The 52,827-nt window shown below is 44.9% G+C and overlaps 1 protein-coding gene across 1 annotated transcript; it reads right to left on the bottom strand.

The window, feature by feature from the left end:
• Nucleotides 1–16,925: 16,925 nt before the first annotated feature.
• Nucleotides 16,926–47,513, bottom strand: ACOT8 (acyl-CoA thioesterase 8). The gene is made up of 6 exons (XM_085619381.1): nt 47,213–47,513; nt 26,366–26,502; nt 22,344–22,569; nt 21,854–22,011; nt 18,769–18,960; nt 16,926–17,627 (listed from the first exon to the last, which is right to left on the bottom strand). The coding sequence occupies exons 1-6, from the start codon at nt 47,362–47,364 to the stop codon at nt 17,509–17,511; spliced, it is 984 nt and encodes a 327-aa protein (XP_085475507.1). The 5' UTR covers nt 47,365–47,513; the 3' UTR covers nt 16,926–17,508.
• Between the last annotated feature and the right edge of the window lie 5,314 nt (nt 47,514–52,827).

The following is a 52,827-nucleotide window of genomic DNA, read 5'->3' as shown; positions in this document are numbered from 1 at the left end:
TCACCCACAGTCAAGAGATCTGGGTTAAGTCCATCATTCTTTTTCTCACCATGCCACCCCAGTTTAGACCTGGCCATATGCAAATCATTCTTGACCCTGTGCCTCATGGGAACAGTCCAGCCCGAACTGCCAAACCAGGTCCTCCCTGGACCGGAAACAAGCATCCTAGGAACGGTTTCGAGGTTTCACCCCTCTTCAGCCATGATAGCTTGATTCCAGTGGCACAGTGAGCCCAGGACCCACGTCTGGGCATACCCGGCGCACTTAGGGCAAGGAAGTAAAAGACACACAATTGATGGACGGAATGCTCTCCATACCACTTGAATCAAGCTATCCTGTCTGAAGAAAGGTGAAACCCCGAAACCGGTCCTAGGATGCTTGTTTCCAGTCTAGAGGATCTGGCTTGGCAATTCGGGCTGGACTGTTCCCATGAGGCAGGGTCTAGAGTGATCTGCATATGGCCAGGTCTAAACTGGAATGGCATGATGAACAAAAAAACGATGGATTTAGGCCCAGATCTCTGTACCGGGTGAATGTATGACATTGTTCTGCATTCTGTCCATCAACTGTTGTTTTTGCATTTCTCCTTCAAGGACTATCTGGCTAGCATTGACAAGACATGCATATGTCCGCACACCCTGTATGGGATGCATCTGTGGCTAAGGTCACCTGTGGATCTGTAAATGGCCTGACCATCAACAGACTGCGACTGTTCTACCATTGTACATTTATATAACAGCACCTTTCTTACGGTAAAGAAGAGTATGATAAGGAGATGCGGGGGAATAATAAAAAATGCGAAGAGCCTTAATAATGATGTATAATTCTACAAAGAGCATGTCATGTTTGTTCAAATCAACGTACAAAGTTGGACAAGGTTGTTAAAAATAAATATGTTTTAAAAAACACACATTGTACATTTCAAAGGTAAGACTGGGACAGAAAATAGGCCCGGGCACCAAAATAAACCAAGCCCCCATTAGTGAATAAGAAAGATAAAAATGTGGACTTTTTTCCAAATTGAGGAACTTTTAAATTTATAAAGACACACTGTATTTTTGTTTTGAAAGGTATGGAAGACTACATGGATTTGAGATTGCTGCGGGCAATATTTGTTTTATTATCAAGGAAATCAATAGTGCAACCCGCCCAGCCGACCATACAACAGGCCAACAAATAGTTAAAAAACTGGCCCCTACACTGACCGGCCAGACCAGCCAGTCAGACACTGTCTCATTGCCCTATAAGCCAGTAGACCCTTTTCATTTGTGCTGAACCCTTGGAGTTACCCACACTAGCTCCTCCCATGACCCTCTTGTTTGTGACTTTTATGGTGAAAGCCACTCTAGCAATGGGCACATGTAAGGCATCGGTGATTTCATGAAACTATCACATCCAACAGTTGCATAACCTTCCTTACAGTCAGGAACTGATACATCTAGCAAAGGAGTAACATCTTCAGAAATACCGATCATCAAACTTCTGTAGAATAAGCTTTTGCTACCTTAAATGTTCGGGTTGCCCCCCAGGAATTCAGGTACTTTCTGTGATTGGAGGTGGAACTTTGCACCGCTGATCCTCTAGCCCAGACGGTGGAACAAATTAATAGCTTTTTGCATTTCTGTCTAGCTCAGCCAACCTTTCATGCAGATATGGGTTGCCACTGTAAATGATTCACTCCTCCAGACATTTTGTAAAGCCTCATGGAGTAGACTTTATCCGAAATAGGGAAAATGTAAATTTATAATGTTTGCTACTCATCACAAACCTCAGATACTGGCAATAAAACATGATGAATCAGAATGTGTATCCTTCAAAACAAGTGTTGTTCTGAAGACCTATGCCACATAATGGGAAATGCTTCTTGGAGAGCTCTCATCCTGAAAGGTAGAGTATGCGCCTAGTTATTTTCTGATGAGTTGTAGTGAACCATCCCTTTTTGGTATGAGAATGTATGCAGAACATACTTCTTTCTCCTATTCCGATATGGATTCCTCTTCTATGAACATTTGCTTGGCACAGTTGCCACTTTTCCCAGTAGCTGTGGTAAATGGGTGTTATACGTTCTATCCTCGGCAGGTGAGCAAGTGATACTTCCTTGAACTTGATAAAACAAAATCTGATTATCATGCTTCCGATAATCCACCAATCCACAAGAATTTCTTCCAAATGGTGGGGAAACCACTCCCATCTGCATACGACTATTGTTATATGGTTGGGGGAAAGAGAATGAAGTCATTGCTTAGAGGCAAATTAACCTTCTGCCTTAAAGACCTAAGAATCTTTAGTGCCAATAAAGGCACCCTATATTGAGGTTGCTACAAGTGATTTTATGTGTGGTGTTGGAAAGTCTGATAACTGTGGTAAAGGACATCTGATGGTTAATGGGCATGCCATTTGTCTCCTGAATTGCTTGTTGCAAAAACCCATACGTGTGTATGTGCAGGTCTATGAACTTCTAGAATTACTCAAGCACCTCATTTATCATTGGTACAAGAGTTCCACCTATATTTAAGAGGCTTACTTATCCCTCAAGTCCGAATCCTAACACCCTAGGCAATGCATGCATGTGTAATAACAGACTAGTATTCATTTTTTGGCATATGGTGCAAGCCGCATATACGGCACAGCATATAATAATGTTCTTAGCTAGGTTCCAACACTTCAGCTTCAAGACATCTGTTTCTGAATGCATGGAGTATCTGCAAGCAAGAAGATCCCCTGCTGTTCATAGCAGCTAAAACTTATGCAGGGTCTTTTGCTCCAGTTGAGGCCAAGGTCCTCAATCATCCTTCTTAACAAACTGGCCCTCCCAAGATCTCTAAGAGGAATAGGTCCGCACGGACTCAGCCATGGATGGTTTGACGACACCCTTAGAAGTTTGAACAAGAGTGTCATAAGCGGGAATGAAAATGGCAAGTCCAATACCATCCCGTTGATAAAGTAGCTTACAGAAAGTCCCTCCAGAATTACAAAACTGCAATTTTTAATGCGAAAGTTAATTACTTCACAGTCGAAATTCAGGCTTGTGTAAATGTTTCCAAAGAACTTTTTAAAACAGTAAGAAAGTTAAGTAGACAGCCTGAACATGTTTCTGTTGACATAAATCAAGACTTTTGCGATTCACTGGCGGTCTTTTTCTTGAATAAGGTTGAATAGTTTTTTAACTTCTTGGCTACTTGTCACCCTAGTGTGAGTCAACATCAAGATATAACTTCAACACCTCTTGTTGTAGTAAATCTTTCTTCAATCCCCCATTGGGGAGACTTGCATACTCGAGATGACCTCTCTAATTCCTCGGAAGCTACATTGCCTTCTGTTAGAAATGGGATTTCTGGTTGGCTAGGGCATGCACCCAAGCTAAGCAGAAACCACCACTCTAGTCAGGGCAAGGGAGTTACACGCTGAAGATAACCCCTGCTCACCGCCTTGGTAGCTTGGCATAGCAGTCAGGCTTATCCCAGAGGCAAGGTGTAAAGCATTTGCGCAACACACTTACGCAGCAGCGACACACTAGGCACACCACAGAAGAAACTCCACACAAGGTTATGTAAAAATAGCCTTTGTATTATCCATAAAACACCTTAGAACGTAATCACATATATACACTGTGACACAAGCCCACCAGTAGCATTTAATTTACTGGCCCCGGGTGTATGAGATACCACTTTACCATGGACAGATAGGTAAATTAAATACGCCAAACAGGTGTAGACCAATCTTACCAAGTTTACCATAGAGAGCACATGCAGTTTAACAATGGACAGCTGTGATAAAGTGACCAGAGTACTAAAACCACAAACACCAGGTCAGAAAAAATCCCAGGAGGAAGGCAAAAAGTTCTGGGATGACCATGCAAAAAGGGCCAAGTCCAACACCTTCTCACTCTTCCAAATCTTCGTCCAGTCTCAACGAGTTTAGCAGACTCGGTATAGGCCTTGCTTACGCAGACCAAGTCCGGTTCACCATTTGACCCTTGCACACCGAAAGTTCTTTATTCGGTATCAGGGACTGTTGCCAACTATCCTAAGGATAGTTGTTAATAGGATGTTCTGTGAGGGTTACTTTCCCAAGGAATGGAAAAGGGCCTCCATCCTCCCACTACGAAAGAAATCTAACATGGACGCAAAAGACCCAAATAAATACAGACCGATTTCTCGACTTCCCCTTCCATCTAAACAAGTAGAAAAGGCCATAAACTCAGAGCTATCCACATTCATCTCAAACAATAATCTATTAGATTCATCCCAATATGGCTTCAGAAGTCAATATAGTACAGAACCCGCCCTGATCACGGCAGCAGAAGAAATCAGGTTAACCATGGATAAGGGAGGGAGGGCTGCTCTAATCTTATTGGACCTATCCGTAGCCTTTGACACGGTTAACCACAATATCCTCATTGACCGTCTTGCAGCCTTAGGGATCGGAGATAGGGCCCTAAATCTCTTGTCCTCCTTTCTTTTAGATAGAGAGCAGTTTCTAGAAATTAATAGGTTTAGGGTTGAGGCGTTGTCTCTCCCAAGTGGAGTTCCGCAGGGTACGTCTTTGAGCCCTACGCTATTCAATATCTACGTGTCACCGTTAGCTAGGCTCAGTAAGACTTTCAGCTTCTCTGTGGTCTCTTATGCCGATTACACACTGATTGTGGTGTCACTGACGGGCGACCGGGATACTACAGCTCTCAGATTTCGGGATTTCATGTGTACAGTGAGGAATTGGATGTCAGAAAACTGTCTCAAGTTAAATACTGGGAAGATAGAGGTCCTTTTGTTCGGGAAACACAGGTTCTTTTGGTCACTAAGGTGGTGGCCTGCAGAGATGGGAGAACTCCCTTCACCAGTAGCAAAGGTAAACAAGCATTGGCATAGCCAATAGGTCTCGCTTCTGGGACCTTATAAGTATTTAGTTATGCAGCACAATATCCCTGGTGCAACAACATCAACTGTTGCATGGCTAAACACTTATAAGGTCCCAAAGGCTAGACCTATTGGCTATGCCAATGCTTGTGGTTTAAGTTGGCGGTATGCCAAATTCATGCACACATGAATGGTTCTAGGCTAGAGTGACTGGATTTTAAAAGCCAAAACCAGCGACATTTCGCAAAAATAGAAGAATGACTCGTTTCGTTTATTATAACTTTATTCGATTGTAAGTAAAAAACAATCATAAAAGTATAAAATAGCAAAACATTACAGTTCATTAAAAAGAGGAATAAAAAACATATCACATCATATGGGAAACACATTTATCATGGGTAAAAATAGAGCAAGATACCATTTATACGGTAATCCTATTTCTAATAAAAATCCCTTTCTTTAAGTACAATGTAATTGTTGCGACACAGAGGTAATTGTCCAACCGTTGAATATCATACATAGCCGGGCGTCATTGCCGATGCCCGATCTCTCTTAAAAAAGGTAATAATTGGACAATCCTCATTTGATGGTAGAATTTACAAAATAGAACGACATGCATTGTATTTTGGGGGGAACTTCCATCACAGGGACAGGGAGGTAATACATGAGACCAATTATTAACTGATGGGAAGCTAACCAATCTGTGAAACAGTCCCAACCTAAAACGGGTTAATATAAATCTATCGTAATTACCCAGGACATGGATCAAATAGGGTTGAATGTTAAAAGATGTTAAGATTAATTCATGATTTAAAACAGTGGGTTTTGTGATCTCAGCAGTAATTCTTAAGGATTCTAGAAAGAGCAAACCCTCTTTTTTAAGCTCTTTCCGTGAGATAGCAAGCATGGTTTGGGGTTTTAGGAAATAATCCAGTTTACCAATATCACTTAAGAATTTTTGTACGTAATTCAGCCACGGTATCCTCGAATGTCCGTCTAGTTTTAAAACATCTGCCAGTATGTCTCTGTTGAGTTTGGGTTCTTCTTTTGTCCATACCCTATACCAAAGTAATACCGGTTCCAGCTTGATAAGGTCAGATATAAAGGGGAGTCCCAATTCCGAGTGACAAATATAATTAGAGGAACTCCTGGGGACTGCGAGGATACATTTTAGGAAATAATTTTCAAGTATCTGGAGCTGGGAAGTATCAGCGAGGCCCCAGATCCCACTACCATACATTGCGGCAGAAACGCATTTGGCTTTATAGATCTGAATTAATTCAGTAGGTGGTCTGGTGCCTAATTTCCTCGTGAAGGATCTAAGGGCGGCAATTGCACGGTTCATTACCAATCTTTTAGCTGATATAGCCTCACCCCAAACATCCTTCCCGGTAAATAAAATACCCAAGTAGGAGAATTGCTTCGTATAAGATAACTGCTGACTCTCAATAAATATAGTGTTTTTAATTTTTGCACTTCTACCACAGCGCATTATGAAAGTTTTTGCTATATTAACTCGTAGGCCCAGATCTTTCATAAAAAGGGCAAAGTTCTCCACCACACGTTGTAGACCCACTTGAGTGCGAGACATTAGTGCGGCGTCATCCGCGTACATTAATAGCGGTATTGGACGACCGGCTGCGTATGGGGGGTCAAAACTTGGCCTTCTCCAATCCATTAATGGATAAATTAAAAAGGAGTGGTGCCAGAACCCAACCCTGCCTAACACCACTCCTGATTGGGATTTTGCCCGTGCATTCTCCCTTTCGTCCATAACGAACCCGAGCGGATGCATCACTATAAAAACATTTAAGAAAATAATTAATGTTTTCTTCAACCCCAATTTGATCCAGAAGTATCCATAGTTTAGAGTGAACCACACAGTCGAAAGCGGCTGAGAGGTCAACAAAAGCCACAAACAAATTCTCCCTCTTAGCCCTGGTATACTTCCCGGTCAACATTAAAAAATTAAGGCCCTGTTCCACAGTTCCCAGACCAGGACGAAATCCGTATTGTAGGTCGGATAAAATAGAGTTATTCTCAACCCATGAAAGTAGACGATCCAGGATGACACGTCCAACTATTTTGGTATAGGAGTCTAAAAGGGAAATGGGTCTATAACAATACGGGTCAAGTCTATCCCCCTTTTTATAAATTGGGACTATTATCGACTCCACCCAAGTGGGCAGTAAGTCCGTCCTACAGCAGGTGTTAAGCACCTGAACCAAAAGAGGGGCCCACAGAGACGGAAGAGTCTGGAACACATCTATAGGTACGCCATCAGGGCCAGGGGCCTTCCCACCCTTGCTCATAAGTATAGCCTTTTCAACCTCTTTTAAGCAAAACTGCATATTGCCTAGGAGAGGGCAATCCAGAGGTTTACAAGGAGAATAAAACAAGCCGTCTCCCTCGTACACTTTGGAAAAGTGATCAATCCATTTGTCCTCTGGGATGGCTATCTCAATAGAGAGGCGGACCTCTTCTCTAAGAAAGGGGTTTCTAATGATTTTCCAAAACCTTGCACAGTCATTAGTGACCGAAGCCTGGTACAGCGCTTCCCAGGATTCTTTCCTTAACTCGTCTTTTCTCTCTTTTAATGCTAGTTTATAGACTTTCCTAGCTCTACGAATATCTTCCGTGCACCTGGGGTGGATAGCTAGCGTTTTCTTTAAATGTGAATATGCTCTGGTGCAACTAGAGTTAAACCAGCCATCCCTCGGTGCTATATTGCTCTTGCATTTCCTCGTTAGGGAAGATTTAATTTCGTCACAGATTGTCGAAAAAGAAGCAAGGATATTATCTGGTATAGCATCCTCTGAGAGACAAGTCAGGAACTCCGGAGCACATTTATTTATTACAGAGGTTAATACTTTAGATTGGTCAACCTTATCCCATTTAAGTGTGTAGCCATTGGTACGACCAATGGTCAAATTTTCCCACAATATATCCCTGTCACTACTATTGGAAGCAGATCTCTTGGGAATAGAGATGGTTAGGCATAATGGAAAATGATCGCTTAACGCCATATCAGAGACGTTGAAATTAACAATCCTTTCCGCATTACGGATTGTAGTTAGTGCAAAGTCTATGGTCGAAGAGCAACCACGGCCATTAAAAGTTGGTGGGAGAGAGAAGGGGTTTGTACAAATTTCATTTAAGAAACCCAAATCAAATTGACCCAGAAATTCATTATAGTGTTCTCCTAAGTGGGAGTGATTAAAGTGTAAGGAGCTCACTCCATCTTCTCGCCCTATAATACATCTCTTATCAATCACCATGTTACACAGGGTACAATTAAAATCTCCCAGGAGAAGGATCATCGTGTTGTGTCCAAGAGATTTTTCTTGATGGGACACTGAATTAGGCAGTTTGTTAAGTATAGTAGAGGCCTCCTCCAGGGGAAAATTATTATAGAAATTGATCAGAGCGATCGGGGTAGCTGAGGTGAAAACCAATATCAAGAGTTGAAAGTAGGGATCTTTGACTGGCTCCAATACCTTTAATAAAAGCAGTTTGTTGGATACATAGGTTGTCAAACCTCCTTTAGCTCTGCCGTGTGCAGAGTTCACTGCTGAAGTATGGAACGTTATGAACCCTGTCCATGTTTCTTGGAAACAGATAAGTTCTTGCTGGTATATAAAATTTTGCCATAAGGGGTTGCCAATTTTGGATTTGATTCCAGCAATATTCCAAGAACAGATATTACATGTCGAAATATCAGTCGGGGGGCAAGTGATAGGAGCCAGGGAAGTATCTATCCTCAATGGTAATAAACCACTCACTCTTGTATCTTCAGTACACTCAGCCAGCATCGCATCCCCACCCAAAAAACCATCAATTCCAGAACACAGACTAGCTATGCTGGGTTCACCATTGGTAATAACTGATGGGTCAGGAGGCAACATAACGGTCATTGCAGGTAACCAGGTGCTAAATGGGGCATTAATTTGCTGTCAATAATTATTGTCCAATCCACTGAGGGTGTCAAATCGATTAGAAATTGGGACTGCAAATCTCCCTCCCTCTAATTGCCCCCGGGTAGGGAGTAAAGGACAAAAACCTCGCATCCTTTCCTGCCGGGGGGACGAATAAAAATAAGCAAGTGGGACAATGTTTACGTGATCTGTGAGGAGTTGGCCGGAAAAACATCTCTCAAGAATATCATTAACCAGAGGAGGTGACCGGAATGAAAGTATCACGCAGTCCCCTCTCAATGATTTGGGAGATGAACCAATCCATGCAACTCTTCTGGCCATCTTAAAATTGGAGAACAAGGCACCGTTTGACCCAAATTTGACTGATAAGAAATATAAGGATTTATTTCTCAAGGTTGACCAATGTTCGCGAACATTAGGGAGAAGGTAAGGGACATTAGCTAGCACCACAGTGTATGGTAAGGCCTCCGGAGGCAAATTTATAGTAGGTAACCTAGGTGTAGAAATAGCCTCCCTAACATCAGCAGCTGCCCCTATAACAAATGGGAGATTGTTTGGAGGAATTGAAGAAGGCCCTGGTATCTCTAGACCCATCATGTCGGGATTTTCCAGTCTGGCGGATGTCTGCTGTACACAAATTACGACCAGTTGAGGTACTGTATTAGGGTTACCTTTCGCCATGGGTAACGTATTGTGTGGTACAGGATCGTTTACCCGCATGGGATGTGGTGCCGCCTTAATTAATCCTTGCATATGGGTGACCCTAGCTTCAATATTTAATAATTTCGCCATAATGGGTTCCACAAGGGTCATTAGTAATTTCTCCATTTTCCCCCAGAAACCCTCCCCCCGTTAGCAGGTCACTTATACTAGTAATAGGGGGAGTAACTAATGTATTGTTAATGACCTTTTTCCAATAGGTTTACTGGTAGTGTTACGTGGTTTGTGGGGTCCCTTTCCCTTTGTGTTAGTCAAGAGTGTCCCTTCCTTGGTGCAATGGTTTTGTTTCCTCTTCGCATTTTGCCCTCTAGTTGTCATACGTAGTGGGTCATTGTTAGTGGTCTGTTCGGATCCAGAAATTACGATTGGGCTTACAGGTAATGCTACTCCCACCTCAACTATAGGATTCTCATGTAAAGAATGTTCAGAGAGTTGGTCACTAGGGAAAATAACAGGGGACAAGGATAACCTAGGTTCCGCAGGTATGTGATCTAATTGTGCCAGCGGAAGGGAAATTGAATTATCCCCGGGTATTTGCGAAAAACGAACTTCATGAAGTCCAATAAAGGATTGAACTATTAATGACTCCTGTAAATTAGATGTAAAAAGCGATACATTATTGGCAGAAAGAGGGGGAAGCGTACCCGCTGGGAGAGAGAGACGCCTCTCAGTACTTGCGATGGCTGATGAAACCACCCGAATAGTTTTTTTCAGCATCCGGTCGATGGCTGTCAAACTGGGAAGAGGGGTGTTAACAGTGTTTAGGGGTTGCGGAACATTATGTACAAGAACAGACCTATGCTTGCCCATAATTTATAACAGCGATGCGATCATTAACACACAGGAACAAACAATAACGCCAGTACAGATCAAGCCCGGGAGTCACTTACTACAAGGAGTAATCACAAATGTTTCAAATGTCCGGCCCAGCGGAGTGGCCCTGCCCTGCCACGGCCTGGCCCGGACGGCCCGCCCTTTGCCCGGGCTTAGCCCGCGCGTGAGCCCGCGACGCGGGGTTTGGAGCTGAATTTAGAGCGCCTCCGGGCGCTGGAGGGGTGACACTGCTTCCGGGGTTGAGAATCCGGGGAGCCTGAGTAATGTAGTCCACTCTCGCCCTCCCTCCTCACTGCGGCCACGAAGGTCTCAAACGCGGCGGCGGGAGGGAGGAGACCGCAGGAGCAGCAACGATGGCGGCACACAGGGAAGACCTCACGGTGAGAACGGGTTCCAGCGGGGGCAGTTAGGGAGCCAAAGAAGTCACACCCGCTCCACCGGGTGTGGAGCTGAATTTAGAGCGCCTCCGGGCGCTGGAGGGGTGACACTGCTTCCGGGATTGAGAATCCGGGGAGCCTGGGTAATGTAGTCCACTCTCGCCCTCCCTCCTCACTGCGGCCACGAAGGTCTCAAAAGCGGCGGCAGGAGGGAGGAGACAGCAGGAGCAGCAACGATGGCGGCACACAGGGAAGACCTCACGGTGAGAACGGGTTCCAGCGGGGGCAGTTAGGGAGCCAAAGAAGTCATTCATCCCAATATGGCTTCAGAAGTCAATATAGTACAGAACCCGCCCTGATCACGGCAGCAGAAGAAATCAGGTTAACCATGGATAAAGGAGGGAGGGCTGCTCTAATCTTATTGGACCTATCCGTAGCCTTTGACATGGTTAACCACAATATCCTCATTGACCGTCTTGCAGCCTTAGGGATCGGAGATAGGGCCCTAAATCTCTTGTCCTCCTTTCTTTTAGATAGAGAGCAGTTTCTAGAAATTAATAGGTTTAGGGTTGAGGCATTGTCTCTCCCAAGTGGAGTTCCGCAGGGTACGTCTTTGAGCCCTACGCTATTCAATATCTACGAGTCACCGTTAGCTAGGCTCAGTAAGACTTTCAGCTTCTCTGTGGTCTCTTATGCCGATTACACACAGATTGTGGTGTCACTGACGGGCGACCGGGATACTACAGCTCTCAGATTTCGGGATTGCATGTGTACAGTGAGGAATTGGATGTCAGATAACTGTCTCAAGTTAAATACTGGGAAGATAGAGGTCCTTTTGTTCGGGAAACACAGGTTCTTTTGGTCACTAAGGTGGTGGCCTGCAGAGATGGGAGAACTCCCTTCACCAGTAGCAAAGGTAAACAAGCATTGGCATAGCCAATAGGTCTCGCTTCTGGGACCTTATAAGTATTTAGTTATGCAGCACAATATCCCTGGTGCAACAACATCAACTGTTGCATGGCTAAACACTTATAAGGTCCCAAAGGCTAGACCTATTGGCTATGGCAATGCTTGTGGTTTAAGTTGGCGGTATGCCAAATTTATGCACACATGAATGGTTCTAGGCTAGAGTGACTGGATTTTAAAAGCCAAAACCAGCGACATTTCGCAAAAATAGAAGAATGACTCGATTCAACAGTATCTGAGGGACACAGAATGATAGCGCTGATCCAATATAGAAACACAGGCCAAGCACTAAGGAAATAACTAACAGGTCCGTTTTTAAACCCAGTATCGTTGTTATTTAACTTGGTTTTTAATAAGAGCTGCTACTGAGTCCTGCTCTGCAACACATGAAATCGTGCCTCCAATCTTTTCAGTCGACCCTCACTGAAAACCGGGATCTAAGCCAAAATTGCCTAAATCTGCCAGGTCAGCTGGTGGAAAACCGGGACTGTGTCGGCATATCAGGGACAGGTGCTTTGTACGAAGTAGGCATGTGTAAGTAGTAATTAATGGCAGACAAAGTTCCATATGAAAAAAAGTTTACGGTGCTGCCACTAGATGGCGAGATTGCTCACTCGTCGGGAAAGGAAAAGAGCAAAGACACAGACGTAAAAGAACTTTCCAGACAGGCATCAGGTTGCCAACACGGTGTCTTCCCACTGAAAACCGGGATCTGAGCCAAAATGACCTAAATCTGCCGGGTCAGCTGGTGGAAAACCGGGACTGTGTCGGCATATCCAGGACGTCTGGTCACCCTATTCTAGGTGCTTCATACGAAGTAGGCATGTGTAAGTAGTAATTAATGGCAGGGAAAGTTCCATATGAAACAAGCATTGGCATAGCCAATAGGTCTCGCTTTTGGGGCTTATAAATATTTAGTTATGCAGCACAATATCCTTGGTGCAACAACATCAACTGTTGCATGGCTAAACACTTATAAGGTCCCAAAGGCGAGACCTATTGTCTATGCCAATGCTTGTTTTACTTGATTTTATATTGTGATTTTTTTCCTTTCAGCTTTGTTTTAATTTATCTTTAAAAAATGTCTCCCATGGACAAGCAGAGCCATCCAAAGCGTAATAAGATAGCTGTAAAATATTTATGAGCTTTGCTTTAATTAAAAACATCACTGCTTCGAAGGAAGACACTTATGTTCCTGGTTTCCGACATTTTGGTACTCGATTAAATGGTTAAAAAAAACAATGCTTCGGTCTCTGAAATTTGACATAAAAAGAGCTGGCACCTGCACTACAGGTGCAGTACAAAGTTGGGGCGTGGAGGGATTTTTTTAACGTCTTCGTTCAAACTAATTCCTTTGAGAAACCCCTTCATTTTCTGCAAACTGTTAAACGTGCATTTTTATGTTAACATAGTATTAAACAACACTCGGGCTCGTTGTCACAAGGCTGCGTAGCTAGGGCAAGAACCCCCTGTTCATCTAAGCTCTGTGATGAGAATTGATTTGTTCGGCTTATGAAAGACCCAACATAAAATGACACTAGCTATTTTAACCATTACACTCGGTTATATTTGTATCCTATTCTGATTTAAGACTCACCATCAGCTTGTATAAAATAGGCTATGTACGATTAATGCAGCTCTAATGATGTTATTGACACCAAGCAGATATGCTATAAATTGTGAGTATGAATACACTTTCGTAACAGTGGTCTTGTTTTCATTATAACAACCCTATTTAAAACAAGCAACAGAGCAGGAGGTGCGGCCGCAACTATGAAAGATTTATCGTGGCGGCCGGGACGAGGGTAGCAAAAAACGGAACAGGATCTGCGGCAATTATGAAAGAAGCACGGCACCGGAAACAAGCTCAACAAAGTAGTGTTTACTGAAGCCGTTATGGCACTTGTCACGTGACAATGTGTGAGGCAGTTCAAAATAAACATGGCAGGAGGGGTGACAGAAGCGGATGGCAAAATAATCAATGAGCTTCAAAAGTAACTGCAGACACAAAAGAACATGGAAGGGGGGAGGGGCGGTGAGTGCTAAAGCAACACAGGGAAGGCTGGCATATGGTGAGCACTTTTGCGGGCGCTTTGATGTTCTCAGTGGCCGCGCGGCTCACTAAGAACATAAAAGCGCCCGCGAAATGTACACGCAGGCTGCCAAATGGTGCGCGCGCCCGGCGCACATGCACTGTAGTTGGGGGCCTGAAAAGCACTCGTTTGCACTTCCAAATCCCCGTTTTCTATAGCTCTCGCCAGAGCAGCGCTAAAGCGCTGGCTCAGGCGAGACCTAAAAAAGTTTACGGTGCTGCCACTAGATGGCGAGATTGCTCACTCGTCGAGAATGGAAAAGAGCAAGGACACAGACGTAAAAGAACTTTCCAGACAGGCTTCAGGTTGCAAAAACGGTGTCTTCCTTAAAGATAACAAAGAACAGCAATTGTTTCTTGGAGTAGCGTTTGCTATACATGTACTTCCTCATCCTCTGCTCCACTCACCCGTTGGAGGAGTCATCTAACTATATTTAATGCTGTTTGGCGCATCGTGTGAGCCTACAGTGCTGTATTCACCACGTCTTCAAAGTGAAACTTCCTGTCCTAATATCAACAATCCTTGAATAGAATATCAAATGCAACTTATGTTCTTAAATACCAATGACCGTAACTGTCAGAAGGCTGGCATCCCGTGGAAAGTGTACTGTAATTAAGATATCGGCATTAAAAATCAGAACAAGCATTGGCCGCTGGGCCGTGAAAGTGACGCGGCCGCGAAAGTGAAAGTGATCGCGATGCACTTAATGACCCATGACGGAGGAAAGACAGATGGCGGCTGCACACGTGCACGTGCGTGTAACCACAACCTTGAGGCCAGCAAAAGCCTGTGGTAGCACTTTCAAAACCCACTTACTAAATGTCTCGCAGAGTAGCGCATGCGCTGACTCAGGCAAGACCTAAAAATCTAGGAGTCTTTTTTGACGACAAACTCTCTTTTGAAGGTCAAATTAATTCCATAACCTCCTCTTGCTTTCTAACCTTAAAGATCCTCCAGAAAATCTTACCTTTCATCCCTTTAGAGCTTTGAAAAGCTGTCATCTCCGCCATAATCCTATCGAAATTTGACTATTGTAGTACTTGGTTTTTGAACATTCGGATTTAAAGTCTCAATAAACTGCAGGTTCTGCAAAACACAGCCCCTCGTCTGCTCCTGGCAATTCCGAAATTTCAATCAGTCTCGCATCTCTTACCACAACTGCACTGGCTCCCCATGAAAAAGCAAATTCATTTTAAGCCTCTCTGCATTGCCTGTAAGGCACAACAATGCCTGGGCCACGACTTCCTTAAGAATACATTTCACAGATATGCCCCCCGCAACTCAGATCTTCTTTGACCCTCAATCTCATCATCCCCAAAGTTAAAACAGACCGTTGAGGGGGGAGGGGGGGGGGGGGGGGGGAAGGAGTTTCATAGTTGGTACTGCCAGGATCTGGAATGCTCTTCCAATTTCTCTTAAAACTAAAACCAATGTTTTGTCATTTTGCAAATATTTTAAAACACGGCTGTTCAACAACTAAGGCTCCGTCTTTGTCTTCACCTCTCAGTCCAGACTCTCAGGCACCTAGACACCTTTGGGTAGTAATGCGCAGTACAAATTTTCATTTTATTTCCTGTACCCTATAGGACTTCTTTTCAAAGAGTATCAAAGCTATATTTAAGAAGTACAACTCTCTAGGTCAGAATTGGATAAGATCGCCCGGCCCAGTGTGGGACTATCCTGACTCACCATGGTCTTAGAAAAGGCAGTCTGCATTCAGTTGCAATCAAGATCTTGAAGAACCATACCAAGTTTTCACCCGAGGCATGGGACAGCAAGATGGCTTTGGGAAGAGTTATTGGACTTTGCAGATGAGGGAAAATCACATGGTGATTATGATATATTTGTTAGAAATCTTCAACGCTGTCACCCACTTGCTCTTTTGGAGACAGTGCCAGCATGTCTGAATTGACACCAAAGTGTTTGCCTCATTTCTGAAAGGCCGTCCCTAAAGAGTTCAGTTTGGATCTTTTCATAGTGACAGAAAGTTGACTGCGCTGTCATCAGAAGTCTTTGATTTGAGCATTTTTATTCAATATCTATCTTAGGCCATGATTTGATTTGATTCACAAAGAAGGTCTCAGAGTTCCCTCTCACAAGGACTATACTCCGTTCCATCTGCAGGTGTTGGACCCGTCTGATGGTTTTTTTTTGTGCTAAACTTAACTGCAGCCTGACAAAGACTGTGCAGTGGATGGAAATTGATGGTTTTAAATAGAACACAAAAAAATAGAGATGATGCTCTTGTGCCCGAACCATCACCAACCATCTACTTCTCTGTTCTACCCCTCTGTCCACATTACAGATCCTGTTAAGTATTCAGACACAGTAAGAAATCTGGGGGTGCATTGCAATTCGTACATGACATTAGGTCAGTGCTTAATTTGAGCCGGTGGTATCCAGTGTTCGGCACCGGCACTTAATTGTCAACATAGGCGCTCGTAACAGTCTGCCACAAGGTTGCGCTATCTGGTTAATTTAGAGCTGACCACAATAGTTAAATATTATTTCAATATACATTAAAAATGACTATTACCTGTCGCCCAAGCCAATTTTATAGCTTTGGGGGCCTGGAACAGTCTGAACTATCACACTTTTAGGTATGTGATGGTTAGTAGTTGTGTTGGTACTATCCCTGGCAGCATGGCAGTGGCAATGTGTGGTGCAAGCTGCAGTGACCTCCTGACGAGAGCCCTGGCACTTATTTATTTTTTACAAATTAATCACTGCATCAGGTCCCCGTGAACTGTGGCAGATGTGCAGCTCCTCGCTGTCTCTCAAGTGATCTCACCCACTGGTTGTTGGGGCCCTCATCAATGACAAACTTGAAATACAGAAATGCCCTTTAGGGAGGTCTTCCCAAATATCAACAGGTTTGGCTTCTATGCGTTCAGATTATTGTTGGTATACACAACGAAGACAGAGTTTCCCACTGTTTACCGCTAAAGGTGAAAGTGACGAGTGAAGAGGTAATAATCCAAAAGGGATTAAAGTAATACGTGTCCAGAAACCAGTGTTGGAAGATTTAGAACAAAAAGGGAGAAGCAGAGTAGGAAGAAGTCTTGTGATGAGGGTAGTTACTTCACTGGTCTCATTTAAGACCTGAGCTTTAACTAAGGCATACATTTTACAGAACCATAGTAGTTAGAAAGTAAACATTTAATAAGAAGTAGTTCATATCAAAGCATATAAAGCATATGAACATAAAAAAGCACTCTAGCAGTTTATTCGAATACACTGAGAGCAATAGAGACTTAAAAAGAACAGCAGAAATCAAATAAAGTTATGGATTCTCCCACCTGCAAAATAAATCCTCTAACATATCTTAAGTGCAATGCTGTATGCAGAACAGGATACAGCTTGTTGTAAACAAATACACAATGGCAGCCTAGCAAATAGCATCATCCATAGGACATAGCCATGTAAGCTCGCCCTCGAGCCACAGATATGCCTCGGCAGAAAAGGATTCCAATCTGATCAGTTGCTTTCTGCGGTGGTTGCTTTCCTACATGTGTAGTACAGATGTTTATATCCACCTCACCATTTTCACAAAAAATGACATGATGTAGTAAAGAGAATCAGAAGGCCAAGATTGCAAAGCTAGTTCAGGATTTCTGTTACATTAGATAAGCTGCAACTTAAGGTAAGGCACCTCTGAGTTCACAGAACATAATGCATGCCCACGTATTTGCCGCGGCTACTGTTCGGCTCTTGTTTTTCTTCTTCTTCAAAGCTTAGGCTTTGGCTGTTGGTGCCTCACTCGGAACACTCCCTCCTGTGCGCAAGAGACAGCGAGGACGCCGTCCCTACGCCAAAGGCGTCCTTGCACCAGCCCCCGGCTCGCCCCTGTAAAACAGAATAGAAGTGTTCAAAGGCATGCCTTCCAGACTCAAAATACTACCACAGCCATCACTGTGATCTCCCACCCACTCACACCATGACATTGAAGCCTTCGATTGAGCCCCTAGTTATAATTCCCACCCCTCCCCTTCTTTTCCCCTTAAAAGAGCCAACACCTCAACACACTATCACCAGACTGCACTGAGAAGGCACAGAGAGAGAATGATGCACAGGACCTGAGTGGGTAAGGGATGAGCATAGAAGGGTGAGAGTGGATTCGGATGGACTAAGCGGGACAGAGATCACGAGCAGGGTGGAAGATGGTGGGAGAGGTGTAAGAAGCACCTGGAGAACAGACATGGATGAGGCAAGCTCCCATTTCTCTATGGGAGCTTGTGCTACGGCCGGTTTCCGACAGCCATGCAAGCGGCCAAGGGGAAATGGTAGTTTGCGACCATACCATGCGCGTTCGCATCATAATTGCGGTTTCGGACCGCCGACCCGAGGTTGGTCGGTTTCAATTCCTCATCCACATCCTAATCGGCCCCTAGGGGTTCTATACGTCTCTGCTCCTTATCTGTAAAGTGCTCTGATACCCGTGAGGGTCATGTTCGCGCTATTTAAAACTTTTCAAATAAATAACTAAGAGAGAGGGAGCGGCGAATATGGGCATCATGTGCAGAAGGGGAGGATGCACAGATAGCCAATGAGTTACAGAACTATAATGAGGACAAAAAGGCTAGTGTCTTGGAGTACTGAGAAGGAAGAAACCGACCACACACAGGAAACAGTTCCAGTAAGGGCGAGGGAAACAACACAGGATGGTACAGAGACAGGAAGTAGAGATGGAGGGTGAAACATGGACAAAGGGCGCGGGGAAAGAGGGGAAGAAGTTAATAAGAGCTGTATACTATAACATACGTAACTAGGTGTTAGTCCCCCTGTTGCCCACTTTTTTAGGTATATTCAGCAATTATTGCAAAACCAATCTTGTGGCAACCGAATTTCATACATGCAATAGGAAGTCACTGGATAAGGGTTGATGAATTGGACCTAGATCCTCCTGGTAGACTAGTACCCAGCCATCTCACCCCTGTTGCCATAGCCCTTGACTCTTCACACCCACAGTTCTAGTGCATGTACTGACCTGCCCATGGACTCTCGCACTCATACAGCATCCAGTCATCCGAGCGGAATGATGCGTGGAACCACATGGAGTGGTCCAAGGAGGCCATAAACCTCATGGAGTGTTTGAGGTGGGGCAGGAGGGCCGTGCCAAGGAAGGAGTAATCGGAAATGTAGGCAGCAACACAGCAGTGCAGCTTCATATCACTTGGTCCTGAAACAAGAGCATAAGACATCATGTGTCCATTAGCATTCTTCCATAGGGGGCAGTGCACACAAATGTGAGAAAGGAGACATTAGGACCCCCTCCCCCCAGTAACAATGCACATCATAACTGGAACATCCAGGCATGGATTCCAAGCAGAGCTTTAGGATCCCATCAGTATGCACTATTTCAGATTAGCAGATGACTTTGGGTCATTAGGGACACTATTTTCCAGTCTTGAGTGTCTCTTTAATAGCTTTTGCTACATTCTGGGTATTGTGTTCCTAGTTTGCGTCAACGGGACCAATAACACAACTGAAAAATATGATTTGAAAAAGTGAAAGATCAAGACTGGAACATTGGGTCCCTACTGAGATGGGGAGTCACCTAGTAAGGTTCGCATTATCACACCAGTTCCCTATAAATCTGGTGAGCGCTGTTTCGTGCGACAAGATTGCTGTGCTGCAATCCTTTTCAGTTCTGTGGGACTTCTGCAATAGGCAATTTGCCAGTGATGAACTCTTCCCGGCATTGCCCATTCAATTACACTGGTCTAGATATGTGCGAGGTTCTGCTCTTCGGGTCTCAAGAGCTACTAGGTTCAGTTCTGAGGCCGAGGTTTGTGCCTTCAGGGTAGGAGCCTCTTCTCATCAATGTCTCATAACCCGATTGGCCTCCAGCAGAAGGAGATTCAGCCCAGGGGTTCCAACTCAGTGTAACAAGAGCTTGGTAGTAACAAGATTGGTAGTAATTATTTAAATCAATTGTGTGTTTTATTCAAGGAGGAATTTAGTTAGGGTTCAGAGATCAACAATAATAAAGTATGCTTTTATTGCATAACTACCCGTAGACTTCTAAGAACTTCAATAACTCACAGTACCGTTATTCAAGTTAACACTACTTCAATAACAGGCTTCAGAAGAATGATAGAGATGAGTGGACCATCCAGGATTGTACACTTGACATTCCTGTTACACAAGGGTCTCTGCAACACAAACATTACTCTTGTTTTTTTGCCCCCAGACCTGTCTACAAGATATCGTGATCTACCTTCAGCAGAACCTAAACCTAAAAGCCTGCTTTCTCACATATAATACACATAGTTCCCACTCAAGTTGTGCTATCCTGCGTTCTCTAGACATATGTTTCATTTTTAGTCGTTATTGAAGTTTGGAGATTTTTCTTGGATGCTAGGCCCTGTACGCACACCTTTTCTTCTCACCCCCCAAAATATCAGATACATCAAACTCGCATCAAACACATTTTGGGGGGGGGGAAATAGAGTTATATTCTTGCAACTGATTTATTAAAACTTAAAAGCAATATCTAGTCAAATATCAAAATAATTAATAAACATACGCCTAATTAAATTGGAGTTCTTAGGTTTAAAGTCCATGCTATGGCAATCTTATATGCTCATTTTCCGTTTGTAAATTGATAGAAGAAATTTCTTGTAAGGAAAAGACGTGTTTGATTACGATTTCATTTTGAATCAATTTTCACCTCATGGACAGGAAGCTCCTTGCTAAGGCACTCACCAACATGTATTTAGTATAATTTACAATAGTTATTGTCAGTATACATATCAGTAAACCCTCATGGTACTAATTGCCTATTTTAATACAGGCCTTGGAAGCCATCTCGTCTTCTATTGAACGTGCAGGGTTTAAATCTAAATGCAATAAGATCAAGCCTCCAATACAAACATTTGCTTAGGGACTAAATAGTATTTTCTTCAAAATCCTCAGGGTGCTTTGTTTCCTGATGACACTGTTGTGGTTTCAACAAGTTACAAGTAGGTTTTCTGTGCAGTTTTAAGAAAAGTTAATGGTTTCCTAAGTTTATTATGTTTGTTTTCAAGAATGTGCCCTGTCCTACACACTGCAAATGGCTATTTGCCAAACACTCAATCTTAAAATACTTATTGGTTAAGGTCCAAATCATCAACAAGATTGATTTTAAGGATGAATAATGCACTTTTTCAAGGGCTCGCTGTAGCTCACAATAGGCCACACATCATCTTTTGGACTTCAGCCAACCTGGCGTTTTACTCAACATTTTGGCTTTTGTGCTTTACCGTTTCCCATTGGAAGGCTAGGCGTACATCACCCAGCATGCAGAGTGTGCTAAGCTAGAAACCCAGACGTGGCCGAAGGGGTTCCAAATGACATGGGGCCACTTAGCAGCTATGCTCCACTATACAGCAAATGATAACTGTAATGAGCTTGGAGTGTCTTCACTCAGAATTGACGAAATCTTGTGAATTTGTTTCACAAAAGTTTGTGAAAGTTAATGCGAAATGAGTTTTGCATGAGATATTCACGAGGGCATGCACCTCACAAAAAGTCACACTTGACACTGGCAGGAGACTCGTAGAAAATGTCTCACACCAACACATTTTTGCTCAAACAAATCCTGTGCGAGTAAAAACATTAGGAAAATTGCATAATATGAAATGTAAATTTAGTAAATTTCCGTAACACAAATACATAGACACCCATCATACCCAGCATGGGTGACCGCACTCTGGTGCAACAGTGCCAGTTCACAAATAAACATAATGACCTCTCCAAAGGGGAGAGGATGTGGCCTAAGGGCTAGCGGTCGACCTCGAAGCTGGAGAACCGGCACGGATGCTCAACATCCTGTGGTTCTGGGCAAATCACTTAATCCCCCTGTGCCTAACAAAAATGAATGCGTCCATTGTAACGATACTGATGCTCATGTAAAGCGCTCGGATACCTTAGGGTTGAGCTTGCGCTATATAAAACTCCCCAAAAAAAGAAAGAACATTAGTAAGGGGTTAGCCTAACCATCATTGCTGGCTGCATGATATATCGGCTTTTCAGTCACAGAAGGGAGGATTGCCAAAAGAGGCAAGGAAAAAACTGAAAGACATTACCTATATACCCTCTGGCTCGGACCCAGAATAGCTGCTTAGGGTCCTGCGGCTGGCGGTTAAAAAGGTCCGGTGGGTTCACTGGTTTGATCTCAATGGGCACCTCCTGTGCCAAAATCTTGTTCAGCCCCTGGCGGTACCTCTCCACCAAGTTGGGGTCCCTACAAAAGCGTAAACAGTAAGGTGAAGAAAAAACTGTTAATTCAGTGGCCAGTAAACAAGTGAAGAATGAAGTGAGGGCCTTAGGGGTGAACCATAAAGGAAAAGGGAATACCACTCAATAGTCAATTTAGGCCCTTGAGTCCGACTAACAAATTCTCATGAGCACCTTGGAGTGTGTTTCAGACACTATGAGGGATATGATGGGAAACACTGCCCAGGTGGCGGGGGGGGGACAGGAGAGAGAGAGAGAGAGAGAGAGAGAGAAGTAGAGTGAGTGAGTGAGTGAGTGGGTGTGTGAGTGAGTGAGTACTTTGTCAGTACTATTGCTCACCGTAGATACTTTTCAATAAGTTCCTCGCGAGTCATAAGCTGTTCTGGAGGTGGCACGGTGGGCATGGTAAATTGGTGCTGCAAGGGGCTCGCCTGCATCTTCTGAAAGGAGGCCTGGCAGATGAGAATGGGCTGCCCATGTTGAATCGCACGGACTGAGCGTACACAGAAGCTCCTCCCATTTCGTGTTCGATCCACCTGATAGAGGACTGGAACCTTTGGATCACCTGAAAACCAAGCACATCGTTTATTATAATAGTGTGTTTCTGATATTTAGCACTGGGGTGCGGTCATGGTGTCTGCTTCAAAATAAAATGTCCGTCTGATGCATTGCTATGGGATAAGGTTAGAGTCAGTTGCCCTGCAGGATAAGGGGATACTGTCAGTTGCCTTTGTGCACTAATTGGCGAGTTTGTCTGCTGGATATTCACCTGAAGGATCTGGTTAGCGTTTGTTGCCTGGCTGTAGCATATGATGTTAGGGTTGAATACCACACTTTTAGATGTCCTGTCAGTGATGTATGTCGAGCTATGTGTTTGATGCCTAATGGAAAAATATGGTGGTAGAGTCAAATGCCCTCCTGCAAGATGTGATTGGTGTCTGTGGCAGGATATGGTGTTAGTGGTGGATATGGTGGATGTATGACGTTACAACGCATACATTTACATCGTGGTACACTACATCGCGGTTTTGACAACGCAAGTCGTTACAACGACTTGCGCTAGATGGCGCTCTAGGACAAGGAATAGGACTTAGGAGTAGTATAATTTACTATTCCAACTCCAGTCTACGTTCAGTAGGGAAGGTGTTGGATAGTAAATTATACTATTCCTTGTCCTAGAGCGCCATCTAGCGCAAGTCGTTGTAACGACTTGCGTTGTAAAAACCGCGATGTAATGGCATCGCGATGTAATCCCCGCGTTGTAAACAATGTTTCCCGGATATGGTTACTGTTTAGTACCTAGATGCACAATATCGTTCTCTAGCTGTTTTCCTTTTATGGCAGTGGGCCAGGTAGGTGCACCACAGTGCAACTCCCACATGCAGATGTAGCCAGACCCACAGGAAAGTCCTCTTCCAGCAGATCTTTCAGGGAATCGAACACATTTTAATAATAATAAGAACAAAACTGGAGTTTTCTGTGAGAAATAAAGTTAAACAACATAAATTACCAAAAGTTACATGAAGAAAACATTCTGGAAATTAAATTACATTATTACATAGTTCAGCCCTGGAAAGAGGTATGCTTTCTGTGGACTGGTGTCAAAGTTAATGCATGTGGATTGTACAGCAATATCCAGATTAAATGAAACTTGTTTACAATAAACAATAAGTAGTCTACCTGGAGACGGTTAAGGTGGCAGATAGAGCAAGAGTTGAATATGTCACAATTGTGAACATATCAATAACATAGAATGACGACAAAATGTTTTACTACACTCTACTGTTACCAAGCATGAACAGGTAACCAGATATTCCATCAGCATGATACTTTTTCCGTCCAATTAGCACAATACATGTATGTTTGTGTGTGATAATATACATTTTACACAGTGGCGGTTGCTACTGCGCAGTTTAGCTAGGTCACACTTTCTATAGGAAGAGCATTTTTTGTGTTTTGCTAATAAATGTGGCACCATTTAATGACTCATTAGCAAACTTTCCCAAAAAATGTTTCTTTACCTCAGCTCCTTCATGGGAAGGTTTATGCTGATCCATCAAATGGGGACCAAGAAAATAGGGCACCCCAAAACTCTATTTCTTTATGTTAATTTCTATAGGAAGCATCTGTTATTGATACAGAAAAAAGGCTGACTGGAATTACATCAAACTTGGCAAAAAATGTCAAACTTATCTCAGAAAGCATGTTTTTTTTTTGATTTGGTGCAAATTCATTCAGTTGTTTGAGAAATTTGCTATTAAAGATATCCTTTGTTCATGAAGGGGATAAAAAAAGAAATAGATTTGGCCTGTACCTGCAGTACCAAATATCTTTTTTTCCAAAAAAGGGCCCAATCATTGGCAAAGAGAGCTTTTTCTCCTGCTAGCCTTTTTGGTAGCACGGGACTGGTACCGGTCTAATGCAATCTGATTGGCCAGCCATAATCTGGAAGAAAATACTGTGGCAGCCAATAAAGGACTCGGACCCAAACACCTAGGAAAAAATGTTAAAAAGATCACAAGGGAGCAGGGAATCAGGATAGGGACTTGTTGGGCAGAACCCAGAGCGACTCAACCGGAACTGAAAGAGTTTTTTTCAGGCTGCTTGTACCACAGTATCCCTGCAGGAGCCACCACACAAGCTTCACCCCTACGGTAGTACGGTACTATGCAAGTTTCATTGGGTGAGGTTTGCATGATGCCACACTACAGTAGTGATGAAGCTTGTGATGCTGCTACTGCTGCAGTTCCATAGAGCCCACGAAATAAAAAATAAAAAAATTAAACCAACTGTGGGTTGGTGCCCGCAGGATGTTGGGTGCAGTAGGCGTTCACCACCACCAGCAGGGTTGATCGCAGGGCCTGGCCAGAGGACAGTTCCGGGGCAACCCAATGCTATGCATGGCTAAAGGTCATGGTAGCAGAGGGTTGGTTGTTGGTGTGCAGTTGGCTGTCTCCCTAGGCTAGAGGCCAGTCCCTGCAGTCAACCTCCCCTCTGTGCCCGGTCAAACGCGCAGGCCCTCCGGCCAAGCCCACACTGCACAGAAGTTGACTGAATATGATCAAAAAACACCCAGAAATTCACAGACAAAAAGCTAAGTTTAAAGAGACGTTATAGTTAGATATGGTAATAAGATCTTAGCTTACGTTAAAAAAAAACCTAGAAATTCACTGAAAAAACAAAGGTTAAAGTGACATTATAGTTAGGAGTTGAAGTTAGATAAAAACCATGATTAAAACAAACAAACAAAAAAAAAACCACTGAAATTCACCAATTACAGTTTACTGAGCTAACTATAACTTGCGCCCACGCCATGCACTGCTTAGGACTACACATATTACATCACTCATGACATTTTAAATTAAATCATCGATAGCATACCTGAAGACATCTCAGATGACATCATTGATACAATAATTGTGACACCGCACAGTAGGGTTTGTGGACGTGATACAATAATTGTGACACCGCACAGTAGGGTTTGTGGACGAGAAGTAATTGAACACGCTATACCTATGGACAATTTTCTATTCCCTTTAGTGGAATAAACCCCTTTAAGACTTCCCATGGCCAGCAATTTTAAGTCAAGAGGTTGACAGGGAATCTTTTGCCACTGAAAAGACACCTTCTGTGTAAAATACACTACACACATTCCGGAGAAGGGCATAATAGCGAACCACTTTAGAGCATTGCTTACAATACCAATATGGCCCTAAACAACCTAGCATACTACCCGTGGTTGGCGGAAAACAAGTAGTTAGTACTTCAACTATTATTGCTATAAATCCACCTACTGCGTCTAGTGGTATCACCCGTCATATGTTGAGAGGAATCTCATGCAACTGCCTATGTTGTTTCAGTACTGTGGAATTAGTGACGAACAATGGAATATATATTTCAGCAGATGACATTTCAGGCTGGAGTGATCATATGCCCAACAAATGGGTTGACTGGGATTTACTGTCGCAACACAGATCTATCTCCATGGGTTTCAGGGAAACCAGATGGGCAATAGAAGATTGAAAAGGTATTGTCCAAATAATGCAAATGTTGTACTTTGTTACCCACAAACATGGATGGTCACAATACATTTGGTGGCCTGCTACATATCTAACTAGCACTGCTGCCACCACCAGTGGAGCAACCGAAACTATTTAACAACTCAGAATATTGCATATGCCTTCATATAGCAAGATAAGCAAGAGAGCATAGAAACTCCAATATACCACTTAACCATAGTACTTTAAAAAACGTAAACACATAGTGTATATCTTATTTGGTTGTGCACAACTGAACCAACTTGCAGTGCACTGTACTCCAACGCAATCACTATCATATATCATAACATGCCACATTCTTACCTGCTCTCACAAAGTAACAGTGCAGCGAGTGTGCGTGCAATTCCTCCTCAACAGACTTTGCAGCTGCAACCAGAGCCTGGCCCACAATTTGTCCTCCAAATAACCGCTGGGTGATAGGCACCCAATGATGTGTTCCCCTATGAAGAGAAGAAGATGCTGATCAACACAGGCACCAGTTTAAAAAGCAAAATGAATTGCTCGCAGAAGCACTTCCGCATGGGACAGACAATCACATTAACAAGGGTGAAGGTGGGTTTGTATTCCTAGTACAGATTTCCTATAGAAAAGTCATACATTCAAGTGAACCAGTCCCAAATATATAAAAAAAGAAAAACACTTCCATATTTCTTGACAGATGGTTGTCAGATAGGCATCAAGCAGCCACAACAAAGACCCTGCCAGATGACATACACTGTAGAAATGTGTCAGTCTGTCAGTAAGTGAAAATGATCAGCGCTCCAATAAATGAGTTGGAAGAGCTAAGACAATGACCAGCAGGTAACTATAGAACTATATAAATTAAAGCGTGGTTGCCTTTGTTTGGAGTCGGAGCACCAATGTAGTCTGATAGAAAATCTCAATCATAATTTAGAGCTCTTCTTTATAATTAGGCTGTCCGGAAATCGGTTAAAACCGATTATGAACGACAGTACCCTACCGGCTGAAAATGAGTTGACCCGGTTTAAACCGGCTTTCACTGATTTTACGGGCATGCAGTCTTACACTCCGGAGCAGTGAGGACCCAAGTGCCCCCCGCCCTCCCTCAAACTCAATGGCCCTGGGAGAGACTGGATTGGGGACCAGCCCGAATTCCCCGTGTGCAACCTCCCATCTCCTTGCCAACAAAAATAAACACAGGCCAGCCTGAGGTGTAAGCAGTCTACCTTTTGCGTCATCATGCTCCGTAAATCAGCAGCAGTTCTTCTCCAGTCCAGTAAAATGATATGTGTGAGTATCTGGATTTGGCGCCACCTCTTGGTCCCCGCCCACTACGTAATTATATCTCCCTCCTCTGACTTCGACGGAAGGACGGGCGCTGGGACTCCTCGGAGGGGCTAGGCCCGGTCAGCCAATCAGAAGTTACAGCAGCCCTACTCTGGCCCTCCCTTCCAAGCAGTTTAAAGGCCAGTGTCTCGTTTTTTCCACACCTCCTGAGCATTGCTGCGTCATCCATTCCGAGACGTAAGATAGCTCAGCGGGTTTGTCAATCAAGTGCTGAAATCTGCCTAAAGTCTGGTGGGGCTGACTCGTCCATCCATCGTTTGAAGGTTGGTAAAAGCAGTACCATTGCTTTTGTTATGAGTGATGCATATTAGTTAGTAAGATGAAAACACACAACACTGTAGGAGTAAATACTGGATGTACCAAAATATTTTGTAGGTTCTGCAGTCTCACCACCAGGCAATCAGCAGGCAGCGCGGGATTGTAAAGCAGCTCAGTGAGCTAGTGCACCTGCCGCGTTGATGTGAGTTCGAGCCCCAGTGACTTAAATCTCTACTGGGATCAAGTAGATGAGTCAGACACATGTAAGTTTTGTTAGCTCAATACTAGCTTTTGATGGTTTAAAAATTCTACAGTACAATTCTTTATTTCCAGATGTGGTTTTGTTGAAAGCTTACTTACTTTTGAGTAGTCTGCTCTTACATTTGTCCCCTTGAGCTGTATACAGGTGGGCAACGCAACGCCCATTGTGCTGAAAGGGCTTCAGCAACCCCCCGTCGTGTGTGTCAGCCCGGGGTGAGACAGCTTCCCCGGACACACACACAGCTGCACCCGAGCACTTCACAGATCTTTAAAAGACCATCTAATTGTTAAGAAGGCTTTTTTGTGTTTTCACGCCTTCTTAGAGCCCCTGCATCTCAACTCTGCCGATTGCTTTAAGAATTAGCCCCCCCCGAATATTTTTCTTAGCCCCCCACGAAATTTGGCTCTAGTTGCGCCTGGCTGTATATAATAGTTGCTTGTCGTGTGTTTCTGTACCGTATTTCTTTTTTTGGGCAGTTTTATATGCGCGAACTTGACCCGGAGGCTTTAGAGTGCTTTCCATGAGTACCAGTTACATTACAGACAGGACAGATTAATTTTGTGTAGGCACAGTGAGATTAAGTGATTTGCCCAGAATCACAGGATGTTGAGCCGCTGCTGAGATTCAAACCCGGTTCCCCAGTCCAGTTTCAATGTAGGCAGCTCTGGCCTTTACAGTTTCTTCACGCTCACAATGAAAACAATGTTGATGTAAACACACGAGGACTTCCTTACAGAGAGGAACGGGGAGACTTCTTGACATGTCTGTGCAACTGGAGTCCCGGTGAGTGTTCTCCATACACAGACTGGCTCGTGAATATCTTTGCCTTAGTCCCACAAGGTTTTCAAGTCACCCTCCCGACACACTTAACATGCTGCCTACTCTTTCTTACCTTTATGTCTCTAAGATTAAGGGTATTGCTCAGAAATCTGTCATAAAGGAAGGTCTTGCAAAGGTATGTTAGCAGGGATAACTTGGCCTTTCATGCTTCTGATAAACTGTGTGTTCTTGAGTTCAGTGTCTCCAAGGACCACGTCCTCTACAAACAGCTTAATTTGAAGAGGTGTTGGCCTTTTATATAATTCACAAAAACAACTGTTACCAGGAAATCTTGAAAATCCTAATGAATAAATGGCGCAGGCGTTCCTATGCACGAGTGATATTTTTTCTGTTCTGGGAGGATGTTTTTCTCTTCATTAATTGCTATTTTCTGTGTACAGTTCTCTTTTACTTCCCAGGTAGTTTCCTTTTCTTGTGACCGTTTTCTTATACTTCTCAAGCAGGCCCCTTTATTTGTGTATACAGCTGATTTTTTTAACTTCCGGGGTATGTCTCCTTATTTCTACGCCGTCACTCTTTTACTGCCATAGGCAGGTCAGTTTATCCTGCATAAAGCTGTTCTATTACTTCAGTTATGTCCCCTAGGCAGACCCCATTACTGCTGTGAATCTCTTTTTTACTTCACAAGTAGGACCCCTCTTGCCTTTCTGCATGTTTTTTTTTCTAGGTCCACTTATTTCTGTGCGCATGTCTCATTTCCCAGTAGGTCAGCACAATACCACTACATACATTCAGTTGGGTGACTGCATCATTATGTGCAGTGCTGAGATACAGTAAAAATCTACAAAGCGCTTTATAAAAACATATGTTCTTATGCTGAAGATTTGTAAGCCCACACTTATATTGTTACAAGCAAAGATATACGTTTCAGAAAGTGATTTGCTTTTGGAAAAAAGTTCAGGACATGCGGAAGATGTCGCTTGAAACTTTGTGTCCTGCTGCAGTACTGAAAATTATACAGACTTCACAATATGGTACTATAGCATAAGGTGTTTGTGACTTCTAAACCATTAGCACTCCGCATACTTGGTTTTTTCAGCCTCTATTTATTTTGAAAGTAAAACAACACGTCCCATAATGGTGTTGCCAATTCTGACAACAAGTGTCCTTCATGACAAAAGACCACAGAGTGGCAAACCGAGTCACAAAGTAGTTGTGACCTACATCAGGAGGTTTTACACACATTAGCAGCACATATGTAAAGCCCAGCTATAAACACAAAACCATCGACTAAAGAACACTTAACTTCTCTAGCATCAAAAATCAGAATTGGCTGAGCTGCCTACACCTTACTTGTAGTGATTTGAGATCTTTGGCAGCACATCTAAAATGTACCAATGTTGACTGTATACTGTCGGCCAAGATCCCTAATGCCGGATTTAGAACTTTTCAAAAAATTGTGCAATCCTAGGTACATCACTTTTGTTCCACACGTTCTAGATTGTAAATTTAGGAAATTAAAATAAGTGAAACCAATTGTACAATGATGTTTATTATTTTCGTAATTATATCTTCCCACCCACCTCCCCATTACATCCTGGCTTAGGTACTCTGGTAAAAACCAGGGACCAGACTCACTGTAGATCTTTGTTCAAGGTATGTCTTCTGTGTGTCTAATGAAAAAGAACAAAGATGCAGTAAATGAGCTAAGTCAAGTGGGTGAGGTCTTTCACACTGGCAAGAGAAAATGCTTCTACAAAGGGCAGTGAGGAAGGAAGGCCTGAGTCCTCCAGCTTCTCATAAGAGCTTTTTTTCTTTTGATATTTGTAGTTTTGGGTCTCGCTCAGCATGTCCGGAGCTGGGAAACGGCGAAGCATTTGCACAAAAAGTTATCTTTGTACTGAGAGGATGAGGGCCAATTAGCCGCTGCAACAGGAACAATCTAGAATGTACCTGTGTTTATGTTTTTGATCACCTCAACACGCATACAAAGATAAACACACATCTATTAATGGATAAAGACACAGAGAAGTTCCCATGCGTGCTGTTTTACTATGCACAAAATAAAGGCATTTGTTAAATCCGCAGAATGTGTATGCGTAATTGTGTCTTATAATATTTGAAAGAGTGTGAGTGGATAGAAGGCCGTTGTTACGGGGATGTTTGAAATACGTTTTGAGTTTCTCTGTGCCCCTTCTGTTGGTCCAATACCCCTCCCCTCAAGCACCCGCTTTGACACTGGACCACCCTAGCACCCAGGACCTCTGTGCGTCCTCTGGGCGATGGACACCTAGAGCTTGACAGATCCAGGCTGCTGGAAATGGTGGCCTCCAGGCCTTTCAATCAGACCCTTGCCTGCATTGTATCGTAGAACTGCTGTAGCGCTCTCCTATATCTTGTAGAGGCCCCAAGGTGCTTTCTGGTGGGTCAAGGAAGTAGCTACTCTGTTGTGTATGACCGCAGGGGTTGGTAGAGGTGCTTGCTGTAGGCAGACCCTACTGAGGCCCTAATCTACAGTTGGGCTTTAACTTTGGGGATAGGGCCCCCATGCAGTAATAATATTACTGCAATCGAGATGTGAATTGAGAATACAGGAGCAAATGAATTTGGTAAAACATGCAGAACAGCCGTCAATAGAGTAGGGCAGCCTTATTGTGCACACAAAGGGCCTCTCCTTGCCTCTGCTGTAGGTGAACCCCAGCCCTTCCCATGTGCCCTGGTCTGAACTCAGCCACAGTTTGCTGAGGCCCTTGTTTGATGGTCAATGTTGAGAGGGCCTTTTCACAGATAAAAGTTTACATGGGAAGGAAAGAGCGAGCGCGCAAGACCAAATTCTCACTGAAGAAGTATTGTATGCTGTACTACAATAAGTTTAATTTGTAAAAAATGTATTTGGCCCTCATATACACAGTACGTTCAATGTCTATATACCATGCTCTATCAGTGCAGAAACGGCCCATAAACACCGGAAAAACACTGTTTCTGTTGTTTTTTATGGTGCGAAAATTTGTAACCACTGATAATCACTGTTTTTTTAAGGTATTGAAATCACTGGAAAACACTGATAAACCCCCACCAGAATTTGCCAAAAATAGAAACTGAAAACAGGAAAGCCTATTTATAATTTACCTTTTCTAATAATTTATTTTATAGATTTTAGGTACATAAATTACCTATACAAACAATTACAACTGTAATCAAATTTTCTCAACAAATAATGTCTGGATACAGAAACAAGGAAAAAGATGGAAAAGGAATAAAATGGGAAAATCCATCAGAAACAGACAATGCCACAAGTGCATAATCACAACATAGTTCTCTAAAATGCATTCCACATATTCTTACATTCAGTGACATATTCCGGCTCATGTATGAAATGGATCTAAGAGAGTCAATTTCGACTTGTTTCGTCGGGCCTAAGCAGCGCATGTGCTGCTCTGCGACACATGCTGTCTCTACACTGTGGGCTGTAAGTCCGTCCATCGCTTCTGTTGGACTTGGCCCTTTTTCCCTGAATTTTTTCGCTTTACCCTTTTGGACAACTCCTGAGTGAAATAAAATAGACATGTCATGTTTGGTGTGTCTGTTAAATGCTGTGCAATGGAGTGCGCACGTTTATTTTCACCATGGTAGAAATGTTACTTTTAAAATGGACGCCATTTCTGTCTGCTGGTGCCACCTGCCTGAGGTGGGTTGGCGGTCTAGTGTTTGAAGTGACAGGGTGCCCTACACCTCCCCCACAGTGACAGTTGGGACTGAAACTGCCAGGACCCTTCTGGAAGGTTCTAATCCTGGCTGGTAGGTGGGAGGAGGGGTGGACATATAGCGGAGCTGGGATGCCATGTGCTCAGACTGAGCGTGGACCTGAATGAGAGGGGGACACTCCGCCAGGAGGTACCTCCGCATGGGCCTGTGTACTGGCCCCTGTGCCCAACTGTACCCCTCTGCTGTCCACAGGGCTAGTGAGAGCCCCTTACTGGAGTGAAGACCGCTGACCCAGGAGGAGTGCCATTTTATGGGGGATGACTGTTCCTAGGAACTGCGGCCCTGTACTGATGAGTGCCCACTGATCTTGCCCAGTAGTGCCAGATGCTCTCCTACCTAGCGCCTCGTGAGCGCTACAACTGTGCCCCGCCTGCTGGCTAGCGCCTGGAGAAGAGGAGTGCTTATCTTACTGTCCAGGAGGTGAGGAGCGGACACCTACAGCGCTGTGCTGTGAGAGCGCTATATTTTAATTGATTGTCCTCTGCTTGTGGGGGCTGCAGTCCTAGGCCCCTGCCTGCCTAGCGCTTCGTGGGTGCTACTTTGCTGTGTGGGACTGTGTGCCTCTGGGCCCTAGGGCCTCGTGAGCGCTGCATGTGGAGTGCCAGGAGAGGGGTGCGCTATTTGTGTCCCTAGAGCTGTGGTGCCTTCCAGCGCATGGTGAACGCTGTATCTTACTCCCCCCAAGAAGAAGGAGGTGAGGAGCGTGTGACGCCTGCGGCGCTGTGAGGCTGATGAGAACTGCTTATTTAAAAAGAGCGGGAGCCCACCCCGCATGTGTGGTCCTTCGCAGGTGCCCACCTCGCGTTTGTGCTTCTAAAAAAAATAGCGGGTGTCCACCCCGCATCTTCTGCCTTCACGCGGGTGCCCACCCCGCCTCTACATTTATTGAATCGGCGGGAGCCCACCCCGCGCGTGTGCCGCATTAACGCCGCAGATTGGGAGAGCGGCTGATTTGTAAATACCGCGGGAGCCCACCTCGCTTGGATACTGCTTTGTGGCGGGTTTCCACCCTGCCGTTCGAAATCACCACAAGTTCACCACCGCAACCCAGGTTGCGAACAAGAGGGCCACCGCGCTGCCTGCGGCGACCCGAAAGCCCAAGTCTAGTTGGGGGCGGGGTCTGCCTCCCCCGATCCTGAAGAAGAAGCCAGGCGGGAGCCTACCCCACGCTGGCACATCGCCCAGGAGGAGGTGGGGGCTCTCTGTGAGCAGAGGTGAGCCCCGAGAGGAAGCGGGATCTTCGTTGAAGTCCCAGGTCCCAGGAGGGGGCCCGGGTGAAGTCTGGTGAAGCGCTGCTGGTGGCGGGGCTCTCATGCACTGAGGAGAGCCCCGCGTGTGCCGAGCCTGCAGGAGGAGACCGGAGCGGTAGAGGAGGAGCCGCCCGCCAGCCTCCTGGGCCTGCCTGGCAGGACTGCCGGTGAGTGGGGCAGGGATTCGGCTGCCGCCCCAGAGTGGGGGTGTCAGTGCTGCATTCTTCCTCAGCGGCGCTGCAGTTGCAGGCCACTGCAACGAGGGGGAAATGACTTTTATGTTGTAGAGCCCCAGAGCAGGGCTCTTTTCCCCTCCAAGGCACCGTAAGGGCCAGCGCCAGTGCTCATGGTCTCCACAGCGATCCGCTGGACAGTGGCCGCTGCAACGGTGGGCATTTTGAACTTCCGAGTTCCAAAGAGGGAGTCCCACCTTGCCAGTACTCTGGTGTGACTGAACAGCGACGCCAAGGACTAACCCACAACATTGGGCACGTTGGAGTTTGAAGCCAGGGTATGCTGGTACACAGCTTATGATGCCCTGATGTGATGCATAATGACATGCTCATGATGTTGCCCACTGCTAAGGTTATGGTGGCGCATAGGGTGCTTAATGCCCAGTATTAACGTCAGGCAGTGGTATTTTCATTCTAGGCCTATCACCAACGTGGTTTCATGCTAATGTGATGTATAAGGGATTTATATCTAATGTGGTGTTATGCCCAAGCTAAGGTGCTCCATGCCTTATGCATTTCTGCTAAGAAGGTGATGCCTATGATAAAGCCATGATGCTTATCTTTTATGCCCATGGGGATACTCTATATCTATGCCTAATGCATCTCCGCCACTGAGGTTGCCTAATGCAGGATGTGTTATTTACGCCCTAATGTGAGGCCTAAGGTGGTGTAACCCCCCCTAAAGTGCTAATATGTTCATGCATGATGAGCCTATGTTTTATGTGGGATGCACTTATGCTCCGATTGGTGCCAAATGTTTCTCCTAACGCTCACAGTAGGGGTGCTCTGCATAACGTGTCTTCAGGTAAGCCTGCCTAATGTCATGAGATTATGCCCACAGGTTTCTATGCCGAATACTACCGTTGTGCATAATGTGTTTCTGTGTTTAAGGGAAGGCCTTTACCCCAGTGACGATGCCAGGAGGTATACATAATGTATTGATGCCTAATGTCCTCCCCTGATGCTGCACTGCGGGGTTCATGCTAATGAGGTTTCATGACCACTTTATGCGGGGGTGGTTTTCATGCCTATTGATGCCTAATGCATATGAAGTTGCATAATGTCAGGTTTTGATGTTCTAGGTTATGCCTCATGCTAAAGTGATTTATATAAATGTGTTCATACCTCTGGTTGTGCTAATGGGTCTAATGCTTTTTCCTAGGGTGCACATTGTTGATGTTTATGCCAAAGATTTCTACTAAGGGCCTGATCTGGCCGGTGACTACTGGCTGTTATACATTTACTGATTATGGACTTTCATTTATCTGTGTACTGTGTGACGATGTTGGCAGTGGCCCGATTGGACCTGCCCTGTAAATAATCCCCTGTAAATGACTACCTGGTGCCAGTTGGCTCTGTGTTCACCACCGTGATTGCATCCTACTGTATTTGGTATAATACACATGCCATTTTTCATGCAACCTGGTGTGGAGTCTCTTTTTGTAGTGTGCCTGGTGTGTCGCCTGTGTGTGCTGCGCAGATGCTTTACACATTTCCTTCGGAGTTTGGCCCGCCCGCTCTGCACCACGCTACCCGTTTCTAACAGCTTCTGATTGGCTGCTTCGATAGTCCTTTTAAAATGCCTTCTTACCAGTGGCTAAATCCTCCTTAATTAGCCCGCCCTTCTGCCTATTGTTTACTCCCACAGACCGGCCCCATTACATGTAGCCTTACACTTAGCCACTCATCAAGTCGTTTATCGGCACTATTTTCATAGTTTCCTGCTTGTGGAAGCTTATTTTGCTTTGCTTTCACCTGTCGCCGCAACCCCCTCACACAACACTGCTTGTCCGCCCCCACCACCCCTCCCAGGTCGCTGCTGGTATGACGGCTGAGAATGTGGCACTTAATTCAAGGGTAATACTTGCAGGGGTTCCCCAGCTAGATATGGCATTATATGCCTGTATGGTGGGTGGGCTGTTATTGTTTATGTCCTATTTTTTTACTTCTCATGTAGGAGGAGCATAAAGACTGGATGGAGGTCGGAGGGCTAATGCTACTAGCATAAGTCCTCCGGAATTTATAAACATAAAGCAAAATTATTTGAACTCTAATGTAAAAAAAAACACTTAGATAAACTTTAAAAGTCTGGTACAAGACGCGCTGATTTCATTATGACCCTATTCAACTTTCACAAATCCAGCGCTGACATTATGAAAACAAGTTTTTCTTATTTTCAATACATTATAAATCACAACTGGTTACCAAAACATCTATGCAAACAAAACCACAATAAATCACATGACACTAACGGCATCTAATATGCCAACCAACACAACCAAAAGCAATTTAAAAAGCAACGTTTAAAAAAACACTAGGTACGGTCAGGTGAAATACTAATATCAACTTGGCAACCGCATTTACACTTTTTTCCTGTCCGATTTCTACTTTCACTACCACACAAATGCGAGGTTTCTGGTGTGCTACTACCAGGGGACTGGAGTCGGGGGTTGATGTGAATCCTCAGATGAGATTTTCCCCCTTCCAATGTCCAAGTGGTGTTGGGTGTTAATCCCTTGTCCCGTGTACCTGTCCTAAATACAACCTTCAGCTACACTCTACTTTTCTAGGATGAAATTTGTCTTTGCAAAAAATCTAGTTAATTGTGAAATATGAAATGAAATGAAAATGGTTTTAATAAAGCGCTTGACTACCCGGAGGCCTCTCAGCGCTATGACGGTGACCAGAGAGGGAGCCAGCCTCTACGGGAAAAGCCAGGTCTTTACAAGTTTTCGGACCGTGAGGTGGTTGGGTTCTTTACGGAGGCTCAGAGGGAGGGTGTTCCAGAGTTTAGCAGCGTTGAAGGAGAAAAGCCGCCCCCCGCTTCTAGCTTTCTTGATCATGGGTGTCACTGCTCGATGAAGCTCATCTGAGCGCAGTCTTCTGTTGGCTACAAGCAAACGCGTTTGTGTAAGAAGGCTCGATTTCAGTACTTGCAGCAAGTTGGTGGTTATGTTTTTTAATTGCAGCAGAATGAGGACTTCCCTTTCAGGAATGTCTTCATGTTAAAAACTGTGTTAAAAAAGGTCACTAAGCTTCTTATGTGTGAAATGATCATCGTGCTTTCAAGTAATTTTCTTTTCTCTAACCTATGGAGGTATAATCTGGCTATTATTCCCAGGAACCCTATTATGATTAGTGTTAAATATAATAATAGTCATGCTTGTTTACTTTATATTTCTAGGGTTGTGACACTTAACGATTTCTCTGAGATGCGAATGTTTAAGGAGTTGAGAATTATCTTTAGGGCAGCACTTTCCCAGAGCTCTTATCCCTGTCTTGAACATAGGACCACTTTATTTAGCTCCTAGTTTGGTCTCATAATATTTGCATTTTTCTCCTGTTATGAATCTGTTACTCAGTTTTCTAAGAAAATGATGCCCAGATTTAAAACTGCACTTTTAAATTTTATGTTGTTAAAGTATTTTAATTCCTGTAGAGAGCGGGACGGTGCATCTTACTTTGGGGAGAGCACCGGACGTTACAGAAGTTTACAGTACAGTATTCCTGAAACCTCCTCCCACCCCCCACCCCCCGAAACTCAGGTTGCCAAGACCTATTGGCTTTGCACCCAGGATAATGTGCTGTATGTCTAAACCCTTATAAATTACAAAAGGCAAGACCTATTGGCTATCCAATGCTTGTTTTTTTCTTGTTCTTAAGAATAAGCACTTTGTTTATTATAACTGCTCTGGAGTATTCTGGCAAGAGATTTATTTTTCAAAGCTATGTCACTCCTGAAATAGATGTGCGCACATAAACCAGGCACTGTAACCAACACAGATATTCTGTCCGCCGTATTACAAGTGTCATAGGATATAATGTAATACGGCAGGCGGGATATCGGTCACGTTTGTGACGCAGTATCCCATCCGCCAAGATCTAAATTAGGCCCTTTGTCTTTTTGCCATTAGAATGCCAAAAAATAGTTGTTTTTTCTTACTAATTGTGGTGTAATATATCTCATCGACTGTTATCGCTGAGTATTGTGAAACCTCAGATTATCGATAAAGTACCTAAACTAACCCAGACATTATAGTCAATATCTGTCCTCCAAGGTCACAAGTAGTTCCACGTACAGGTTTATTAAATATATACATTATAAATATATTTGAGGCAGGGACCTTTGTAACTACTACCACTTGTATTTGCTATGCTGGTGGTAGTGTGCAAACTGAGAAACATAACAAATACAGATAGTATTCCAGCTAAGCCTATATAATGAGTTTGTGATTGGCCCGATAACTGGAGGTACCTGATCAACTGGAATTCCAAGTTCTTAAGTTTCACCCAGAGATCCTTGCTGCTAAGGGAAGCCGAAACCTCTGGATAAAACTAAAGGCGGAGGAAGCATTGAGGAGAAAATTTCAGTACAATTGGGCACAGAATTCCCAATTCCCCATGGGTTCCACTTGTAATGACTGGTAGCCCCGCACTACTGGAGATCTAGGTACCCCAGTAACAGTAACTCCTGGGAGTGGGAGGAAAGTAACGGGTGGATTACTGAGTCCCTCAGAATGAGCCCATCTGTACAGCTTTCGCTGTTCATTGGCAATCAGAGAAATAGGAGTCAACAATTTTAATTACCCTGACTTTTCCTATTTATATGGGAGGAGTGAGCATTAAATAGGCTTTAGCTGGTGATACAGAACTTGAAAAACCAGAACAGAGCTTAAGTTTAAGTCTTGTATTCCCACACCTGCAGCTCTATTGACACTGAACTATGAATAAATCCATGCCCATATTTGCAGCTGTCAGTTAAGCTCTGAAAATGTAGATACCCCAAACTGCTGCCTGCAGACACTGAACAATGAAGATTACAACCATGTTCAAGTCCTCAGTTGTATTATTTCAGCCTCCCAGAAAACACTGCAAAAACAGTGAAATGTAAGAGTCACTGTCTGATCCAGCAACCTTTCGAATTTGACAGTGTAGGTAGGATGGATCTGATGTTTTTCAGAAGCCATGTGTAGAAACCTACTCCTGTCTTTCTCCAAGTGCTTGCAATAGGAAAGTTAGCCAAAGTGCACCAAAAATGCATATTTAACGGTTAGCTGATTTTCTTTGTGAGAAGGTGGCCTGATATATGCTGTCCACTAGTTCTAGTGGGCACCTTGTATCAGTCCAAACAACCCGTTATGGTGATAGATTATAGACAACCTTTATTGAAAGCTATCCTAGTGGTAGCTATGGAGAGCAGCTTTCAGGCTAAGTCTTGAAGGAATGTAAAGCAGCGTGTTTTACCAGTCTATAATCTCTTGAATGATCAAATGAAAGGACAACCACACCAGGTATATATTTAAAATATATGTATTTAAGTTAACACACACCCCTCTAGTCTCTTTAGGAGACTGGAGTTCGAAGTACTTCGTTTACAAGTTAGCAATTATCAGTAATAGCACAAATACACGTTTAGGCCCTAGGGGCGTACCAAACCATATACCCAAAAAATTGTATAAGAACCACGACTGAACTAGACACAAGGCCTAGAGCCTGTAGAATCGCTGGGACCCCAAGGAACCACCCAAGGTAGTGACACAGGGGACACACGGGGACTGTATGCAGTGTGTAAACACAACCGCTGGTTCCCGTTATCTTCTATGGGCAATGTCGCGGTTGGAAATTTAAAGATTAGGGACACTTAGAATCGAGTCAGGACCAAACCCTTTTGTACTTAAGAAGTTCTAGGGCTAGCACCCACGGGAGCACCGGAGTACTCGAGTTACCTCACCCAGGGAAGCCGGGTGCATAGGTGTCTTTTGGTGTCGGGTCGCGTCGTCAATTGCAATGGAAGCCTGCAAAGAACTGCTGCTGCCGTGAAGAGGAGAAGTGTCCGAAGAGATCCAAGCCTGGATCTAGGATGGAAGGAACCTGAAAGCAGAGGGGACAGAGTCTGGGTCACTAGCCCGTGACCGAGGGCAGGATGGACCAATGCCCACAGATGTCGGGTGCTTCAGGTGAGTTGATGGGTGTCTTGACTCTTCAGCCACGAGGTCCAGGAAGCGTCGACGAAGTCCACAAACCGGATTCGAGCTGTCCCATGAAGTCTGTCGAGTGCTGCGGTGTCAGCAACCAGAATGGACCCAACAAGCCTTGGCAACGGCAAGTCACAAGAATTCAGAGAAAGGACTGCAGTGCAGACCAGCAAGGTCTGAGGGACTCACCCAGCGAGGGTAAGTCAGGGCACGTCTGGAGCAACCAGGAAAGCCCAAGTAGAAAAGGAGTTGCCTTCGTGGGGACCTGCTAGCCAACGGGCTAGTGATCGCGAAGGAGCCTCGAGCGGTTGCACTTGAAACTGGCCCACGGGGAACTCGTGGAGTGGAGGCCAGCAATCTTCGGTGCAGGAGGTGCTCAAGGCTGGGGCTACTCGGAGCCCAAAGCACAACTTCGAGGAAGCCCAGGAAGATGCTGTTGCTGCAAAAGATCACGGTGTCCAGGGGTCACGGTTCCACGTCCCCCACGATAGCCACCGGCCTCAGCTTTGCTGTGGACTTAGGGTAGCCTCGGGGAAGTCTGGAAATCCACCTCTGGTGATGCAAAGACTTCAGCGTCCGGCGGGAGCTTCAGCGATGCAGACCGGTCAGTTGCTTTGTTGGTGCCTGCCAAGCAGGGGAGTCACTCCTTCACCCCAAGGGAGATTTCTTCCGTCTTCTAGTCGTGATAGAAAGTCGAAGGTCCAGGATATATGATATAGAGTTTCATCCAGGGTAATCTGAAGTCCTAGGGACTGGGTTCCTATACTTATACTAAGTTTAGGGGTTGGACTAACTCTAAGGTCCCACCTATGGGAGGACGTGAGGTGGGGGTGGTTACACCCCTTCCCCTTTGTCCAGTTTCGCGCCAGAGCAGGGGCTGAGTGCCCCTGCAACCGGTTTGAACTGGGCTATGCACAGGGACATCTTGTGTGCCCCAGGCAGTGTCTCAAAAGCATTCTCTGAATGCACCCACCCTGCCCCAATACACATCTGCCTGTCTGGGGAGGTGGTTAGACCTCCCTGTGACAGGAAACCTATTGTCCAGGCCTCCCCTGCCGGAGTTTCCCTCAGCAGCAGAAGGCCAGACCCGTGTCTGTGGCATCCATTTTGTGATGCCAGGGCTTTGGAATGTTTTAACCGGGTAGACCTGTGTGAACATGACTCTCCTTCTAGAAGGGTGGAATGCTACCCCCGCCGCCAGAAGTGGCGGGGGTAGTATTCCAAAGCATTTGACACCAAACACGACATGTTTTGATGCAGCCATTCCAAAGTTAGCATTTACCGCGAGGTTATAATGCACTTAAGAGTATATGGTATGGCTGTATCACAGAACAGCCATAAGGAAGTATTTCCGAATGCTGCAGAGGGGCTCTGCTCATGCTTGGGCACCCTCTCACACAAAACCAAGCACTCTGCCTTCAGGATTGTCAAGGCCTGCCATAGGAGTGACTTATAGGTTTATATGTGTCTGTACATATAGGTGGATATAGGTAGCCTATACCACTGTAAGGGGTGCAAGCACCACCTTACCACAGGTCTGCTACTGCCGCCTGGGTGTCATTTTGGAGTGCTTCCCAGGGGTGGCATAATACATGCTTCAGCCCCTGGTAGGCCTCTGAGGTACCTATGCCCTAGGTACATAGTATACCATATACTAGGGGCTTATTAGGCACTCCAGAATCCAATTAGATATGTACCTAATGTACATGGAAACCATTATACAGAGAAAGCAGATAGACTGGGGCCCTGAACAGCAGGATCCCAGTCCAACTAAGTCATAAACCAGCAGAACCCAGGCAAAAAGTGGGGGCAACCATTTAGTCAGATTCCACCTTCCTACAATCTTCTTGCTCACTCAGCTTGTTTCAGTGTATTCCCGCTTCCCTGACACTTTTACCTAACCTTCTATCTAGGCATGTCTTTCCCTCGCCACATTGTTTCAATATCCTGGTACTCCCTGCACACCCTTCTGTCTTTCCTTGCGGCCTCCTGCACAGCCTGTTTCCATGCACCCACGTATTGTCTCCCTGCATACGGTGCTTGTTTCTCTGGACTTCTTAATTATCTCCCCACCACAATCGGCCAGTATCTATCACCGTGCACCTCAGGCCTGTCTTGTTTTTCTGTACACTCTGAATGTCTCCCCGCTCCTGCATGTCCTCAATATCTCATTGCAGCACATGCCTATAAGGTTGCACCCCTCGTTTTTCCTTGTGTACATCCCCGATTTCCTTGCACCCCCAGAATCTCAAAGTTCTGGGTGGTGAAGTCTAGTTGTTCCCGTATAAAACCACTAGTTTGAGATTTGTGACGTTGCGGTTTGGAATGGCAATAACTAAATACTCAAGATGATGGTTTTCCCAAGATGAAGGGTGTGAGAAGTTGGCCTGGTATATGCTGTCCACTAATTAAAGTGGGCACCTTGTACCAGTCCAAACAACCCTTATTGATGATTAGGTTAAAGACAACCTTTATTGAAAACTATCCTAGTGGTAGCTATGTAGAGCAGCCTTCAGACTCAGTCTCGAAGGAATGTAAAGCAGCTTGGTTTACCAGATTATAACCTCTTGAATGACCAAATGAAAGGAGAACCACACAAGGTATATATATAAAATATATTAAAGTATTACTAAACACTCTCTACTAACCTCTTTATGAGATTAGAGAACAAGATACACAATATTAAAGCACTAGAACGACAGTAAATAGCACAATACACAGTGGGCCCCGGGGGGAAGGGGGGGGGGGGGGAGACAAAACCATATATTAAGAAAGTGGTATAACAACCCCGACTTGACTAGACACAGTGTCTAGAGCACGCAGAATCGCTGGAACCCCAAGGAACCACCCAAGGTAGTGACACAGGGGACTCACGGGGGACGCGTGCAGTGTGAGTACACAGCCGCGAGCTCCGTACAATCCTATGGGAAAGTCGCGGTTGGAATTTTAAAGATTAAGGACACTTAGGAGAGGACTTTGAGCAAACCCTTTCAAACTTAGAAGGTTCTAAGGCCAGCACCCATGTGAGCATCAGAGTACTCGCGTTCCCTAACCCAGGGAAGCCGGGTGCATAGGTGTCAAATGGTGTCGGGAATCTTCGTTGTTTTCAATGGCGTGATGCTGCAAAGTGCTGCTGCCGGGAAGATGAGAAGTGTCCGGTGTGATCGACGCCTGGATCGGAGATGTGAAGAACCTGAAAGCAGAGGAGATAGACTCTGGGTCACTTGCCAGTGACCAGGGGCGCGGTAGACGAATGCCCACCGATGTCGGGTGCCTCAGGTGCGAAGAGGTGCAGCCACGGGGACCAGGAGATGTCGACGATGACCAAAGTCTGCAGGCGAGCTGTCCCACGAAGGAAGTCTAGTGCTGGGGGGGTCAGTGTCCAGATTGGAGACCAACAAGCCTTGGCAACTGCAACCCACGTGGTTAGAGTAAAGATGCTTCGGTGTGGACCAGCAAGGTCCTGTGGACTCCCCAAGCGATGGAGAGTCAGGGCACATCTGGAGCAACCAGGTAAGCCCTTTGAAAGTTAAAGTTCCCTTCTCAGGGACCCACAGGTCGACGGACCAGGGATCGCACAGAGACCGCGAGAGGAAACACAAAACACCAGCCCTCGGAACACTCGTGGAGTGTAGGCCAGTGATCTTCTCGGTGGAATCACTGCCCGGGGTCGGGGCTACATGTAGTCCAAAGCACAGCCTCAGGGATCGCCAAAAAGCTTATGCTGCTGCAATTGTGCACGGGGTCCAGGTGTTCGGGTTGCACGATCCCCACATGGGCTTTAGGTCTCAGGTTTGCTGAGAGAACTGATCGGCCTCAGGGAAGCTTGGGAACCCACCTCCTGTGTTGCAAAATCTTCGGAGTCCGTCGGGAGCTGCGTAGATGCAAACCGGTCAGATGCGTTGAGGTGCCTGCTTTGCAGGGGAGTAATTCCTTTACTCCAAGGGAGATTCTTCAGTCGTCCAGCAAAGCGTAGATCATCGAAGGATACTTGGTTTCTGTAGCAGAGTTTAGTCCAGGTAATATCTAAAGTCTTGTAGCCAGGGGTTCCTACTTTATACCCAAGGAAGGGGTGGGACAAACTCTGGAGACCCACCTATGGGAGGGTCAGGACAGAGGGGTGGGTACACCGATGTCCTTTGTCCAGTTTCGCGCCAGAGCAGGGGCTGATAGCCCCTGCAACCGGTTTGAGCTGGACTATGCACAGGGACACCAAATGTGCCCCCAGTGCAGACATGAAAGCACTCTCAGAGAGCACCCACCCAGCCCCAATACACTAAAGCCTGTCTGGGAGGTGGTCACACCTCCCTGTGACAGGAAGCCTATTGTCCAGCCGTTCCCTGCCGGATTTTCGTCAATCAGCAGGAGGGCAGACTTGTGTCTGTGGCTGGCAGCATCCATTTTGTGATGCCAGGGTTTGCAAAGCTGGTACCGGGTGTACCGGTGCTGTCATATTTCTCCCTCTAGTAGGGTGGAATCATACCTCTCACACAAGTTACTGGTGTGGAGATATGATTCCAAGGTGTTTGACACCAAACACGACATGTTTCCATGCAGCCGTTCTAAAGTTAGCATTTACCGCGAGGTTATAATACACTTGAGTATATGGTATGGCTGCATCACAAACAACCCCGGAATAGAGGTTCCGAAGGCTGCAGAGGGGCTCTGCTCATGCAGTTGCACCCTCTCACATAAAACCCAGCACCCTGCCTTCAGGATTGATAAGGCCTGCCATAGGGGTGACTGATAGGTTTATATGTGCAGTGATATGGATAGATATAGTGAACCTATATCTCAGTATGGGGTGCATGCACCTCCTTACACAGGATGCTGTTGTGTCATTTTTAATGGTCTCCCAGGGGTACCAAAATACATACTGCAGCCCCTGAGAGGCCTCTGGGTACCTATGCCCTGGGTATATAGTATACCATATACTAGGGACTTATAAGTGTACCCCAGAATCCAATCTGAAGTGTACCTAAAGTACATGCAATCAATTTAGAGAGAAAGCAGCTAGACTGGGATCCTGGATAGCAGGATCCCAGCCAGACTAAGTCGAAAACAGTGAAACATCAGCAAAAAGTGGGGGTAACTATAAGAAGCAGATCCTACGCAACTACAAAGGGGTTCTCCCTACCCAGTTTTTTAATCAAATACAGTAGGTGGTGGTGTTTGGAGGAGCCACAACTTGCTGTATATTATTCCTGGCTTTTTATTCCTAATGCTATCTTTATGGGAAGTCCAAACCTATCTGCCAAGCAAGGTAATGCCCCATATTGGGTAGTTACCCTAAATCCTTTCATGACGACTTGTGGGCCACCAGCCATCATTAAATCAAAACTAATAATCCAATGATACCATAACAACCAAATCCAATCATTTGGTTTTTCGTTGGAGTTTCCTATTAAAAAAAATAAGCACATACCAAACTATGCAACTCTAGCAACAATGTACAAGTGACAGTGTCTGAAAACACCCACCAACCATCAGATTGTCACTCTGTACACTATGTTTCACGCTTGTCACCCTGCACTTCCTCTGAAGCTTAGTGCAACCCTTTCACTTCACATCTCCCTCACATGCTTATCTCACTACACACATCATGTCCTCCCTACACATTTTAAAATCCGAAAGGGTGCTCCACCCATACATGTGGCTAGTTTTCCCTGCACTCACGCATCCATCCATCGACACATTGACTTTTTCTTGCACTCACCCACAATACACCCCACACACATACAAAGACTACCAAACAATACATGCAAAGGAGTGCTGTTTATATGTCATAGTACAATAAAACAAAACCAGTTGGGTTTGACAGTGCTTGTTCCTAATAAAGTGTCAAATAAGTGCATGTTCCAAACATGAAAAACAAAGGTTTCTCTGACACAACTGGGATGCGGATCATGTGCACATTTGTCAGAACCTTAACAGTAAGTTACAAAAAGGTATTTCCAGCTATTTAAGTGAAAGTTCATTGTAGTTGGTAGCTTGTATCTATTGGAATTCCAGAACACAGATAAATGTCCCAGAAAAATGTTGCAGAGGTAGGTTTATTTATGGGCAGAGTTTTTAACAACAGGCAAAATGACTCAAAACTCTGTACAGCGAGTGACGTGCTTCTTAATAAGCATTCTAAACCCATCATGAAACTGTTGAAAGATGTATAGCTATGCACTTAAACTGTATACCTTCTGCAGACACCGAGATCTCTTAATGTGATGCCTAGTGTTACTGAGGATTCTTGATGCACAGCATTTATAGCTCCCTTCAGGAAATGGAGGCAGGGCTTTAAGTGGGATGAAAAAACTGAGGGGTCTTTCAAAGGGGTGTGGCCAATGTCATTAAGGGCGTAATTTAAAAACACGTAATCTAAAAATCTGTTTAACATAGTGAGCCGCCCGACTGGTATTTTGTTGCTTTTGTCATTGCATAAAGATAAATAATACAATTAACAGTATACCTACAACAAGCTAGGACTATTGGCTTTGCCAATGGTTGTTAGATGCATAAAATAAATAAGCAACAACTAAGGCCTCGTTGTATATAACTTTGAAAATGCTTCAATTCTGACATGATGAGACTGTGAAACAATTATAACGAGTCTCTTTGAAGTTACATCAAAGGCAGTGAAGGGTGGTACTGCTGCAGAGTTAAGATTTGTTTTCCACCCTGAGGGCAAAAATGTAGAGCCTGATACCGAACGGTCTCAGTACCTGCTTTTCAGAAGTGCCGGTACCGAACACCAGCAGGACCCGGCCCACTTAAAGCCCTGAACAGAGGACTTTACCCTTTTGCAAGATTTCACCTAAGATCTCGAAACCACCGCCTCTCTTACTCCAGTACCTATAATAAGTTCATAATAAGCAGCAAGAGCTATAATAAGTTAACAATAAGAAAAGAAAAGTGCGCAGACTTGGCTAACTTTTGGGGAATAATGACCGTGTTGTTGCTTGCCGCATCAAAATATGCATGTTCTGGCCAATACAAGCAATCCCCCAATAATTCCCAGGTTTGACCACCCGATATTTATTACAAATCTAATAATTACAATACAAATCTAATAATTACAATGTGCGTGGTAGCATTTACCTTACATTTCGCAGTTTATTGGGCGGCTGGTAATGATGGCCATACACATGGTGTTAAATTGAAATGAATATAACATCACAATGCGATCGCAGTGACTACAAATATCCCGAAATTAATTGTAAATCACTCTATGCCGCACAGATGCTAGAGGCTCGCTTGGGAGGGCAGTGATAGTCCCTTTTCTAGGTTTAGGCATAGACAGGTCTTAGAACTAGCGGTGATGTTACCTGTATAGATCCACGTCGAGCTGCTCCAGGTTCAGGACGCTGGTCACTAGGACACTGCGGAGATCCGGGGAATCTGGTGGTGGGGCTCCTCCGGGAGAGCCATTGTGACCCTCTGTATCCGTGACATCTTCCGGCTGCATGGAAGCCGCCATCGCTAGAACATATGATGCAAAAAACGCCACTAAACAACCTTTTCACTTTTGTGTTCCGTGTAGTACGCACTAGCGCGCTCTCGCGGCCATATTGGGAGTATAAAAAAATCCTCTTAGTACTATAGACCCTTGGCAGGAGGCTGGTGTCTGCTGTTTCTCGGTGACGATTCATCCGCTGCCAAAGGTCAGTGTGTCGTTGATAGAGAAGGACGAGCCAACAAATTCAAAGGGAGAGACCGAGCCAAGTGTATGCTCTGATCTAATAGCCTGTGCACGAGCCCTGCCCTTAAAATGTTTGCTATGTAAATCATACAACAAACATCACCTAAATATGATAAAGTCTCTTCAAAAATGTGTATTTCTTGAACATATGGAAGCGTTGACATTAAAATGTCCCTTTATAGCACTGCATTGGTAAGTAGTTTTTAAGTGTTTAAACATGAACCATTCGTGAATAGAGATGACAGATATCATGTGAACCCTATACATGGCCCAGATGATTATAGAGCAATATTATAGTCTATGCAGTCAAACACAATAGGTTTTAGTACAACTGGCGTTCTTAACGCACATATTTGAAAGTGCTTTCATATGCAATATTGAAGAAAAAGGAGTTTTGATAATGTAAAATATTTGCCTAAAACCACACGGCGAAGCTGAGATATACCCAGGTTTGCTGTTTTCACTTTGTGCAAATCTGCCACTGGGTAACTATCTGTCTTTCCTTTTTAAGGTCTCGCCTGAGCCAGGGCATGCGCTGTCTCGAGCGAGACATTTAGTAAGCGGGTTTTGAAAGTGCTACCCAGAGGCTGCCGGCCACCAGCTTGCTGTTACACGCACAAGCGCGCGTGACGTGCACAGCTGGCATCTGGCTTTCGTCAGCTTTTTTTCCTCTCTCAACGCTCCTCCGCCCCTCCCCTGCCTAATTGGAAACATATGTGCAAATGCGCTGCTTTCACTTTCGCTCGCGCGCGCACCACAGCACTCAGACTGAGTGCTTTTCACGTCTGTTTTCGTTTGATATTTCTCTCTCTCTACTGTGTTATTCTCCCCTGTCTTCCGTGTTCTGTGTTTCCCCTTCCTCCCGCTCACACGCCTCCCCTATAGATTCTGTACTGTTGCTTATCAGAACATACTTAGCACATGTTTGCTGAAGGGTGGGCGGGCCAAGCAATGCCCTTTCCAGCCCAGGTTCACTTGTTTATTACAGGCACAAGACAGGCTTCACGGAGCTGTGAAGCCCTGAAGCTCTGTTGTGATTGCACAAAGGCTTTTTGACCAAGAGAAGCTCGACTTGCGGAAATGCATGCGCCTTCTGTGGGTGATCTTTGCAGCAGCAGATGTGGCACGCATGCGCGAGCCCCTACACTTCACTGCTCTGAGTCCTGGGACGTCTCTGCAGCCTCCTTTGGGACTGTCAAACGTAAATTACAAGACATCCTGGAGTGAACAAATGGACTTTTCTGAAGCGCCCTGCTAATGCTGCTAGTGAGCTCTCGGATGATAATTAATTACTCTCCCTTCAATAGAAGTATTCTTTGAAACAACGTCACTACCATATCCTTTTACTGTCTCTGGGCAAGGAGGACTGCAAATGTGGTCGTCTTACAAATTGGCCTATGAAGAAGTTGCAGTTCCTGTGGGCGCCATCCCCTGCTTCACCATCTCCCATGTCCTCACTCCAGTCCCTGAAGGTATTGGAGTACTTCCCGACCTCCCTCCGCCATTGTTTTTAACAAACCCCCCGTCGCTGCTTTTAAGACCCCCCCTGCTTTTAAACAAGCATGTCTTCCTTCCTGCTCTCTATTGTTTTCCCCTTCCCCTGCTTCACCATCTCCCATGCCCTCACTCCAGTCCCTGAAGGTATTGTGTACTTTACATAAGCACCATTTACATTACACATAGACACTCCCCTCTCCCCCAGCTTCTATTAACCCACCACGTCCTCTTCCATGCTCAACCCCCCCCCCCCCCGCTTTAGCCACTTCCCGCGCCCCCACTTGTATCCAAGTAGGTATTGGAGTGCTTTACATGAGCTCCATTTACATTATACATAGAAACGTTTTTGTTTTTTTTCGATTACGTGATTTGCCTAGGAACCCCAGTTTCAAGGTCTGCAGCTCTGCCTTAGACATGCATTAGTTGTGTTAAACCACCACCCTCCTCCTCCTTTTTATAATATCCCTCCCTGCTTTTAAAACTCCACTTCCTCCTCCGGCTCTCTGATTTACGCACCCCTCATCTCCAAACAGAAACAAACACACATAAATACTAGAAAAGTGCTAACGCGGATGATCTAAAAGTTAAAATTCCCTGAATACTCTCAAACAATAGCAACACAAGTATTGACAAAGCCAATAGCTCTTGCAAAGAAGAAATCTATTGGCTTTGCCAATGCTTGTTTTCTTTATTTTTTTTTGTTTCCTTTTACACACTGCTCATCCAACACACACGCCCTAAACACATGTCCTTAAAATGCAGTATATTAAATTGCGTTTCCTCTGTGGGATTATCTCCATGATCGGAGTCAGTGCTGTTAATAAGCAGCAGAATCTAGTTTTGCAGGAATTCCTGTCAACCTTTCATTTGTATAAGGGATTGGATTTACACAGATCGCATATATGGCACGCCAAGAGAAGGTTCTGCTGTGGGAGTGTCTGGCGAGTAGCCCGGCGAGCGTGTGCTCCAGAGGCCATCTTTAGAAGCAAGGCGTTATGTTTCAGGATGAGAACTCTTATTATTTATATATGTATGTATATACACACAAATACATATATTATCTCACACTGTTATTCTGCTGTTTCTAATCTATGTAAATTACAGGTGTTTCTATTTAACCACTTCACAGAAATGAAATGCAGAGTTAGCCTTGCTTGAATCCGTGACCTGCAGGGCACCGTATGTTTCAGGGGCGAGCACCTAGCTCACTTTAGGCATCATAATAGGGCCATACCAAGCTGGGATGTGTCGCCCCTAGCCCAGTTCCTTGTGGCCTGGAGTGCATCGTGATTTGCCACCAGGGCTCTGGCTCGGGGCTTATACAGGGCATCGCTTAAGTTTTCTCGGAATGCAGGAGAGAGCATGGCTGCATTCTTGCTCTGGGGGCCATTGCTACACCCCACCCATTACTCGAGGCAGCAGCGCGCGCCGCTGCCAGACCTTACAGCTGTGGCGTTATTTCATTTCACTCAAAGCTGTACAGTTATTGCAAGGTTTGTTTTAGTAATACATTTGTGTCTTTTTCTAGAAAGTTAAAGGTTTTATTTAGTAGGCCACTTTTTCCTCGCTGGAAATGCAGCATTGACGGGCTTTTCGCCCACACACAATGTTCATGTTTTTGTAATGTGCAGTGCTGCATCAGCTAATCACACTTCATGGCAAGTGGCGGGTTCATTGGATAGTAGCGGTGATAGACGAGCTGGAAAGCCCACATTAGGCTTACTTGTTTTTTTTATTGGGCTACGTTTCCAGAACACAACTTTGTATTGACAGGGAACACTATTGCCATCAGTTATTTTTCTGAACGTCCATGCTGTGCTAGCAAAAATAATATTCCCTAGCTCGTCTTATTGACATCTGAAGAAATGTAAATGACCAGTGTTGGGGAGCTTTAGGTATGTGTTTTTCTAAAGGGGTCATTTTGTCACAGAGAATGTGCCTTCCACCTCTTAGGTGGGTTGGTACTCCATGAAGAGAAAATTAAGTTAAGTGCAGCAACCCTATATGGTTGACAAAAACGCTTATGCTGATGGACATTAAGGTTACACAGCCTCAGAAGTTACAATCTTTGCCAGTAAGGTACCAAAGTAACCTTATTTGCCTCTGGCGTCCTCCTAATCAACCCACCTCTATCAGTGAGGCACTACCGAGGCTAATTAAATTTACTTAGGTACCTCAAGTGATGTTTTTTTTTTAGAACTTTTACATCTTTGTATCCTTAATATCTTGCATTCACTTTTCTGATAAAATATATGTATTATTCATGATCTATCAAGTGTGCCCTACAAGTTTTTAATAGATTTGATAGAGATACCACTAACCATACAGTACTTTATATAAGTAGATTTTTCTCTGACGTTTATAGAGAATCGTTACAACAAACAAATGATGGCCGGAATGCTGACAATGCAGATATTCTCCCCCAGTCAAGAGATCTGGGTTATATCCATTCCTCTTTTGCCCACTACGCCACCCCAGTTCAGACATGGCCATATGCAAATCAGTCTTGACCCTGTGCCTAATGGGAACAAACCCAGCCCGAACTGCCAAGCCATGTCTTCCCTGGACCGGAATCAAGCATCCTAGGACCGGTTTCTGGCTATCAGCAGCTTGACTCCAGTGGCGTAGTGAGCACGGGACCCACGTCTGGGCATACCCATCCCACTTAGGGCGAAAAGCGTTACAACAAACAAATGATGGACGGAATGCTGACAATGCAGACATTCTCCCCCAGTCAAGAGATCTGGGTTATATCCATTCTTCTTTTGCCCACTACGCCACCCCAGTTCAGACATGGCCATATGCAAATCAGTCTTGACCCTGTGCCTCATGGGAACAGTCCAGCCCGAACTGCCAAGCCATGTCTTCCCTGGACCGGAATCAAGCATCCTAGGACCGGTTTCTGGCTATCAGCCGTCATCAGCCAGGATAGCTTGACTCCAGTGGCGTAGTGAGCACGGGACCCACGTCTGGGCATACCCATCCCACTTAGGGCGAAAAGCGTTACAACAAACAAATGATGGACGGAATGCTGATAATGCAGACATTCTCCCCCAGTCAAGAGATCTGGGTTATATCCATTCTTCTTTTGCCCACTACGCCACCCCAGTTCAGACATGGCCATATGCAAATCAGTCTTGACCCTGTGCCTCATGGGAACAGTCCAGCCCGAACTGCCAAGCCATGTCTTCCCTGGACCGGAATCAAGCATCCTAGGACCGGTTTCTGGCTATCAGCCGTCATCAGCCAGGATAGCTTGACTCCAGTGGCGTAGTGAGCACGGGACCCACGTCTGGGCATACCCATCCCACTTAGGGCGAAAAGCGTTACAACAAACAAATGATGGACGGAATGCTGACAATGCAGACATTCTCCCCCAGTCAAGAGATCTGGGTTATATCCATTCTTCTTTTGCCCACTACGCCACCCCAGTTCAGACATGGCCATATGCAAATCAGTCTTGACCCTGTGCCTCATGGGAACAGTCCAGCCCGAACTGCCAAGCCATGTCTTCCCTGGACCGGAATCAAGCATCCTAGGACCGGTTTCTGGCTATCAGCCGTCATCAGCCAGGATAGCTTGACTCCAGTGGCGTAGTGAGCACGGGTCCCACGTCTGGGAATACCCATCCCACTTAGGGCGAAAAGCGTTACAACAAACAAATGTTGGACGGAATGCTGATAATGCAGACATTCTCCCCCAGTCAAGAGATCTGGGTTAAATCCATCGTTCTTTTGCCCACTA

This window comes from Triturus cristatus, chromosome 7 (assembly GCF_964204655.1).
Source record: "Triturus cristatus chromosome 7, aTriCri1.1, whole genome shotgun sequence".
NCBI classification, from domain to species: domain Eukaryota; kingdom Metazoa; phylum Chordata; class Amphibia; order Caudata; family Salamandridae; genus Triturus; species Triturus cristatus.
This window is presented reverse-complemented; position numbering and strand designations above follow the sequence as displayed.

What these genes read in the sequence shown, in the direction of transcription:
- ACOT8 (XM_085619381.1), bottom strand. Translation starts at nt 47,364, where the DNA reads ATGGCGGCTTCCATGCAGCCGGAAGATGTCACGGATACAGAGGGTCAC. An exon ending in CTCGACGTGGATCTATACAG is followed by an intron (nt 26,503 to 47,212) that starts GTAACATCACCG and finishes TTCTCTTCATAG; the next exon opens with GGGAACACATCATTGGGTGC. An exon ending in CTGTTACTTTGTGAGAGCAG is followed by an intron (nt 22,570 to 26,365) that starts GTAAGAATGTGG and finishes CTTGGTTTTCAG; the next exon opens with GTGATCCAAAGGTTCCAGTC.